The 72089-nt window shown below is 40.6% G+C and overlaps 2 protein-coding genes across 5 annotated transcripts in view; one reads left to right on the plus strand and one right to left on the minus strand.

Moving 5' to 3' along the window:
• Positions 1 to 241: 241 nt before the first annotated feature.
• On the minus strand, positions 242 to 43740 carry FAM124A (family with sequence similarity 124 member A). 4 transcript variants are annotated; one of them, XR_007903319.1, is made up of 5 exons: positions 43635 to 43740; positions 33622 to 33653; positions 16123 to 16862; positions 3695 to 5390; positions 242 to 317 (listed from the first exon to the last, which is right to left on the minus strand). XR_007903319.1 is itself a non-coding variant. In XM_051780210.1 (5 exons), exons 1-4 carry the CDS (start codon positions 43691 to 43693, stop codon positions 14121 to 14123), a joined length of 996 nt encoding a protein of 331 aa, XP_051636170.1. In that variant the 5' UTR covers positions 43694 to 43740; the 3' UTR covers positions 5316 to 5390; positions 14111 to 14120. The 4 variants fall into 4 exon arrangements, 3 of the variants coding, with proteins under 3 accessions (XP_051636169.1, XP_051636170.1, XP_051636171.1); XM_051780210.1 differs by lacking the exon at positions 242 to 317 and adding an exon at positions 14111 to 14285 and having other exon boundaries at positions 5316 to 5390; XM_051780209.1 differs by lacking the exon at positions 242 to 317 and having other exon boundaries at positions 1412 to 5390.
• Positions 43741 to 71265: 27525 nt separating this feature from the next.
• Positions 71266 to 72089, plus strand: part of CUNH13orf42 (chromosome unknown C13orf42 homolog) — a 4853-nt gene continuing 4029 nt past the window's right edge. The window contains exon 1 of the mRNA XM_051781126.1: positions 71266 to 71679. Coding sequence (XP_051637086.1) covers positions 71266 to 71679 — 414 coding nt within the window. The remainder of the gene's footprint in view (positions 71680 to 72089) is intronic.

A 72089-nucleotide genomic window follows, 5' to 3' on the forward strand; every position in this document is an offset into this window, starting at 1 on the left:
TAACCAAGTGTTACAACGTAAACAATTAAAACTTTCATTTTTAGTTAGGTATCAGTACACAGAACAGAAATACTTGGAGACAGAACCAGTGAGACAGCATAAATTCAGAGTCTGTGGGGACTCATTTGGTTTTCTTCCCATTAGGAATGTGCTGAAATCTGGAGCTGAGATGCTTGCGGAGCTGCTTATTAATACCACACATGAACCTCAGCACTGACACTTGAACTATGCTGTACTTCTTTGTAGATCTCCAGTACTGGTGCTTCCTGCTGCATCAGGTGACGGCCCCCAGATGTGCCTTCTACTAGAGGCATGCCCTCGGTGGAAAGATGTTTCAAAGCCTCCTCTTCATGAAAAACCCCACTCAGCTTTTGTCAGGAGTTTGGGTGTTGGCACGGTGCCAGGATCAGACAGCTACATCAGGTCAAATGAGTTTTTTATTTCATGTTCAGATCAAATCTTATCTGTATTATTAAAATATTGTGAAAAGGCTCTTTTTTTTTCTTATTCCAAATAAGGAATACTAAAAGTTTTAACAGATTTGAATCAAATTTATCCTGTTGTTTGTCACATCTAGAAGTAGCTAGTGTTGATAAAATGTCTGTACAATAAATATACAATGCTATTTCATCATTTATTTTTGTACGACCATGAACATGACACAAAATAATGAAGCATAAATTTAAACCTGTGGAGCCTGACTGTCCTAGGCATCACTGCTTGTATGGTGAATTGCAGGCTGATGGAAAAAGTGGCTAGTCTGACTTCACAGTGTATTTTAGCAGGGTACAAACAATAACATGGAAGAGGACTTTAGATAAATTGGGCTCACCATGTTCCGGGGGGGATTTGATCTAAAGGTCATGAAAGTCAGAGGAAAGACTTCATGGGCTCTGAGGGAGCACAGAGAAGGTAAACACATCCACACCATGACAAATCCTTCATTAGTGCTACTTTTGGTCCCAGAAAGAGAACAGTTTACCCCAAAATGCAGTAAGCTTACACAGTTTTAGAGGGTAGGAGAAGGCTGATAATTTTCTGTGCTCTTAGAGCTTGAATAGACTTCCCTGTTTATTCATTGTGTTTAGCACAAAAGCCAAAGTCTAGCCCTGGTACATGCTACGATACTATCTCACAGATGGGAGACTTAGACTTCGGCTTGATGCCTTTTCCCTGTGTGGAGAAAACAACCGCAAAAGGATGCCTTGAGGCATTCCAACTCTTGAGTATCCCTCTGGCCTCTTCTGGACTGGGGGTGCAGGTTAATTGGAATTCCTCCGCCTCCCCTATAAACATGTACTCAGTTTCCCTCAGGCTTCCTTCCAGAATTGTTTGTAAAAACTGTGCGCTTCCTTAAATGAGCTAGGGAAGCTGTTCCACGTTTTGTAACTATTATTTAAAGTATGTGTGCTTTTCTGCCTTTTTTTTCTTTTTTTTTTTTCCCCTTTTTCTGCAAAGTAGCAATTCTTTTGATTAAAATTATCTACTAATTTCTCAGAAAATGAGTTTTTATTCCATACACCACAATGCCATCATGGTATGCCTTCAGCATCTACACCTGTACATAGGCTACATCCATCATTATACATACACATTTTTACATGCTTATTTTCTCAGTGGCTAGACCAGAGCTGCAATCAGGGATACTTTTCAGAACGTGCATGATGAAATCTGTTTATTTGACCTAAATCTTGGAGAAGGTACTTAGCTTTTTACTTACATTTTTTTTTTTAAATACCAAATTAACCAGAGCAAAACAGGTTATCAAGAATGTGTATTTTAAAAACATCTTTTGAAAGCCAGTAAAATTTGACTTGTTTTCCCTTTGGAGAGAAGTATTTGAGAAGAAATGTGTTTTACCCAGAAAGAAGTATGCTTGCACTGGAAATACAAAGAATAAGTTTCTGCATTACTTATTTTTTAACAGAAAAATAACAATCCTTTAAAAAAACATGGCGCTGTCATATATTTGGGCCTACATAAAAATGCTGGGTTATCTTTAGTAAGCTGTGTATTGCCTGAGTTAGAAGTAGCAAACATGGTTTACTTGGGTTACCCCTGTCCACACAAGTAGTTTAGACAACAGCCCAGATAGCTCCCTTCCAACTGGGAATGAAGGGCTTTTTGGATGGGAGGGGTTCAAAATGTTCTCTGTTTCCCTCTTGGCACTTGCTGCATCTGGCCTGTCAGAGATACAGTGGAACTTCCTCTTCCCTGGGGAGGAGTGAAGCTTCTTCAAAAAAATTCTATAAATACATTGGCAGCAAAAGGAGGACTAATGAGAGTCTCTGTCCTTTGCGGGATGCAGAGGGTAACAAAGTGTCAGGGCATGAGGAAAAGGCTGAGGTACTTAATGCCTTCTTTGCCTTAGTTTTTAATACCAAAACCAGTTTCCCCCAGGATATCCAGCTACCAGAGCTGGAAGTTAGAGACAGGGAGTAGAATGAAGCCCCTATAATCCAGGAGGAAAGGGTTCCAGTCAGACACCTATGTGCCTAGATAGGATGCACCTGAGAGTAATGAGGGAAGTGGAAAAAGAGCTTGCCAAACCACTTTCAATCATTTACCAGCAGCCCTGGTTAAATGGAGAAGTCCCAGCTGACTGTAAATTAGCAAATATAATGCCCATCTACAAGGGTTGGAAGGAAGATCTGGGAATCTACAGGCCTATCAGCCTGACCTTGGTACCAGGGAAGGTCATGGAGCAGATCATCCTGAGGGCCATCAAATGGCATGTACAGGACAACCAGGGTATCAGGCCCCCAGGATTTACAAAAAGTAGGTCCTGCTTGACCAACCTGATCACCTTCTATGACAAACTGACCCACTTAGGAGGTGAGGGAAAGGTGGTGGGTGTTGTTGATCTAGACTTCAGTAAAGCGTTTGACACCATCTCCCACAGCATTTGCCTGAAGTAATTGGCTGCACGTGGACAGGTGTACTCTTTGCTGGGTGAAAAACTGTCTGGATGGCCAAGGCCAGAGAGTGGTGGTGAATGGAACTAAATCCATTTGGTGGCTGGTGACTAGTGGTGTTATTCAGGACTCAGTATTGGGGTCAGTCCTTTTTCACATCTTCATCGATGATCTGGATGAGGGGATTGAGTGTATCCTCAGTCAGTTCACAGAAGACATAAAGTTGGGCAGGAGTGTTGATCTGCTGGGGGGTTGTAAGGCTCTACAGAGAGATCTTGACAGACTGGGTCAATGGGCTGAGGACAACGGTATGAGGCTCAAAAACATGAACCAAGTGCTGGGTCCTGCACTTGGGTGACTACAACCCCAGGCAGAGCTACAGACTGGGGAAAGAGTGCCTTAAGAGCTGCTTAGTGGAAAGGGACTGGGGGGTGCTGATTCTCACAGCCAGCTGGATATGAGCCAGCAGTGTGCCCAAGAGGCCAAGAAGGCCAATGGCATCCTGGCCTTTGTCAGCAACAGTGTGGCCAGTATAGGACCAGGGCAGCAATTGTCCCACTTTACTTGGCACTGGTGAGGCCACACCTCGAATCCAGTGTTCAGTTTTGGGCCCCTCACTACAGGAAAGACATTGAGGTGCTGGAGTGAGTCCAGAGAAGGGCAATGGAGGTGGGGCAGGGTCTGCAGCAAAATCTTATGAGGAACAACTGAGGGAACTGGGGCTGTTTAGCCTGGAGAAAAGAAGGCTCAGGGGAGACCTCACTGCTCTCTACAACTACCTGAAAGAAGGTTGTAGTGAGGTGGTGGTTGGTCTCTTCTGCCATGTCACAAGTGCAAGGATGAGCAGAAATTAACCTCCCCCACCAGGGGAGTTTCAGATTAGATATTAGAAAAAAATTATTCACTGAAAGAGTGGTTAGGGTTGGAATAAGTTGTCCAGGGAGGTGGTGGAGTCAGTCTCTGGAAGTGTTCAAGAGGCAGCTGGATATGGTACATGGGAATATGTTTTAGGGGTGATTATGGTAGTGCTAGGTTGACACTTGGACTAGACAGTCTTGAAGGTCTCTTACAACCTTGATGATTCTGTGGTTCTCCCCCTCCTCACCACTGCCAGGTCTCAGAGGTTAGAAGGAATAGCATGTCTCCTCACAGGGAACTTCTTGCCTGACTCTACTTGAGAGGTACTGCTGGGACCCGCTGTGCTTAGAGCTGCCTTTGGAACTTGTGAAAGTGAAATAAGACCCCTTTCTTCTCCTGTCTTTCTTGAGTTAAAGGAATTTCTTATAAAGTTAAAGCAGTTTGGTATCACAAATTAATCTTCATTTTCTGCCAAATTAAAATGGAATACTATATGCCTCTTCTGGCATTTCTTTCACCACCAAAGGGTCAGTCACAGAAAACATCCACCTTGCAGTGCTGTGGAAAAGCCTCTGTGCTGATCATCTCCTCCAGTACAAAGGTAAAGGCACAAGCTCAGACTGCTTTACTGTACCTAGTTTGGGAATACCCATCTCAGAGAGTTCTGAGTATTTTCTTCATATTTTCTTCAAATATTTAACACGCTCTGCTGCGTCATCTTCTCCTCAGCGAGGAATCTTCTGTATGCTCAAGGTGGACCCACTGCTGCCATTCACAAGTAGAACACGTTTGCCCTGGAAGGTATAAGATAGAGAAACCTCAGATGTAAAATTCTTCTTCATTAACTGGTGAAGCTGGGCAAGCATGATTGTCCAGAGAACATGGAGCTGCTCTCAAGGACTGTTTGTGATGCTTGGTGGGAGATGCTGATGTGAAAGAGCTGGAAGACCATTCAGAAAGAGAACGCAATGAATCATCAACTGACTCAAAAGTATTGCACATGGCTGAAACAGGCCTTCCACTGGTGGCCGCCTGTTTAGCCTTACTGACAGTTTGTTTCTGTAGGGGAAGAGAGTCTGCCAACTCACTGCAAAATCCATTAAGGGAAGAGTATGCAGAAACCACAGACAGGTCTGAGAAGGACAGCTTCATCCCTGTATCCACATCAGTCTCTTGGGCACCTTCCAAGTCATCAATGTTAAGCTTGGGACTGCATTTCCATGTTTTTAACCTGGTTGCAGTTGACCCAGCATTTAAAAAATGAAATGGTTCACTGAAATGAAATGTCTCTGACGCTGAAGAGGAGTTCACTGTGGGCAAGCAGAACAGAGACCTGCTTCGTTGAAATGACCATGAAATGCTGGAGGCACTGCTGGATCTGTGCGTGAAGTCTCCCCCATCACTGTGTCTCAAGTCCTCCTGGGAGAAACCAAGATAATGACCAAGGCCGTTCTTGGGATGTACCTTTTTTTGACCCATTTCTTGTGGTTGTTCAGAGATAGATAGGTGGCTCTGAGGAAGAAAGGCTGGCAGAGTGGTGAAGTGTGAATCTGTTGACAGAGATGGATACGGTTGCTTGTTCTGCTTTGCAGCCTTCCTACACCAACTGCGTGCTTGCTGCAGCCAGGAGAGGGAAAAAAGAAGATCACATTAATACAGAATTGGCAGTTTTACAACCATAAAGTCTCCGTTGCTGAGTTGTTACTGCAAATAATTACAAAGCAGACTTCAGTCAGTATGCTTGTAGCAAATGTTTCACTTTAGTAACAAAGAGAAACCACCCTGCCAAAATCCCAAATATTTACATAAGGAGCCTCAAAGACAACAAGAATAAACGGTAGAGAAGCCCTGCCTTGGGGGCTGAATTACACTAGCTGTAAATTCTCACTTCCTATTGACTTGTTCAGATTCATTCATATTCTTTCTTCCTACATTACTGCCTTAGTGGACAGCTGAAGAACAAAAATGAATAAATGGAAGATATATGTTACCAAAATGATCATTTCTCATTTCTTCCTTGCTGTGTTTTTTTTTTTTTGTTTTCCCCTCTGAAACATCAGAAAGCCTTCAGCAAGCAAGCTCATTCTTGGTCTTCCCAACAGAATTTACTACTTCTTTCAGCTCTTTCACATTTTCTCTTTCACATCTGGTTAGCTGAGCAGTGCACCCTAGAACCCACTTGCTCTGTTATCTAGCTCATAGTGACATTATGCACAGACATATAATTTGCTTGTAGACACGTAGACTGAAGACTGAAACTGATGGCTATGATCTGAATTTGGACCTGAATCTCAGTCCTAAGGCAGGATTCAGTTGTCTGCCTGTCAGATACTCAAGCATTTGAACAGGGAAAGCAGCTGTGACAAAGGGGGAGCCAATATCCTTCTCAAGTGACTGGATGCCAGGTGGCTTTCCTATGGGATTAGACACTGATGTGTGGGTAACTGCACTGTGTTCGACCAATCAGAAGGTTTTTCATCATCTCATTTATTTCAGTGAGGCTTTTAGAAGTTTGCCTTTCAAAAACTTCAACTTAAATTCTTGTTACTGGAATTTCTCGCAAAATAAAAAATGCTTGATCTCTCTCCCAAAAGGGACAGAAACTAATGGGACAAAGTGCAAGATATATATTCTTGAAGATAAACAATAATCTCAGCTATGGGACTTGTCAGTTGGAAACAGAGGAGAAAGAAAGAACTGGGATTCCTGATCACTATGTGCTATTAAAGTGACAAGGCTGTGACAACATGATATGAGGCAGTTTCAAGTGAGTTAAAAAAGTCTTAACGCACTATGGACAACACTGCTAAGGCCTCATCCAGAATGCTGCACATGACTCACATCATGCATATGTGAAAAAGAATAAATTTGAACTGATAAAAATGGAGCCACAGGAAAAAAAAAAAAGACGAACTATCTATTAAAAAACTGAACCACAAACTAATAAAAGGTTTCTAAGAACAAAAGCAGGAAAAGAGTCTTACGGGGCAAGTAATAGATAAAGACAGAGCTTATTCATTTCAGTGAAGAGATTATATGACATGACAGAAAGGGCTGAGACCTGGCAACAAAGGAGGTCTTTTGTATCCCCTGTCTCTAAAAGAACTCCATACATCACTGCTTTTAACATCTTGGTAGTGCACATCACATTGTCTTAGTGACCTATATCTGTCATAACCATCTTCTGTTTTTTATTGAAGTGATTTTAGAGGCAGAAAAGGATTTCCACATCTGCAAAAAATGTTTTGCTCATTCATAATCAGTTAGGTAGAGATTTATAGGACAGCCAAGCCCCAAAAGTTCACTTAGATGTTGTAGATTAATATATATACACATATATATATCTGTAATGAAATACGTTAATTCATAACCTATTTCTGTGTAATACAGTAAACTGTTTTCCTTAGTACCATAAAGAATTAAATGAATTAATGGAGAAATTAAGAAATTGAGTACATATGAGTCAAATAGAATGAGTCAATTGTCAATAAAACATTAGCCAGAAATCACTTTAGACTTCTAGACACATTATTTTATTTATGCAACACATAAACCAATTTGCTTAAAAAATACCCAGCAAGATAAAAGGCTTGTGCCCATAAAGAAAATACCAGCTCCTTCTTAAATGAAGACATTTTTTGGATAACCCAGAAATAAGAATATGACACGCTGAAAGTACACAACCAGATCACTCTTTTATGGGTTTGTCTAAGAAAACACTTCTCATTATATTTTGTTTGCATTAACCAAAGATACCATTTTTTTTCTGCAGTAGCTCTGTTATCATATATGTTACATGAACTCAACCATCATGCTTGGTGAATCAACAGAAGCACCTCCAGAACACTTCTACCTCTAAGAGAAACAATCATGGATTGCCCCACCATGGCTTGTTTTCACGCTATTCTTGTATTTTTGTAGACTTAGTTGATAATTTGGTAGATCAAGCATCCAGAGAAATCAAGGATTCAAGCAAGTCTCCTCTTCCTGTTTGTGAAAAGGTAAGGATGGGACCACTGGTAACAACTCAGACGAAACTGTACCTGAAAATATATGGCTTTTGGGAACAGATCTGTACTTACACCACAGAGAGTTCTGTGAGCAGTACAAAAGCCTTGCCTTTACCTTGCACAGACTATACCACCTGTCTACATGGATATATGTATACATATACATGTATATATACACACCAATATATGTGTATATATATACACAGGCATCCTGGGTAGGGTTTAGTTGTCTACTTAATACAGCCAATGGAGTCTGGCGAGCAATTCAGCTTTCCCTGAAGAAATTCTTGTGTCTGTTTAGCTGAATTGCTTTCTATGTCCTTAGGCTGCACTGAGAACATACCCACCAACTACAGTAAGAACACAGACTGTAGCTGACACAAAAATACCTGAAAGTAAACTTCAGTTTTAGGTGTCTGTGATTTGGAGCTGAACCAAATCCTGCAGAGATGACTCCCATGTGTTTATTTGGCTTTGGTGTATACAAGAGGCATTTTGCACACTAATAAAAATCTCATGTATTTAGATGATGGCAATAATTTCTTATTTATTGACATAACTTCTGACATCTGTTCCAAAGAAAAAGTAATTTAATTTGGTCTCTCAGGTCACCACTATTAAGAGACAGTTGGTCCAATTCAATTGTGTAACTGTACATATTTACTGTATCCTGGCTGGCTCACAAGCACACACACTCTGTAACAGGGATTTCAGTGACTGGGAATGCTGCTGGGCATGTGTAATTTATTAATACAGGGAAAATCTTAAGCATTTTGGGAATAAAGCACAGACATAAGAACAGCTGTTTTGAGCTCCTTCTATTATTTTGAAACCCTCTAGTTTAAATCAGATTGTGTTAGTTTGGGATTGTAGATATGCAACACAACGACTACAGGTGCAACCAAATTTTCAGGACTCAAAAGGATGCTCACCCAAGGCATCACCAAAGAGGATGTGAACCCAAGGGCAATACCAGAATAAATGGATGAGGTGAGATGAAACACGCCTGCTAAAACCTCTGCTCTCATGTAGGAACTTTCTATCCAAAATGCAGATAAAAAGTAAAAATTCAAAGGAAAGGGGAAATGCACTTCTAAGTGGAAGTACTTGGAAGGGGCAACCTGCCCCAAACAGTCAAATAACTTTAAGTATCTGGGCTAAAACTAATAACAATTTACTTCAGGTAAGATACTAGTTTTAGAGTTTTGTTATTTTAAACTTTTTTTCCCTAGCTCTTTTAATGTTCCTGTGGTCAGACAGAGGCATTTCATTTTATACAAAGTATTTGCTGTTAATCCTGATACTGAGTCACAGCTTCTGGTCAAGCCCAGTTGGCCTGGCAAGAGGTAACAGTGGATCAGCGAGGAGAAGGGGACAAGTACAGCCTGCCTTAGGATGGCTGCCTGCAGGGCAGGCCAAGTGACATCACTAACACAGCTTATTTCTGAACAGCTCTGTTTACAGGAGGAATTGCTTATCTCGATAATTTTTTTAGATAAATTCAGATTTAGAAGACCTATTTTCCAACGCTGGTCTTCATTACATGGGCAGAAAAGGGAAATAACAGGGAGATATTATTTTAATACTTTCATCTTAAAACAATATAACTGAAGACTTTCCTGGCTATGAGAATACCAGACTGCACAACTGTAGAACAGGTAGTGCGTCAGAAGCTCCATCTCACGAAATACTAGTGAATAAAGCTTACAGGCTAATCCTATATTGTAGAGAACTGGATTATGTGGACTAATAAGACTTTTCTATATCTACATTCTCTAACTTGTCAGAGATCACAGAGAGGATTCAATGATTTAGCCAGGATTAAAACTCAGGCAAAATTAGCTCCTAGTCCTGTGCCAAGCCCATTGACTGTGCTCCCTTGTGCCACCCCGGCATGGCACATAGAGTGTTGCATCCAGCCTTTGCACTATGTGATTGCTTCTCTTTAGTTTTTTGAGGAGGCTTCTCCCACCTCCTTAAGCTTGCCATTGGCTTTGGAAACAGTTGCATCTTCTTTAATTTTATGAATTATTTTTTTTCAAGTCCTCGTCTTCAGCCTTCTCATGGCTTGCTCTCAGCATTGCCTGTTACCTCCCTGCAGCCTGGCAGAGCCCTGCCTGGTACAGCCATGCTGCCTGCAACAGGTACAAGCACCACAGAGATGCCAGAGAGGGGGTCAGTCATCTGAAAGGACAAAGAGATGATCCAAAATGACACTCTGATTTGAAATTCCAAATACAGGGACATAGGTTTGTCAGACCTTGCCACAGAGATGCGCAACAAACCCGGCCATTGACTGAACAGATTAGCTCTCTAACAGAACAGATTTTTTCATCTGGCGCTAATCTGGTGCTCATTTATAATCTCTGCACAAATCTTTGTGAAGCCTGGAGGGATTTAGAGTCTTTGTGTTTTACAATGGGCTGCAGAAGAATTTCATGATGAATATCTGGGAATGCCATAAACAACTTGTGGCGAAGCTTGTAGAAATGCACTTTTGCCTTGGGCTGCCTGGACCTAACAGAAAAAAATCCATGAGTGCTCTAGCAGTCTATTTTAAGTTATCTGCTTTTTAAGAAAGCAGATAGAGATCTCCTTAAGTATTATCTGTATTAAGAACTGCCAGCAAGGCTCTGCTGAGGTCAGGACCCAGCCAGCACAGCAATGACATCACCATTGAAGCCCAGATTTTGCCTGCCTTGCTCAACAGGAGTGCGACGGTGTTTGTTTAATTGTATTTAAACCAGTGGGATTGATCCAGGAAAAAAATCAACACAAGAAAAAATGGCAGAAGTTAGTCCTCAGTATCACCATAATACATCTTACTTGAAAGTAAGACTTGAAAAAATGTATTCAGAAGCACGAGATATCAAAAAGCAAAATGCACAAATTTGATTTAAAGTTGAATGTATTTCAAAAGTGGCTTAGAGTGTGTTTACAAAACTAGAAAAGGTGGGTGCTTTGTAACACAAAATACATTCACTCTCAAGAGTTTTTGCTGGGTGTACAGAGTCATAAGAGATCCTAGTATGCCATGAAACATAACTGCACTAACAAAAAAAATAAAGTACCTTAGGTTGAAGAAAAAAACAACAAAAAAATCTCCTCCTATTTGAATTACTGACTGATTCACTATGCCCCCCCAAAAAAACCCCAGTCATTAGTGTTAAGGAGAACCAAACACCTGTGTCACAAAAAGGAAAGGAAAAATAGAGTTAAAGACTTTTAACAACAGGATACTAGTATTAAACTTACCGACTAATTAGATCAGCTTAAGGCACCTCCCTTGACTGAGTCAATTTTTGCTCCAAACACTGTCCTTTTCACTGGTTTCTAAACAAACTAAAAGTAATTTTTGTAAAGATGCCCTGGCACATCCTTGCTTGTCATAACAGTCGTAGAATGGTTTGAGTTGGACATACCTTAAAGATTGTCTAGTTCCAACCTCCCACACCATGGGCTGGGACACCTTCCAGCAGACCTGGCAGCTCAAAGCCCCATCCCAACTGGCCTTGAACACTTCCAGGGTTGGGGCATCCACAACTTCTCTGGGCAACCTGCTCCAGTGGATGCTTGTCTTGTCTTTCTTCCTCTTTGTGTTCAGTTTGGTTCTATCTGCACTATTAATTCAAGCAAGCTTGAAGCTCTTTTCTCACCTCCATTTCCCTTCCTGCAGACAAAACTGTTCTCTGCAAAATTGCCCCTTTTTTTGCCTGTTTTTGTCTTTTTGCCTCCTCTGATTCTGGTTTAGATGCTCTTCTTTCTTTTTTCTACTTGTACTTAACTGTAGTGACTCCAGACTGTAGGAGTGAGTGTGTTTTCTTTCCTTTATCTCCCAGAATCTGCTCTTGGTGATGCTTTGAGTAACAGGGATGACATGATTTAACTGCATTTAAGACTACAGGCATATATTTTATCATCCAGCCTGACTTTTTGTTAACCATTTCACAAATCATTACGCCATTTCTTTACAAAGCCTGCTGACACTGCAGGCAGACGAAAGCATTTCAGTTTTCAGGATACTAAATAGCTGTATGCTTCCATCAGGGACATGGCAGAGGTGCCACAAGGCCCATATCTAAAATGGCAGCAGACTGACTAATGCTCTTAGAATATTTACATGTTTTATCAAGGTCATATGAATGCTGGATGACCATCAAGGCACCCAAACTGGAAACTAGGGGAAGGAGAAGGAATACTCCTTTTTGTTGGAGAGGAAAGGCAGGGCCAGCTGAGGTCTGGAAGGGTCTGGTTGGTCAGCTGAAGTAAATGCAACCATGACCACATTGATCTGAGTCCTAAATCTAAACATAAAAATAAGTGGATTCCGAGCCTCCAAGATTTGCCTCTCCTTAGCAAAGATAAGCTTGAGGGGCAAACCATTCCTTATGCCGCAGAGGAGAGTAAAATGTTTCTTTTAGTCTCAGTTGGGGCTGATCTGACTATTTTATTTCAGGTAGGACTACCACGGACTGGTAACAAACCATATATTTCTTTGATTTTTACTTGTCTTGTTTTTGGTGCTGAGGAAGATCAAGGAGGGCAGATTTCAGCAAGAAACTCGTTATTACATGGTGACTCAGATGCCTCAACATATATGTTTGGTACATGCTAGTATCTCCTAGGGTGCCTGTCTGGCATTCCAGGAAAGCACAGCCTTCCTGTAGGTCCTGAGTCTAATCTGTCCAGACATCTTTTCTTGGTGGCTCAGGTACCCTTTGGCACACAAAACAGCAGTAGGTCTTATGCTTAAGTGCTGAGCTACTGCCTAGATGAAATACTCATTTGGTGATGTCCACCTTCCTCCTGAATATGTCTATATGTTCCACCTCACACAGAGCAGCTAAGAAATTCTGTCAAAATATTATTTTACTTTTCCAATCCTACTGAAAGTTATTCTCATGATTTAAAGAAGCCATCTGTGCACTTTCTTCTCTCAGCTCACTACCCCTGCTTTTCAAACATGCATGGCCAAGCCAGTCCAATCTCTCATGAACCTTTCCTGCTTCCCATGTCGCACTGCCAGGAGTAACAAGTTGATTAGAACTTCAGCTGTCTCTGTGTGGATGATGCCCACAGGCAGCCAGGAATCTGGACAAGACCTGCAAACCTGTATAACTCAGTATACCAGTATATGGTAGATTCTTAGCTACACTATTTATATATTCTTCCCACTGCTCTGACAAGAGCTCCTGAGAGCTCCTGTTTCTGGGCTTAGCATTGGTGAAGCAGTGTGGGTGTCTTCCCACAGGATGCAGTCATGTTCTTAAGCCTTGCTCCTGCTACAGCCAACTGAAGCTCACCCTTTGCGCCTCAGCTGGTACACAGCTGCACCCTTGGAGCTAATTTGCCAATGTGGAAAAGCTACTGTGACAAAATAGTTCTGAAGGGCTTCCTTGCAAATGAAGGAATAGTTTCTGTGGCATTAAGCAGATTTATCTTACCCATGAATAACTTTGTTTTCTCTTGCACTGACTTTATCTAAGCCCCTTGATAATTGCATTTGCAAAATGGATTAAGAACATGGATCAATCTGGCTGGCAAGTATCCAAGTCCCTGTGAGGACACCAAGAAAAACACGGAGGTCACATCTTGTTAGCCTAATCATGGAGGTATATTCAAACTTGAAACTTTAAACATTGCCTGCAATTTAATAGGGATGCAAATCTACCATTTTTGGTATAATTGTAATTTTAATCCTTAAAGAGGTGCAGCATTCTGATGATTATGAAGTACCAACAGACATGCAGACTGAAAAATACTGGGAAGTCATTGTTTGAGTTCATATAACTGGAAAGAAGAGAAGAGTTTTAACAATGCTGTGGCATGGATAATATAAATAATAGCAGCTCCCTGTGAAAAGTCAAAATGTAGGCCTGCCACTTTCAAAGGTAGATACTATAATTTCTTTGGATTTAGAATGAATTAAAAGAATATAAGAAGTCCATGGATCACAAAATCCAGTGTATCCTACAACCCATGCCCCATCATTTCCTTCTCCCTAACCAACTACCCTGCCTTGAATTAAGGTATTAACCTGCTGGCACCTGCTGTGTGGCTGTTATGTAGTTAGCCATCAATCCGAACACTGCCAACTAAAATCTATTTATTGACAATTTTTTTGTTCCTGTGTCAGAACAACCATTTAGTGAAACAGCCTTTTCCTGTTCCTGCTGTTTACCTTCTTGTCCATTTTCCAAGCACAGTCAGAGCTCCCTTTAGACTTACTTTAGCTGGGCTCAGATGACCCTAGTCTTCCAGTTTCTCTTTGTAAGACAGTCTTACCATTCCTCTGCACGGGGGGAGAGCCCTTCCCTGTACCTGCACCTATCAGATGTTACCTCTCTGGAGTCCAGAGTTGAAGACAGGAGAGGCCTTTGGGACCCAATGCATGGGCACAAACACTTTGCACGTTTCTTAGGGAATAGTAACACCAGTACACACCAGAGACTGCACGCACTTTTCTTTCCATGGTCATGTTGCACTTGTGGCTTGTAGGTACCTGAGTACAAACAGGACATTTTCCCTTTGATTTAGTTGTAGAGCTCCACTTCTAATTGTACAGACTAGCTTAAAACTTGTATACCAGGACCTAGTTTTCAGGATTTCATAATTGCATAAGTTAGATCCAAAGTCTCTGTTTTTCTTCCACTTTGCATATATTAAACTTCTTTTGCTTCACCACATTTCAAATGTGATGAATTCCATCATCATCCTCACCAAAAATAGAAATGAAAATTAATTTCACTTGAAGGCCACACTTAGCAGGCTTTTGCTTTTTTGATACATATGGCTAAAATCTTATTTTGATTTTCTTTGCAGGTTTTACCTCAGTCTGCTGCTCAGCAAGTCTTGCTTTACCTCTGTACTGCCTGGCATCTGTTACTTCTGAAATTTGGTTTTAAATCAAAAGCCTTATTTAGAAGCCCTATTTTTTTTTACCCTTCCCTTCAATTTACTTGAAACTGGTGCAAGATCCCATAAAGTTAAACCACATAGCAGAAACCTCCTGAGAAAGAACAGAGAAAAGGGGATATTTGTGAGTGTGGTTGCTGTGTATAATTTTCATGATGACTCTTGTCAGCTTCAGTTTACAAGTTATCTCAGACATGGATATGCCTACAGTACAATCAGTAACTCTGACAAATTGGTGACTGTCTTGCCAGATGGGCAAGGAGGCTGCCCTTCTCAGCCCTATATGTGTGTTTTTCAGCTCTGGCACGGGGTTTCTCTGAGGGTGGCATCTGCAAAGCAGCATTGAAAGGTTTCACTACCACTTGGGTCTGACTCACCAGAGCACAGATGCCCTGTATACTTGGATTTTCAATCCCAGGAGCTACAAATCCCGAGGCACTGTGCTACACACAGTGTACACACTTCTCTGCATGCTGGGAGGTCTGTATGGTGGAAGGATGGCACCCCCAACACTTCTTCCACAGAAACAAGGCCAGACAACCGGACAAGCCACATGAATGAAATTCAGTCCAAAAAAATACCCTTTGAAATCTGAACAATTGTTTTTCAAAGGTGAGGGCCTGTGCTCCTCGATACAAATGTAAGCGGCAATAAATACCTCTGCAGTGCAAGAATGCATATTGACCTGGCTCTGGATTGCCAGATACACTCTCTGCAGGGCAGGCAGCTATTAAAAGCTTGGTACTTGTTATCTTTTTATCTCCCTTGGATGTGGTGTAGTGAAGCAGAGCATGCTGATACATTGCCCAGATATGGTGCCTATAGATGTCCTAACAAATAAACCCTCTTTCAGGATTTAGTTACAAGCACTTGAGATTAGTTCAAAAGGAGAGTCTGTGGAAATGTCTCTCTTAGGCTGCTCTTCAGGGTGCATTTCTTTTCCTTCATCACCTCTCTCTTCATCCTGATAATCACTGTGCAAAAGAGAGATGCAGTATGTCACCCAGTGGTGCTAGAATAAAATGAGTGCCATCAGGAATTCTGCCTGTCTTCCATAAAAATCTCATAACTGAGGGCTATTTTAGAACTCCCTATCAGTTCTGTGCCCATATTTCTTATAAAACAAAACTCAACAGCCATCATTTCTTCAGTCAGGCTCATAATTCCTTCTCTCTGTACTTTTTGAACAGCTACCTCACATCACTCTTAGCATAAACTGAGGTTAACTGATATCTGGATAATATCAGTCACTCTTTTCTGATTAGTTACACACACAGCAAGGGGTTTCAGATTCTTTGTTTAGCAGTACTGTCCTGGCTCTTTCTCCTAGAAAAAAAAAAAGGCTATTTTTCTGTCTTTTCAGGTTAAGCTTTCCTGCACAAAACCAAGAAATGTGCTTCTGTTTCCCTTTGTACTGAACTTACCTGCAAAAGGATCCTATTTCCATCATGGTCTTCTGTCTGCCATCTGCCTTCACTGATGGGACTGCATGGGTTGGGCAAGAGAGGCACAAGCTGCCCCACATCTTTTACTCTGAACTCCAGCACTGCTGACTCTGTCGTCATTGGCACCTGGCCCTTTGGAAGTTTCTTTAAAGAAAACTGAATGTCTATTTCCATGTTAGAATAGACAGGAAAAACACAAAAGTCTGCTTTTTTCTGACATACAGGTCTTTTCAATATTAACTCATACAATTTCAAAATGTCCCCAAAGTTTTCATTCCTGCAGTATATGGTGAAGCGGATCATTTCTTTCCCGTAGTGCACTGGGCGAATGGCCCACAGAGGAGTCTCTGGAGCCAAAGTGTAAAAGTCTTGGCTGCAAGGCATGTAAGGGAGGAATTTCCCATGCATTAGCTCTGTGTGGTGGTAATGCCAAGGTGGCCGCTGAAAGGTTTCATGGAGCTGCAAGATTGGTTCTTCTCCATACTCCTCCTGCAGAAACAGAATGATGGCAAGGGCTGGCTGAGAAACACCAGCCTTAACTGGCTTCCTGCGCTTCTTGGGCACTCGTCTTTCTGAGACTCGGAACAGCTGGAGGTCTGGATGGATCCAGGCTAGAAGCTTATCGATGGCTTGCTGAAGAGTCTTGGATTCACCTGGGTCTGTGATAATATGTACACTAACAAGGAATGGGTCTTGTATGCCTTCCACAGAAAGTTCACCTGAAATATTTAAAAAAAAAAATCCTTTAATTTTGTAATTTGTAACCAAGTTGACAACATTTAGGTGATCCTTAAAGAAGACACTGTCCGCTCAGTCACAGTGGGCTTTTTTTTAATCTCTCTCAAGCTCACCTGTATTAAACAAAAAAAAATGTACAGAGATACAGCAACCAAGAAGACAATCAGAAGGCAGAGAAATTTCATCATGCATACCATAAGAGTTACTGTTTCTACTGAAGTAGCATCCAGAAGACATTACTCAGTGTGTATTCATGTGTTAGAAAAGAGCTGCTCCATATAGCTGAGAGGTAGGAAAGACAAAAATACTGATGTAGAGTGGGAGTGAAAGGGATATTAGTGATGTGCAGAATGATCATGGTGGACAACGTTCATTCCACCTTGTTTTAATTTGTGCCAACTGGCTTCGGCCATGGAAATCACACCATTGAACTCCACTCTATTACCCTGACGTTGGAGTTTTCTTAACACTCAGTTAAGAATGTTTTGTGTCCTGGAGGAAATTGTTCTAATAAGTAAGGCGAAGTTTGTAGGGAGAGGTAATATCTTTTATTACACCAACTGATACAGTTGTGGGGGAAAAAAAAAAGCAGAGAAGCCTTCAGGCACATAAGTCTTTCTTCAGGAAAATATATGACTTGTGCCAACAAATCTTCCACTGTTTATATCTTCAGACTATCAAGACTATAATACTACTGCTTCAAGGTTTTTATAAGATTAGGGAAGACTCATAAAAGCAGGAAGCACAAAAAAATTACACTTACTCGGGGGAAGAAAGAAACCTCTAGTTAGCCTTGGCAATGTTCACAGGGGCTCTATCTGTTGTTTGTCCCTGAAACCTCTTTGATAGCTCAGAAGCAGAGCAATGTGTGGTTGGAGGGCCAAGTAGAAATTGTTACTTCTGTTCTGCTGGAGTTGCATGCCAATAAAGATGCATGTGCATGGTGATCCAAGACAGTTTAATAAATTAGCCATGTAACCTTGATATTTTTGCTGAAATAGTTCCCCTTGTGTGGTGTTCTGAAACCACCTCCATGTTTGAGACCCTGAGCCTAGGCACAAAGCCCAAATGTGTGAAACCTCAGAAAGACTTCCCAAGCTTTTAATTGTGCAGACCACATTTAACAGGGGGATTGTCCTATTAGCAATCAGTACAAACCTCTCCCTCCTCCTTCCTGGCATCAGAATAACATTCTTGTGATACTTCACCAATTGCTTTAATGGAAAAGCAGCTTTTATACGAGTAGTGTATTTTAGTTGTCTTTCAATACAAAATAGCTGTAAGACCCAGAGGAAATCTAGATGCAACTCATAGCTGTCCAGACAGAGATGGCTGGTAAACATACCATCAACCTCAATTTGAAGCTGCAGAAAGATATGGTATGCACAGCAGATAGCAAGCATGCATCTTGCCTAAGGGAGACAGAGAAAAATCAAATAAGTAATCAAAAATACAATTACAGAAGGGTTCTTGTATCTCTGTGTGAAATGGGTGATGTGGAATGACTTTGTCAGATAGCTAATGGAAAAAAAATTGAAGTAAAAAGAAAAACTGTGTCAGTATGTGGCTAGAGGTTTTGCTGTAGCAATCGTTACTGGTAGGCAATTCTTTGAGATATCCCCATGTGGGGTAGTCACAGTGTGGGAGAAAAACAAAGGGGTGTGTGGGGGGAGGTCCTCTCATGGTCCTTTACTTGGGGCAGCAGGACAGGAAGGAAAACAAATTGCAGAGGACAGTGATCTAATAAAACCAGAAAGAAAGTAGTCACCATAGCTACACAGTCATTCATTCTCTAAGACTGGAATAGAAGATGTTCAGCTCTTTTCTCCCTCTGATTCCTTTGTTACACAAATGCTATCAAAGCCTGCAACAAGTGACAGGCTTGATATTTATGCATATAAATGACTGGAGCTCTGAAAGAAGGCTGGGCATAACAATGTGAAGCAGAGAGCCATCGTTGCTGACGCCTTCTTGCTCTGCATTGAAAAAAAGTCCCTGAGCATGGCTTTTCTGTCCTCCTGTTGCTCAGCATGGTGCATGGACACTGAATGGCTAAAGCATTTTTCACAAGCAGAGCCTTGTGGGAGCCAGTGCCAGCATTAGTATTCTGCAGCCATCACTGCCTGTACCCATCGGCACCAGATGCTCACAGAACCAGCCTCAGAGGCACAGCACAAAGCCATCATTAGGAGCTGGGGTTATACACAGAGCAGGGCAAATAATCTTTTTTTTGAGCTAGAAGCAACTCAGTTGAAGGGGGAAAAGTGTAACAGATCAGTAGAGAAAGAGCTTCAGTTCTATTTTATGTTATGCTTTTCCTGTAACGCTTTTACACCTTTCATTATGTGGTTTCTGTGCTTCTAAAATGGCAGCCCTTTCTATTTGGGTAAGAAAAAGAGAAACTCAAGAAAAGCAGAAATATGAGGCAAGAGGAAACTTTCCCTGAACTGACATTAATTTGCAAATTGTTTCTATGTTACTAACAAGTCTTTTGCTCCATCTGACAAAGAAGGAGGGGAAACAACACTGTTTCTCATGACACAGTTCAATTTGCCCCCGGCAAATTGTTACAGAAGCAAATGAAAGCTCTGCATATGTATTAGCCTTCCTGTGTTACTAGTTAATCCCACAGAAAATATCAAAATGCTGAGGCATCTATTTGAAAATAAGCTTCACAGTTCTCATAGCTGTTACATTTTTCCCCTTTCTATGACAGAAGGGGATTGGTTCTTTTTGAGTTGGCAAGCACTAACTTTGCTAAGAGGTAATTACTACCAGGATTGAGAGAGTATTTTACAATTCTAAACTTTTTACTCTTCTGTTAGGTATTATTAACCACCTGTGAGAGGTTAAAGCATCAGCCCAAATGCCATGGGGCTGTCAGACCTGATATTTTACGATTGAGCTTTGTATGGGTCCTTCTCTATATATTATTTTTATTTTGTTGCTGATGTGATATTGCTTAGCAGAAATAAAAGAAAGTCTTGCAAAGCAGAAGGGCAGTCTTGCCCTGTGGTTCTTCCTTCCCTCCTCTTCCTGCCCAGAAACCACCATCTTTTCATCAGAAAGACAATATGACAGGAAGCAGTGGGTCCTGTCAAGTCTGTCTGTGCCAGCTATCTCATTTCGGTTTGACTTCTCTGAAGTTGAAGCTACCTTGGCTAGAGAACAGACAGGACAGGTTGCCTACATCCCCTGCTGTGTGTATGGAGAGAGGCAGCCACCTCTGAAAAACCTGTGGAGGATGATCTAGCCTTCCTCATTCCTTTCCTCTCCCCTCACTCTGAAGGGAACAGTAGTGCCTGCAGAGGCCAACCTTCTCGGCATCCAGAGCTGCTCAGCCCTTCCCTGGCCAGAGGTGCCCAGCTGGATGGCTATGACAAGGGCTGGTGAAAGGGTATAGGGAACAGGTCTTAGGAGCAGCAGCTGAGGGAGGGTTGAGGGCCTGTTTAGCCTGGGGAAAAGGAGGCTCAGGGAGGACCTTATTGCTCTCTACAACTGCCTGAAACGAGGTTGTAGTGAGGTGGGGGTTGGTCTCTTCTCTCAAGTAACAAGCAATAAGACAAGAGGAAATGGCTTCAAGTTGCACCAGTGGAGGCTTAGATTGGATAACAGGAACGATTTCTTCACCAAAAGCATTATCAAGCATTGGAACAGGCTGCCAAAGGAAGTGGTAGAGTCACCATCTCTGGAGGTATTTAAAAGATGTGTAGATATGGCCTTTAGGGACATGGTTTAGTGGCAGACTTGGCAGCGCTTGGTTAACAGTCAAAGCTGATGATTTTAGAGGTCTTTTCCAACCTAAATTATTATATGATTCTATGATCTGATGACACAAATGCCCATGGGTGAAGTGGGAACAAATGGGTTAAGTCCTCTGCTCCCTTAGGGTCGTGGTTGAGGGGGCAGCCACCATCCCTGAGAGATGCCAAGACAATTCAGGTATCTGGTAACACCATTTTTACAGCAGCTGGCCAGGAAGGCAGGGCTCCTGGCCCAAAGCAGGCTCAAGTGGGTGCAATATCAAGTCAGCAACTCCAGCAGCTGGGAAGCATCTAGACTCATCTGCAAACACGGGGAACTGGAGCTAACAGTCCTTCTTCCTGGAGCATGTATGCATTTAACATTAAACAACACAAGAGGCAAAATGTCCCTAGAGTTTTCTTCCATGCCACCTGCATAATCCTAGATTAGAGAATTCTCCCTCTTTCATTTGTTTTTTGGCCCTGGCTCTCTTGCATAGCTTGCTCCAGCAAAACTATGGCCATGACCTGGCAGTCTGGTCCCTCTTTTACACTGTGACAGACCCAGGTTGCATTCCCTCTTGACCAAAAACCAGTCCTGTCCTTCTCCGGGCAGCGTTCCAATCCCTTTTTTATTGCAGGAGAAGTCACCATCAGCAGTCTAAACGAGATCTGATTTTCCAGGCTTCTCCAGTGGACTAAACTCAGCCTGTACAGAAGTTTAGGAAGGATTTAAGTATCTGTCTCTCTGAAATATCTCTCCTTTTGGTGAAACAAGGTATGAACCTAAAGACCTCTCTGTCTCACCAGGAGGTATTTAATGAGGACTTACCTACAGGGTTAGGCAAACTTGGAAAGCATGTGAGCTAGGACCGAATTTGTAACAAAGAAAGATTGTCCAGGCAGACTGGTTCCTGGCCCCAGTTTGTGCATGGGAAAAAGCATTTCCAAACTTTGGCAGATATTTTCAATATTCTAGTCACCTACATTTTCAATCTTTTATTCAGGAAACGCAGAGGAAATACCCAACCTAAAAATACTTGATCTTTTTTTTGTTGTTGTTGTGCTGACCTGCATTATTGCATTGAGAACCTGAACATTGGAATGCTAACTTCCATTTTTCCACTGCAGCATGCTGCTTCATGGGAACCAACACCTGAACATATCTTACACTGTACAGATCAGATTCATTTATCGCTACATCAAGCAGTAAGATTTCAAATTTCATTCGACTAAATTGCATGATGCAGTACCAGAGATGTAAATCGGGCAATGGGAGAGGGTAAGAGCAAATGTGCCAAGCTTCTGGACTGCAAGTCCCGTCAAGCAGTACTTCATTATCAAGACGTAACTGTTATCAGGAAGTAATGAAATAATTCGGAATCGAACGTTGCAGATCAGCATATTTTTTTTCATTGTTAATCAATCAAAATATTTCATCTGTGGGAATGTAAAATAGCCCCAAACACTGTATAAATAATGTCAGAAAAAAAGCACTATAATACTTCCAATTGAAATTTCCCAGGATTTCTGTTGCACAGAAAATGTCCATATTTCCTTATTTCAATCACATTCCAAAACAGAAATGTCAAAGTGGTAGAATTTCTCAGTGAACAGAATCTTCAAACTTTATTTGAGTCCAAGGCAAGACTGACCATTTTTGGTGTACTAATTGAAAGGCTCATGGGTGGACACAAAGGCAGAGGCTATTTTCATAAACAAGGAGCATCACTTTATGGGCAGCTGCAACAGAAGCAGTACTGGACACCTCTGGCACCAGAACCCACTGTTAGGTCATGCTTAGATGAATTATGCAGCATCAATAATCTTTTGAACAAGCAGGATGTGACAGATTCAGCAGCTCTTCCATTCTCCTTCCCTGCTGTTTAATAGCATCTGACAAATGCAGGGCTGCTGGATAATGTGCTTCTCAGCATGCCCTGCTTTGCACACCACCTCAAACTCATGAAGGATGTTCAGAAGCAAGAAGAAAGAGGATATTCTGCACAGCAAAGAGCCAAGAGGAGGAACCTTTTTCACACTCCCTTCAGAGCAGCATTTTCCTGAGGAGCTGCAGTTGAGCGTTCTATGCTGGTGTCAGGATGGTCACTCCTCCATCTGTACTAAGGTAGTATAGACAGTGCATAACAGCCCAGCATACAAACAAGCATAGCAAAATGGTCAATCTGCTCCTCCAGTTGCTGTACTACAACAACAACAACAACAACATTGCAAAAATAAAGCTCAAAAATTAAGGCCATTATCTGTCTGATGGAGATAAAAAGCCTTCTCCGGTATATTAATATGAATAGTCTTAAGAGGCATCATTGCCCTTAGTGTACATCATGAAACCAACCTTGAGGGAATGAATCTTATCAAAAACTGATATTTAATGTCCACAGAGGCCCTGCATGATCAAGCAAAGGCAATGTAGATGGTGCAGTTACTGCTGAAACTCCTCAGTATGCTACAGCTCCAGTGAATTATCATCCCTCCTCCACATATTACCTTCCCCTGACCTGCCTAAGGGTAACTGCATGACCAACCTAAGCTGCTGTTGAAAGGGGTTATCTCACTTCATCTCACATTCTTCATCTCTCCATGGATTCCTGCTCACTCCCTTCTGTTGGCCTGGGCACTTGTGTAGCTACATGTCCTACATGGATCATGCAACAGCACTCTGATGCTCACTCTCCCATTTGCAGTCATAGAGTCTATGGTGCCAAGATCACTGTTTTGGCCCTTTTCAGAGCCATATGGCTTCTTTATAGGAATCACAATTATTGTGGCACAGAGTCATCCCAGGGAGAGTTAGGTACCTGAAGGATATCCCTCCAGCAGGAGGCTGGCTGTACTTGGTTCCCTTTGTAGCCCAAGGTGAGAGACAGAATCAAACCTTCAGATAAGGCCCATCACTCTCTACTGTACACCCTTCCATCTTGGATGCCTCATCTGTCCAACTAAAATGGAGGGTAAATTGTGCCTATGTGCATATTTTGAAAATCATTCTTGTTCTAGTATCTTATCTTGCTGTAGTCTTTGTCAAATGAGAAGTGTTTTTGTGATAAGTGTTACGGAAGAAAAACTCTTGAACTATGTGATTATCATATCTTCCATCACATCCTCCAAAACCAACTTCTTTGGCTCCTTTAGTCAGGCAGCTTACTGTTCATAGTAAGGCAAAGACTCAGAGACACTCCTTAGGTCACAGATATGTCCTCAGTCCCCATTTCCCTCATCTCTTGATTCACAGTTTTCTCACTTATCCCCAAACTACCTGGCAGCCAAGAAACAGTTCATACTTGGTATAAAGGGATGTGTGTGTTCCCTGTGACCTGACTGTCCAGCTGGAGGGCAGGAAAAGAGGTAACTCGAACTCAGTCTTTTTTCTCCGTGGAGACAAAAATTTGTCCCACTGCCTTTCATTTAGTTCCAATGAAACCTATGAAAATTTAGTGTCTCTGTGAAGAAAGATGACACGTTCACATCATGTTTCCCTTCAGAGAAACAGGGTAAAAGGAAAGGGATGAGAACGTCATACTGTGTTTCTGGCTGCGTAATCCCATGTCCCTGGCCCTCAGCCTTCTCCTTGGTGGTGTGTCCATGTAGTTTACCTAGGCTTTATGGAGCCTGTAGGCATATCAAAGCAGAGGCTGTGCTTACTGTGTATTAAGCACCCAGTAAAAAAAAAAGACTTCCAGCTCTGAGAAGACAGTGTATTGGATCTTCAGGCAGACAACCTTAGGAACCTACGGTGGGTCCTTTCACACCATGGTTACAAGGAATAAACTGCTTGGCAATTCCTCACAAACACCACCAGAGAGAAAGATTTTTCTGCCAGTGCTACGAGCTTCTCTGTGAGCTCCTTTATTCTTACTACCTGCTGTCCTCCTCTCTCAAAATATGCTGCTGGCACCTTATGTTACATTGGCAACAGCAGTGTTAGAAATAATCAGAATTCCAATTTAAAAAGCCAACAACCTTATCATCTACTTATCCTCTGGAGGGCACTTGAAGCCTTCAATACTCTCCTCAACCACAGATTAAGCTGCTAACTTGCTGAAAAGCAAGAACCCCAAAATGCTGGTGTACTCATACACCTTTACAGATATATTCCTGGATGTAAGCTGCTGTAATTTTCTCTCCTCCCTTCCACACAGTTTGCCACAATTTGAGAGTTGTCTGGGTGTCTCAATCTGCACATGCTGCAAAACAGATTCACATGATTTGGCATTCTCAAACTGTCTTGACTGTTTCAGCTGTCTTCACTCAAAAGCCACAATCTACATCCATTTGCCTATCTAGGGTCTAAATGTCTTCATCACACAAGATTAATTCTCACAGGAGACTCAATACCACAACAGAAACAGCATGGTAAACTTATTTTGATATCCTGAAGAATATTCCTGATCTATGGAAAACAGCTGGCACTTGCCATTCTGTGTCTTTCAGAAATGCACAAGAAGAAACAGTAATCAGAAAGCCCAGAGTGGGGAACTGAAGCACAACGGTGAGCTGCTGCTCAGAGGATTTGACCCAGTGAGTTTGGTGATGCTGGCACGAATGCGCCTGGGCCATCAGGGTAAGATGCGGGACTTCATGTAACAGCCTATATTGCTGCTAAATTCAGTCCAGTGGAGAGATATAGGGAAGGTGCGTTAATTATAAATGCTCAACTATGACATTAATTTGTTTTATTGTTATTTCATATTGTATGTAGAATTCAACCAAAAAAAAATAATCTTGCTTTTTCAGAGTGGGGAGGGAAGGGAAGAGGGCATGAAATTGAAACAGAGAAAGCAGTATTCCAAATGGCTGCAGATTTCCATTTTAGAAGAGTAAAGTTTTGCATAGAAATACGTCCTTCCCAATCATAAATCTTCCTAAAGGACGATATGGAAAGATTGTACTTGGAAAGAACCCAGATACCGATCTTCGGTATAAATACCAAATTCTGTACAGTGTTGCAATGTGTAGTAATTCAGTAAAACTCCCATCAGTAAGCACCAGTAAATCAAAAGCTGTACAAACTGCATCCAACACCATACTTTTAAAAGTCTTGTCATTACAGGCATTGTGTTCTCTTAAAATTTGACTCCTATGTAAAGCTGAGATTCTCAAAAATGTGTTTTTTATAAAAGGGCACAAAGAACATTGCCTTAAAAAAACCCCAAGAAACACTGTATGCTTGAGCAGCTAACAAATTTGGTCGAACAATGAGCTCCATACCGCACACAATGTACTCTAGTTAACTGAGAGTGTGATTTTATGATGGGCTTAAAACAATTTAAGACTTTACTGCTGGCACTCTTCCCCCTACTATTCCCAGCTAAGTGTTTCCAGTGCTTCCCACATGTCAGATCTAGATGCAAGTTGAAAGAGCTTGCTGAACATACTGAAAAGAAGCCCTCAGACAAGAAGTATTAAGGATTGTGTCTTCTGGTGGCAGTCAGAAAACTGTTTTGGCTATAAATGTTAATTTTCAGGCCTCTTCTTTTAATGAGTTTGCACTTTTGCACAAATGTTCTTGGTATCAGAAAGAGGTGACAGAGAAAAGCCAGAGAGCAGGCAGAAGCCACTGAGACATGGTCAAGCATTGCCACGTTTGTGTCTCTGTAGACAACAAACAATATTAGCATTACAGCAAAGGACTCATTAGGACTTGACAGTAGTGGAAAATTAGCTTGAATCTCAGTCTTTTCAGCTGACAGCAGTGTGTGGCTCAAAAGATCTACCCTGTACCATCTGATGGATAAGGGAAGCAGGAACAGAAAGCATGCTTTTTTTTGGTGCTTCATCCTGGTCCCATATGATGGAAGCCAGGAGTCACCTGGTAAATATTTCATGAACCTTTCAGAAATCACAGATACAATTTTTTTTCTAAACTACTAATTAACAAATATGTTGTACCAACAAAAATGAGGCAGGCAGAAGACATCTACTGCTCTAGAATGCGGCATGCACCAATTACCAAATGTCTCAGCTCCCCAGTGAGCTTGCATAAATAAACAATATTTATTTATTTTTAAAAGTTCACATTAAAGGAAATACACCATGATAATGCACTATGGCCATAAAATGAGGAAACTAATTGTTGGCATTGTCAAAACAGTGCACATTTAGCAGAAACTGTCTTAATAGCTTCAGCCTTCACAAGTGTTTTGTTATTTGACTCAGTGACTCAGATGGCTTTTCCTGTTCTACCCCAACTAGTGCCTCTGAGTCAGAAGCTGCCATGGGACAGACTTATTGTTTTAGCTTCCCTCTTTGGGCTTTAACAATTCAGACAGACATCACAATGATTTCCAGATCATTCTCATCACTGTACCAGCTGAACTTGGATTTCCTGTAACCCATTTCTCAGGGTAAAACACCCACTAAATGGCTGCCTAGCTCCTTGTGGTTTTCTGTGACAGCAGCAGTAACACTTCCACAGAGGGAAATTTAACCCACATCACCAAATAATCCAATTTAACTTTCTCTGAAATATTTCCTCTAAGTTTTTACTAGAACTGTATGGCACTTGATAGCTCAGTCAATCAAAGACTTCCTATGCTTCTGAATTATATTTGGTAATAAAAAAAAGAGGATGTGTTTGGTTATATGGTTTTGATTACGACGGTGTGCTTAAAAAAGGAGCTAGAAAGACATTCAGATTGTCATCCATACACATTATTCTTTTTTAATAACTAGTCCAGTTTTCATTTGCTGTATCTATATGACAGGAAAAAAAATCCTGACTGTATACGGACAGAAAAGACTATATGAAACAACTGAAAACAGTGTTTTGATAGCTCTGGTCCAGTAACTGTTTAGGGTACGCTTACACCCCCGCTACAGAAATCCCAAGTTAGCACTAAGCCAGTAGGAAACAATTTAATCATGGGACACATAGCTTGGTGCATGCTATATGATCCCAAAGAGGAAAACTCTGAATTATAAAACTAGAGATACATGGGTTACTCCAAGCTGTACAGATTTGAACAGGAACTTCAGTCTTTTCAAGGAGAATGGCATGTTGTGCTCATTGCCACACACTTGGCATATAAAAGTCAAATCTAGGTTTGATTCCAAATTACACATTCTTTTTTGCATGTCCCTACACATGATTGTGCCTGACCTCCAAAGGAGCCTTCCAACCTTAACTTTCTGTGATTCAGTACCATACTCTTCTATCCTGTATGCAAGCATTTGGTCCTTCATCATAGTGGAACTTGATGACAACCAGCTACATAAATACGTTTTGCACAGCCAAAGACTGCTAAGTGGCATGTAACAATTACATTTTCCTTCTTCACCCAGACATGGTGGGAAGCACCACTGCTCTTTACACCTAGCAGTATAACACAGGCCAGGCAAGATATGCAGAAGATGTATTTTATTTTACATACGTATTTTCCACAGGAGCTGACACTTCAGATTTCACTACTATATAGAACACCTGAATTTGCAACATTGATAGATGCTGCAGGCTGACTCTACATGATTTGGGTCCAATTTCCTCTTGCATTTTTCCTCATACTTTAATTAGTCTTTCTTTTATAATAACACCTTCTGGAAATACAGATTAATGCTGTCAAGCCCACTGTAAATTGTTTTTACAATTGTATTTAATACAGCTCATTGCCAGCCATTGTAAAAGCATCTCAGTTCTCTATGGAAATAAGAAACAATACAGACTACAGTATATCTTTGCATAGCAATAAAAGAACATAATTACATCCTTACACTCATTAAATTACATTGTTTGAAGAAACAGACTTAGAAAATACCCAGTCCACCAGTGCCTGGGTCAGAATCAGTTAGAACAAATCTAAATTAAAGTAGGCAACTATATTATGATATTCAAGATTTGTGACAGACTTTTCAAAGCCCAAATCAAACCCACTCCTCTTTCTGCTTTGGTTAGTTTTCATCATCTTTAACAGTTCATTGAAGACAGACAGATTTTGAAATTATACAGAAGTAACAGGAAGCCATTTCTCTGTATGCTGTTGTTACAAGTCATCTTGTGGTGGTTTGACCCTGGCTGGACACTGGGTACCCACCAAAGCCACTCTGTCACTCCCCTCCTCAGCTGGGCAGAGGAGAGAAAATATAATGAAAGTTTTATGAGTTAAGGATAGGGAGAGATCAGTCATCAATTACTGTCATGAGCAAAACAGTCTTGATTTTGGGAAACTAGTTGAATTTATTACCAATCTAAATCAAAGTAGGATAATGAGAAATAAATCTTAAAAACACCTTTCCCCAAGTCCTCCCTCCCTCCTGGGCTTAACTTTATTCCCCATTCTCTACCTCCTCTCCTCCAGTGGCACAGAGAGACGGGGAATGGCGGTTATGGTCAGTTCAACACGTTATTTCTGCCACTGCTTCCGCCTCAGGGAGAGGAGTCCTTCCTCTGCTACAGTGTGGGGTCCCTCCCACAGGAGACAGTCCTCCATGAACTTCTCCAACATGAGTCCTTTCCACAGGCTGCAGTTCTTCATGAACTGCTCCGACGTGGGTCCCTTTTCATGGGGTGCAATCCTTCGGGAACCCACTACTGCAGTGTGGCCAGCAAACCTGCTCCAGTGTGGGTTCCTCTCTCCAGAGGTCTGCAGGTTCTGGCAGGAGGCTGCTATAGTGTGGACTTCCCATAGGGTCACAGCCCAGGGAGCTGATGCAGATGACACTGACACAATGTTGACCAAACATTGACCAAATCAAAAACCAGAGATCTGAATTTATACTAGCATAGGAACAGAATATCAAACAGAAAATTTATTAAAAAGAGATATGCTCAGTAACCCACATATCTTAAATCTGCCAAAACAAACTTTCTTGTGCTTAATTTTTAGAACCAGAAAGTGGGTGAAATTCCATGGGTTAGAAACATGGGTATGTGCAACATGGAAATAAAATTTTAATATCCCAGCTCTCAGGTTTACCACTGGAGAGTATGAACAACCTAAAAACACCCCAGAAGGACTCAGCTGTTTCCTAGCTGCTAAAAGAAAGGCAGAGGAGCAGGGGAAGGTGAATTACCAGCTTTCCAACTGCAAAGCAGGTGAGTGAGCCCTTTACCTCATTGAGAAGCAAAACACGAACTAATGTGTGCTACAGGGTTTTGCTATCTCAAATGTTCTAAACTCTTCCACAAGGGACCAATTTTATGTTTCATTTACCAACTTAGCTGGATCAGTACAAATGTCTATCCAGGCAGCTACCCCACTGCCTAGCTAAAAAAAGAACCAAATAAAAGCAAAACCCTCAATTACACAATTATTTCTAAGATAATCTGGTTGTATGGCTCCAGAGCTGACTAGGTATGGAATATTTAAAATCATAGAATCATTAAGATTGGAAAATATCTCTAAGATCATCGTGTCCAATCATTAACCCAGCACTGCCATGTTCACCACTAAATCATATCCCTAAGTGCCACATCCACATGTCTTTTGAATACTTCCAGGGATGGTGACCCCACCACTTCCCTGAGCAGCCTGTTCCAATGCCTGACCGCAATTCAGTGAAGAAATTTTTCCTAATATCTAATATAAAACTTCCCCTGGTGCAATTTGAGGCCATTTCCTCTCATCCTTTGTGAATGTTACAAATCACAAAAGTCTTTCTTTCTTTCTTCAAAATGTCCACTTCTGGTTTGGGTCTTTCTGAAGAGCTATTATCATAAAGGCAAAGATTATGAAGAGGAGGTAATAAGCAGCCCCCATCAAAACTCCTCCTCCCTGGTTGAAAATCATCCCTGAAACACATAGCTCAAAGCAATCAGAAGATAATTAAAATGATTATGTACAGAGACTGTTGCTTATTGTGCCAGCCAACACTAATTAATTATTTCTTTGTGATTTCAACTGTCTGTATCCATATGCCACCTATGGTCTTTATATTTTGGTATTAAGTACTTCGGGTAAAGGTCTCTTCTGTGGATATAAAGCCCCTAGCACAATTCTCCCTCACACAAAATTAGGGATCCCTAATGGTAATTGAAAACCATAATTGAAAAGGTAATTAAAAATATGAGCAAAAAGAAGGTTAATACATTTCCTAGATTAATGAAGAGCACACCAATATGCAAAACATCTTAAGAAGACAAAGCACACTTCCCCCTAAAGAACAAAGGGAAAAATGACTATATACACCAGAATTCAGAAAAAAATAATCAGCATTTTTCTTCACTGAAATCATACTGCTGAACCTTTGAAAGCTGTAATACTTCAAAATGCAGCATCCAGTGGACAGGTTTGCTTGGCCTTTTTGCTCTACTCAATAAGAAAAGGCAAAGTGGCACAGTCACCTTGACAACAGCCAGAGTCCACATAGCAGATAGCTGCTGCATTTTCTTGCAGAAATACCCACATTCTAGAAACTTTGATACTCTTTCCCAAATTACGAGCTGTACAAAACCACAAATGCTAAATGAATGCTGACAGTAAAAAAGGATTTTTTGATTATTTGAAGCTGGTACACAAAGGCAAAAAAGAAAAGTGAGATGTTGCATAGACCCAAGGTCCAACTAACCCACCAGGCAGGGCTTTGAACTGCTGAAGTAATACTTGATAACTGCTGCCATATGCTTAGGGAAAAAAAGTACTAAAAATAAACACATATGCAGAATGATTCCTCCACTGCTGTATAGCAGTCAATGAGATTCTACTTCTGATTTAGAGGGGTGTAGGGTTACTGTACACCTTTGCATTGGTGCAAAGTCCTGCAGTTTGCTCAGCTGCGGTGACATAGGCAGCTGTAGTTAATTCACCTGCTAAATCTCTTAACCTTTTCTTGGCATGTCTGTGGAAAACTGTTGTCCAGTGGAGTTCATCTAGAAAGACCCCCACAAAACCAAATTAGCTTATAATCCTTCTGGTTTAGATAAACTCCACTTCATTGGAACAGGAGCTTCAGATGAAGGAGCTATAGATAATTGAGATTCTTTGCTTCCTAATTTTCAACAGTCTGTGTTATGATTAGGGCCTAACATCACTGATTAGACTGCTTTCTGTAGTGAGAATTATATCATTTGTTTAATCTTTTCCCCAAAGAAATTAAAAGGTGCAAATCACCTTTCATTCCCAACCTCTCTTCCTCAATAATCTCTTCTTCAAATACATTATGTACCTACTGACTACCAGCCTCTGACATTAAAGTATTTCTATTTTACTGAAATTCTTTTATATAACTGTTTCTGTTACTCTTGCACTGTCTGAACAAACTAACCCCACAAACCCCTCCAAATGCAGAGTTAAATAATACTACTTGTGAGGCTGTATCAGTATAATTTGCATTGGAAGCAGAACAGAGAAAGAAGGAGACTGTCCTGTCTCCTGAACTTGTGTGTCTTTGCTGGAATGATAATATCTTCTTGTACTGACAAATTACTCATGTTGAAATACATCTGCAATCCCCATGTACACTGGACAGCGTGGCCAGCAAGACACTAAGGTGCCCACAGTTAACATGACAAACAGTAGCTGCCACACAACAAAAAACTTCCCCTTAGAACAGCTCATTTAATAAAAACAAAGACTTACAAATCTAATTTGTTACCTTTATTTGTAAATGTGCAGCAGTCATGCAAAGTTGGTAAGGGATCCAAACCAAATTTTTAGATGAGAAACACTTTACTTAAAAGCTGTCTTCTGAACTTACCTGCCTCTACTAGGCAAATAATTGAGTCACCACCCAAAAAGACGAGGAAGTTGGCAGCATATTCCCCAATCCATTACCTGGAATTGTGAGCTGAGGAAGTGATGGGGCATACATCTGGTGTAACCAGTCAAATCCAATATGCTTTTACTATCATGAGAAGTTGATTGCCTGGATTTTTGCCTCCCAGTCATTTCAAAAATTATGTCTGACAGTGTGAATCCAGAAATCTATTTAAATAACAGAATTTAGGAAAAAGCTGCACTAAATTCTCTTTTTCTCTCTCTCACACACACACACACTGAGCAGATGGAGGAAAGACAGCAAGTTCCCTGCTAGTCACATCAGCTCATGAGCCAGACATTACAAAAACTGTCTGATCCAGCTCCTGTTGCAATCAATAAAAGTCCTTCACTGAAGACCATGGGAGATAGAAAATAACCCTCTCCACGCTTCAGTCAGAATGTGTGAATGAGAAAAAACTGACAGCTTTCTTCCCCTCCGATTTTCATGGTTCCTAAAGATCCAGATTACAAAACACAATTTGTCATCTATGAATTTTTGATGTGCTTGCTTGGCATAAATAAAGCTCATGTCTATGTGTGAACCAGGGAGACAGGCACCACTTTGCACTTTGACAAGAGAGAGATACTAGTAGCCATGCATGAATAAGTATTATTGCGTTTCAAAGTGCTGAGGATGCAATATGATCCTGCAACTAAGGAAGTGGTTGGAGTGAGTAGAAAGAGGACTGAAAAAGTGCTCCTTGTTCTTCCAAAAAAAAAAAAAAATCGTCATTTTGCATTGGTGAAAAATAAATAAAAAAATAATCCAGACATCAGAATTCATCTTTTATCAGTTGGGTAACTTGAAATTCAATTGGCTATTGTAAATACCTAGAAAGACTGGGACACTTATTAGAGCATCTACCATCTTTGAAATCAAAGAAAAACTTGCTCTGAAGTGCTTCACTGGCATCAGCTTACAATAATTCAATTATTCCTGCATTCCCCAGCTCTAATGACATTCATCACTGCAAACTCCTTTGGATGAAGGGCCCGTTCATACTGGCTACACAGTGTCTACAGGTTTTATTCTCATTTTGCCTTGCATACTTGTGAGCTTCAATATGACTTTACCCACGGCTTATATTTTGGTCATAAATATTTAATCAATTTAATTTTCTATGCTGTTTCTAGACATATATCCAAGAAGAGAAGGAATGGGGGTTTTACTGCGTCAAGGTGAACTCCATCGATAACATCAGGTTGATGTTAATAAATATGAAGCAAGCAGAAACACAGAAAATACAAGAATCTGTTTAAAAAAAAATAATCAAAGTTATACTCACTGCTGGTAGAGGACATACGGCTGTACTCAGACCTGCAAGACAATGATTTTAGTTAGAATTTATTACACTGAAAAGAGATCATGAAAAAATTACCAAACGTAACAGACACTGTATATTAAAACAATTTAATGCCCATTTAGCATTATTTTTGTGCTGAGAGAATAACTGGAACAGGTTATGAACACTGATTCAGAAAAACTGGCATCTCACATGAATTTTGACATGTAAGCAAAGTGAGCAGAGCAACTAGAGTTTTATCTAGGGTATTCATGCTACCTAACTTTAGGTGTTAAAATTAAAGCTCAGAAGGTTCTCTACAAGGAAAAAATAGTCTGCTTCAGACACAGGTCGGGACTAGAAGTCTTACTAGACTTTGACTCAGTTCCTCACCTTTCTCACTTTATGATCTCTAAATGCTGCTTTGTAGATTTTTTTTCATTTTTTTTAAGAGAACTCAATTTGAAGGGCAGAATTTTTATAGTTCTTTGGTCACAAATGGCAGGGAAGAGAAAAAAAAAAGAGTGCTAAAATACAAACATTTAGGTGACAAAGCTTTTTGCTTTAGGAAACCATTTTCCTCCTCAAGACATCTCTCAATAAAACTATACAACCATTGGTTCTAGTTCAGTGCATACTGGATTACCTATGATAAAGTTAGAGCAGTTAAGTATTTTGAGCAATAGTGCAATTAATTTTTCAGCTGCACTAACCCCAATCTCCTGAAAACCCCATTCTGGGTTGATTAAGACATAGCCCATTTATGTCCTGAAGATTCAGAAACACTAAAGGTAAATAAAATGCATCATCACTGAATCTTAAAAAAAAAAAATTAATAAAAAAACTCCACTTCTGAGACCCTACCTATGACTTCTGAGTGTTTCGGCTTGGAGTTCACAGTCACACAGCCTCCACCCTCCCAGTTGCTGTGTCCTCAAAACGGACCCCACTCTCCAGAGCACTCTGCCACAATTAACATTTCACACTTATGCCCTGCGGTGCCCTGAAAATAACAGTTAAAGTGCTCGGGGAGCTGTAACACAGTTCTTGGATTCAAACCTAAATGCTTGTTTTTATATAATAGTTGCAGCAAGTTTGCAACATTTCTTTAAGCTAAAGAAACCATATGAGCCTTGACTTCTAAGATATTTGTGTGGAAGTGGATACTATCTAAGCATATTCTCAGGGTACCTTCATGCTCTAGGCTCTCAGGCATCCAAGAGAATAAAGGACAATCAATCCCACATAGCTATAGTATCTGTTTTTGATTTTAATATGGACACATCTCTGCAGAAGAAACAAAGCAATTATAGTCATCCCCATATTTCACAGCTCTGTGCTTAGCACTCAGTATTCTGCAGATCAGATGCCAAGACTGCTGGTTTGAGTGAGAAAGACCATGAGACCAAATCTTTTTGCCAAGCCTGCTGCATCAGTGAAAGATGACACAATCTGAATTTTCCACAATACTCAAGAAAAAAGATCCACTAATACCATCAAGTACCATGAGGTAATCCTAACTTTCAGAAAAGATATGGGCAATGCTGGGGAGAGAGTTGCTGATGGGGGCTTGCAGCTCTCCCTCACTCACTCTCCTTTGCTAATCCTGTACCCCCAGCCACTTTGATAATGCCAGGGAGCAAGCAAACATTGCCACACTGGCAGAGACCACAGGATTAGGCCATTAGTAGCCACTATCAGTCACCCATGAATACCTGTTACACAGCACCTTCTCCGTGAATAAAGTGCTATCCCTCAACCGATAGCCTCCAGGACTCTGGTGTAGCTGAGAAAGGCAGAGGCAGTAATAACATTGTTGTCCCAAATGTAGGCTCGCTGCCTGGTGCACAGCACCAATTTACACACGAAGACAAAGTATTTCCATTTCTTCTCATTTGCACAAAGTAGCAGCTGGTGGTAACCCGCAACGGGCTGGCTCCCCAGTCATCAAAACTTTACACCGTTTATACATTGTAGTAAACAAAGAAGTCACAGAGTTCTCTTATTGATTAGTATTCTACCTTCTATTGGTTAATGATTCTCTCACATCTCATGCTAATTAGTCCACATGCTCAGTTTTTCTCTTGAGTAGGTGGGTTTCTTGACTCAGTGGGCTGTGAGTCGCTGGTCACAATCTCATTTCTTCACAGTTGCTGAGCTGGCTTTGTTAGTTTCTTCCTTATCTTGGGAGTTCTGCCAAATGTCCTTGTGGTCCACAAATTTTGCATTCTTTGTGCCCACTATCAGCAGTAAATCCCTTTCCTCAAGCTTTGCTAACCTTCCCCTAGGTTGGAGATCACTGAAGCATGTCAAGTCCCAGTCCTTAACAAGCCAATTCTACCAACAAATAATTATCTTTTTAACACATCAACATGAGCAGAGAAGGAGACCTGCTTCTTCCACTGCTGGGCAACGTACACACATCACTGGTCCGGCGCTGGGCAGGGACCAAGGGGAAGTGATCCCAGGAGCTGGCTAAGGTGCTATGCAGGCCATAAAACTGCATAGTATTTTCAGTAGCAAGTCACGTCTGTCATTTGGCACCATGTATATTTGGAAGGGTGTGAAAACTGTGTAACATGTCACTCCTCATAAGCCTAGAGGCAAGCAATATGCATCCAGCTGCCTTCAAGCATCCCAAGCAAGGATTCATTTACTCTGCACTTCTGTTTCAAAACAGCCTGGGGCTGTCCTTCAATGTATCTGTGTTCAGCAGTTGGCAGCTAATTCAAAATCAGCCTGCACTGCTTGTATTTCAGATAGAAGTGAGACAACATTTTGCCTTTTGCTTACTGCAAGTAGTAGCAGCATTCTATTACTTCACACTGTTATTTTATTATCCCAAAGTGCTGCAGGCACATTATAGGACATGGAGAACTAATGAGTCCTGAACTGAGGGAGAAGCAGTCCTTATATGAAGGACTTGAAAAATGAGACAAGAGGAAAAATAAAAAGATGGGGAGTGAGAAAGGAGGAGACAATAGTGTGCTTGGAGACTAATTGCACAGACACATTTTAATAGGCTTTAGAATTGGGGTTTTTTTTGTAATTCTAATATTGTTCAACCTAATATTTAATTCATGTTTGTTGCATAACTGACATACACATAATTAAAAAAAAAGGATAATTAAGCTCAAAGGCATACGTCAACCTCAGACACCAAAATGAGGACTGCACCCTCACTAAGCTACCTCTATTGTCAATAAAAGGAGAGGTCTGAAGTGTGTCTCCCTAGCTGTGTCTAGTGAAGAAAGCTACAAAACCAGCATTCCTAATGTAGGACCCTTTGTCACATGTCTAAAACCTGGGGCATATAGGCTCTCTGGACATCAAACTACTTTGTTCCTTCCTGTTCTTTGCATTCCTGCCTAAACATCCCAAGTATCAGCTTCTATCAGTTCCCTTGGAAGAGGAATTTCCCATTAGGATAACTTAAGAGTAAAATACTCCTGGTCTTTAATGGTGACAGATGGGGGCCATACTGGGGCTCAGAGGTTCCAGGTTAATTATATGGTCTTGCAGCAAGCTATTTCCTCTGAGAGACGTTAGATTACAAATAAAAGGAAAGAGACATTCGGGACAGAAACTGAACAAATAGAGGACTATTCCTTTTATAGGCACATAATGAGAAAAATAAAAATTATCAAAAAGGGTATTGAAACAGTGTGAGGTAGTGAAAAGGAAGGCTCATTGATCAGTCAAAAAACACACCAGTCGGCAAAGAATTTGTCCTCAATGAACAGTCCACCAGCAAAGAGGAGCTGTGAAGATGTCAAAAGACACTAAAATAGGAATGTAGAAGCTTGAGATAAAGGTGGGACCTCGATTCCCATTAGTGCCATTGAAGGATGACAACTATGTGCTATCAGAGAGGGTAATAGCATCAGGAGCACAAAAGGTCCTGAGCAATCCCCTGAGATGTACGTGCACTGCTCATTGCTGATTTGTGATACAGAGAAAATACCCAAGAGAGGGAAACATCCCAGGGAATACCAGTAAGTAGCTGCTAGTGCAGCTTGCAGTTTTTGAGTACAGTATATGAAAACACTGTTTCTTTGGGTAAGAAACATGGCTATATTACAGCTCTGAATCACACAAGCAATGTAGCTACATCAGCACTGCTCTGTGCTTGTGTTTCTTTGGCACACTGATCAGCTGTGGCACAGCATCACGTTAAGAGATACAGCACTGACAGCTATGGTAATAAACAAATATTCCCAAGAGAACTGTCTGGGACCAAGGCCAACTGCCATGAAACAGTCTGCACCTGTACCATTAAAACCTCTTGCCTTCCAAAACATACTGGTGAGTGGCCTGCTGGGAACAATCCCTGAACCATGGCAAAACAAGTCCCTGGCCCATGGTAAAACATACCCAGGAATGACATGGGAGAGAGCTAGATGGGCCCATCCAAAACTGATGCCATCAACCATTTTAAGTATTCAACAATATGGGCAATTCTGTCCTGGTGCTCAGGGACACCCCTACATGCTGTTTAATGCACTGGCATGGCTGGAACTACGGTTTCTGAGCCGTGCAGCATTTCCACAAGGCAGTTTGCTGTGTAAAACAAACAGACCTCAAGTAATTCTAACATAATACTACACCCTAATATGCCCATGGTCTCCATTAGCAGGGCTCCTAATCCCACCCCTCCAAAATGAAATAGTGGAAAGTTTACAATCTCTTCTGCTGTCTGCATTCTTCACTTGCCTAGGACTGATGGAACGGCATCTGCTGGATTCACGTTTCCCATGTCTTCTCTGCACAGAGTTGTTGCAGATTTCACTGTTACATATTAAGAGCTATGTTTAACAGCTTCTTTGCCTTCCCTCCTCACAAAGTGCTCCAGAGGGCACATGGGAATATTTAATAGCAGTTAAAGCCCCGTGCACAAGTTAGAAGATTTGACATTGTAGCTCTGTCTTGGGTTTCTTCTCACCAAATTCCTGTAGATCGGATTACGATCTGCTTCACTAATACCAGTCCAATGTAAATCTCTTACCTTCATTGTACTTCTACTCGTGTAATCAAGATGACTGAAATGGAATAACTCAAAGCCACTTGTCTCAAAATCCTTGCTCTAGAATTCTAGTAGAATGATAAAGTCAGATGACGGATTCCCATCATGCAGCTCTAACCATTACACTCAGGAGCTTATTACCAGCAGTAATGTTTGTGACTCCACATGAGAGACATCATCATCATTATCATATAAGAATGAAAGGTTGTTTGTAATCTTCCAAAAAGCATCTGATGAGGCAGGACCACTCTGTGCTTTAGTGAACACACCTGCCTGCACACTCTGTTCACCACTCATTCACAGAGTACTCCCAGAGGGACAGATCAGGTGTCATGTATCTACATATGCAAAGCCAGGCTCAGTCATCTTCACGAGGTCCTCATTCTCTTAATTAGCAACAGAAGAAGCCTAATTTATACCAAACATTGAACATACACACCACTGCTTGCTGGGACCTAGCCATCAGGGGTGTCAGCACAGAGCCCATGGCCACCAGAATGTGATTTAAAGTCTGTTTCAACCTTGCTTTCAGAGCCTAGCCCCAGTGCCAGGCACTGGGGTATGCCTGCCCTGAGGTTCAACCAAACAGCTTCACTCCAGTGAGTAAATCTGGTTAGAAATGATGCTTCAAACCCAATTTGTGACAAGCAGCTCAACTTTACGTTATTCTAATGTCAAATCAGAGACAAGTTGAGTACCGTGACATATCTGGACTGATGTGTCTACATAAAGTGAAAGTCTCAGCAGAAAACAAAAAAAGCCCCAAGGTAAAAATAGGCCTTGAAAAAAAAAGGGGCCTTGGTTTGTGTTCCTGAGTGTTTCTCATAGATGGATGAAATATGTGACAAGAAACTGACATGTCATTTTGAAGGACCACCATACAGATGACAAAGTCATAATGTTGAATCCCTTTAAGCTAGAAACACGAGACATGAAAACAACCTCTCACCCCAACCATTCCACTATTCATTTGATAATTTAATCAACCCATTCTGACTGAGGACATACAATACAGTATTCTTAGTATTTTACCTTTAAGTAAGGAATACCTTTTTTTATATAGGCTTCCTTGTCTTCTATTAACAATTGTATTTTCTGCTTTAGAATCTCACACATTTTAGAGTTGCAACAAATAAAGGATTTCTTAAATCTGCTTAAGAGATAAGTTAACAGAGGCTCAAATATTTTGCAATTTGGCCAGGATCACGCATACAGCTAGTGAGAGCCATAAGGAAAACCAACAAACAAATATAGCACAGTCAAAAAATTAACATAATCTCTGCAAAATTAATTTGAGGAATAGAAACACAGAAGAAAATCTAAAGGAGGGAACAAGCACCATGAGTATTAGCTGTAGCCAAAGAGTAATGAAAATATAAGTGGAAAATTGCAAATTCAAATAAATTAAAAGTTACAACTTCTGAAAACTTTAAATGACTTTAAAGTGAAGAAAAAAATTATGTATTTAGGCAAAATTTGAGACAATAAGTAAGCTAATGATTAAAGTGTGAACCTTTTAAGGCCTGGGCTCTTACAGCTGTTTAAGTGAACAAGTAAATTTCTGCGGGGAATTGTCACATATGCTGAAATCTTCATTAATGTCAGCTATCTTACTGAAGTGTTATGCTCAGTTAATGCATGTATGTTTGATAAACAGGAGAGAGCATTCCTATAGAAGCAATCCTTGAACACAACTAACATGAGCCAATAAAAGTTCAGGAATAAAAAATCAAGAACTTTAGAACTGAGAAAATACCCATTTTCTATATTCATTATGTATCACTTGGGATATCAGTCCTGAATACAGTGAATTCAGCAGATGCTTTGTGCTCGATATTAGTGGTAGCAAGAATCTGCTTCAAAATTAGGCACGCCTAACAACTTCAAAAATTGCCTTAGTTTGTTGTCTTGGGTGTTTTAGCCCCCAGACCCCTTTGCTCTTTTCTAAAGAGTGAAATGACTGCATTTACATGGCTTGTAAAATGAAGAAAATTTTAAAATTCAGATTTCTACAATTAATTTTAAGTAACTCAGTATTTTTTTCCTTGTTTGTTTGGTTTTCTTTCCCAGTTAACTACAATTCTGTAAACTTACATATTTCTCCTCCCTTCGATGTCTTTCTTCTTCCACTTATTTTTCCTCTCTGTTCACTTTCTAATAAAAGCCCAAAGAAAGACTATTCTAATATTCCTAAAATGTCGTGTTTTATAATACAAATCCACTACTAAAATTATTACTAGAGAAAGCTCTATCCCCCATACTTCTGGGCTAAAAGTTTTCAGTAGCAGATGAAATTAGGTTTTTATACTAAACCCCCCCAAAAATACATTTCCCAAGAAGATACAATTTGTACAGGCAGAGTCTCTCAGGCCAAGGATGGACAAACAATTTCAAATCTCATTAATAAATAGCCAATATAAACTAATTGGCTTATATGTTCTACACCCTTTATTTAGGTACTTGACAACACCAGCTCAATCCATTCTTATTGGATTCAGGAACTGAAAATACGCTATTTTTGTTCATCAGACTCTTTGCCAACCCTATTTACCAAGGCAAATGCAGTAGGAGGAACATATTTTCCAACGGATGAGGAAAATGAAGTCTTCAAATTGTAATTGATCTTGCCTTTAGCACAGAGTTTTGCCTGCTTTTGTGGCTGGCAGCCACAACAAAACCTCAAGCAACATACGCCCTGTGGAGTACTTGATGTGTTCAATTTGGTAGCTGCTGTAAGCAGCTTCAGCAGTACAGGCTCTATATTAGAGCTCACACATCATTACATACAATCATTGAGATGACAAGGGCTTGCAGTGCCTGGATTTACTAGAGTCACTATCCACTATTGTTCCCTGAGTGACAGAAAGGGACCACTCGACATAAAACTGTTGCTGAATTACTCTGACAGTTGTTTCTCCTTATACTTTCAGAGCATGATACTGAACTTCAAAACAGTTACTTTTTTTTTTTTAACCATTGAGTAACTGGAGAAAAAGGAAAACAGCTCAATTTAGCAATAGCTGCGAGGGGACTGAGACAAAGCAAATAGCAGATCTTCTGGTAAGAGGGAAAAGCAAGTGCTGTGAACAGTTGGTTTGGTGAGAAAGCTGAAATATAAACATTGTGAAAGAGACATACGCAACGTGTTTATCAGAGTTAAATAGCTGCTAAACAGAACCAAAAATAATAATTGAAATGCAGAGACCCATTGCTTTTCAAAATAAACATCAGTGCAAAGCACTGCAATTATTAATTGCCATATGTCCCTGTTCAAATTCCTCAGACAGACTCTAACAGCAACCTCCAGTTTCCACTGTCAAGCATGGGAGAGAGATGCTTCATAAAATCATCAGCTTTAGCACCTCATCAACGCCAGGCACAAGCAGCTGTCATGCTGGTCACTGAGGTCTAAAGGCTAATGTTACCAGCTGGGTCAAATCCTTCCAAGTGCCTGTCCCAAGGAAACCGAGGTTTTTCTATTAAAGGTAAACACAGCAAATTGACTTGACCCACAAGGGTTTTTTGAGCTTTGAACTGGCCAAGAGTTCACTGATTATTACTTTGTCTTCCTTTTAACCAGGTTCCCCAAAGGGGACTAATCAATATTTTGAAAATAGGCCTGGATTTTTTTTGCTTTAAGTTCATGTCACATGAATTTCACCATTTGGTGTGCCCACAATACAAAGTTCTGGAAAAAGTCCTTAGACTACAGAAGAGATTAAAAAAAATTTTTGAATTAATAACTGGATATATGAAAAAAATTACCACATTCAATTTTCACTTTTTTGTTTTTTATTTGTAATATTGCTACTTTGGTTTTAGTACTGTGCTCCTGACACCACTGTATGAAGAATTAGCTTTACAGTTTTGCAACAGTTGGACTAGAGGCCAAGGGAGATACATGAGACAAGAAGTTGGAGAATAACAACTGGGAGAGCAAGAAGGGACGAGAACGAAGACTCAGGAAAGAACAACCTTAACAGGAGCATGCAACCTTCTTTTGCTCATCTGGAGACAGAGAAGGAGCAAAGGCTTGTTGCCATTCCTGACATGATGCCATGGCAGCAGCATGTAGGATGGGCTGGAAAGCACCTTCCTCTCTCTCCAGCAGAGATGGGCTGAAGGCGCAAGCTGAATAGCAGACGCCATGGATCACACTTGCAGCTCCATGAACTTAGGAGAAGCAACCCAACTAACAAACATAGCACACCTCTGGCAGTAGGGTCGCGAAGTCAGAAAAAAAGTCTTTCTCCTTGATTCTGATATGACACTATAAGCAAAGTTTACTCAAAATTATGAGTATCATGACAAGTATCATGATGAGTATCGTGACAGAAGCAACTCAATTTCAGGAAGCCTACAAATCTAACTTGCTTTTCAGGTGGCTCTCTAATGGTCCTTCTAAGGAGTCAGCTCTCTTTGCCTGATGCTGTCTCGGTGTCACTGCCTGAAGGACAGTACAGGTACCTGGGCATGCTTCCAGACTATCCCCAGCTGCGCTATCCCTAGGATACAGGGATGGTGGGGTATCAAGCCCTAACCAGTGTGTCTACAGCCCGCTGGGCCCCACAACTGAGGCAGCACAACGTGCTTTGGAGCTCAAACGTAAAGCCTACGGCCACGATCTTTTTGCGTCTTCCTCCCCATGTGTAGCGAGAGGGCGGTGGGGACCTCCACCGAAGGGGTACGTGAACTCCCCGGGGCTGCCCCAGCAGCGTGATGCCCCGCGGCAGGCGCGCTCCCCGCAGGGTCACAGCTGACCCGCAGCCCCGGGAGGGGAGGAGAGGAGACCCGGCGCTGAGCGGGATGGTGCCAGGGCACAGGCCCCCGCTGTAGGGGGGCAGCCGTGCCGGGCACTCGAATTCGCCGCCCCAGCCCCGCCGCTGCCGGGACGCGCTCAGCGGCGGCCGCCCGCAACAAGTGCAGCCCCGCGGCCTGCGCGGGAGCCCCGCCGCGACCCCGGCCCGGGGCAGGTGCGACTCCCGCCACTCACCCGCCCGTCTCCGCTCCCGAGTCCACGCAGTCGTCCTCGCCGCCGGGCTGTGTCTCCATGGCGGCGGCGGCGGCGCGGTGGAGAGGGCTCCAGCCCGCCCTCCCGCTGGGAGCGGCGGCTGCCGCGACCGCCTCTGCCGCCGCCGCTCGCCGAGTGTGAGAGGCAGCGCCCGCCGCCGCCACCGGCCGGCCCGCCCGGGGCCCGGGGCCGCTCCTCCGGCCCGGCCTCCCCTTCCCCGCCCCGCTGCCACCGCCCTCCCGCCGCCCGCTCCGAGGGGAAGGCACCGCCCGCCTCGCTCGCTCCCCTCGAAGCACTCCCGGCCCGCAGAGACCTTTCATCCACGCGTGGACACCGGGTTTAGAGGCTCGTATTTCAGAAACTACTTCAACACCTCCACTCTATCACTCTCGCGTTTCCAGCTGGAAGATGGGCTAAAGGTGCGGTGCCCCATATTCAGCGCGAGTTAAGAGAGTCTGTTGGGCGTATGGACGTCCTCACTATCCGTCCGGTTTCGGAACATTTCGCTGTTACAGCCTTTTAATTTGAAATCTTCCACTGTGCTGAGCTTTCTCCAGTCTCCCTCCTTCAGTGCTGCCTGGCACTTGCTCATTACATTGAATACAATAATTTTGAAATTACACACAAAACCGGGGAGGGGATGGTTTTCCAGTCACAGAGTTTCTGTAATGGTGCAAAAGGAGCATTTTGAATGCTGCCTGTGAAGAAATGCTGATGTACGACAGCTGACTGGTATTGTTAATAACATGAGAATGCAGGGAAAAGTTGTGGGTGAGCTCCCATATTCTGTTCATGTCGTACATACCTGCTTGTTTTGTATTTGGAGATGAACACCTTTCTTTCTCCATCACTTGCATAAATACAAATATCCACCCATGTAAGTGTGAACCAAGATCTTGCTCAGCTAAAAAAAAAAAATAAATCAGTCTTCCCTTAATCCACTCATTCAGACTGTAGCAGATTTTACAAGAGGAGGTGGCAGAACTGATTTGTTACCTTGTCTCTCCAAGCTGGGATACCAGCTCTCTGTCTCTTCTGAATCAGCTTCTAGCACAAAACTGGCATGGGGTGCTCTGTGTTCCCTACAGTCTAGATATTGTGGGATAATTAAATCTACCCCACAACTGGAAACCTCTTCCATTAATGTGTTGTGGAAAATGCTTTGATGAATTGGAATTTTCTCTTCAAAAATCTCTAACAACTATCAAATTTCTAGCAGCTGCAGGAGGTGGCCACTTGAAGAAAGTGATCAGAAGTAAAAAAAATGAATAAAAAGTTTTTGAATAAAAAGTTTCTTCTACTTTTTATTATTTGTGTCTTACAAGAAGGAAGAAAACTAATGAAAATCTCAATATTTAAGACATAAAATTGACCAGAATATAAAAATATACCACACAAAACAATCTTTCATTGGCATAAGAAGTGCTAAACTGGTTTAGTTTGCTACCAGTACTTTTATATGTATCTCTACATTGCATGGCATTGATATCTCTCCCCTCATTTCAAGCTTGCCATTGACCTGTCAAGTTGTATGTAGTAGCACAAACAGTGACATCTAGCATTGTTTAACAGCCTGGGTGTAGTTCATGCTACTGTTGTCTGTAATAGTGTATGGTCCCAGTTCTCTAAAATAATCTAGATATGAGAAGGACCATTGTGAAATCAAAGAAAAAGAAAACACCTTGGGAAGAGCTGTCAAGGTGTTGTGGCCATATTATAGGAACACCAAATGAGTACTAAATTCCAAAATGCTTTTTATGAAACTAGTGAATTCCCACTGCTTTATTAGGAGAGGCACTGAACTCATGTACTGTCTTGTAGCCTCTCAGCATCACAGAAGGTCAGACCATTGTGTGTCTCCAGAGATCTTCAGAGGAAACTTTCAGCCTCTACTGAAGTTCATGAAGATTTAGAAAAAAAATCATAACATAGGAAAGTTGGTATTTGATCTGTTTTGACTGTCTGGTTAGGTTTGCATGCATGTCATTTTGAAAGCAGATAAATGATTTCTCATTTTATGTGGAGGATTTCACATTAACGTTCCCATAAATATAAAGCTTTAGGTATGGAATAAGACCCCTTAATTACAATTCCTCTTCCATCCCTCCCTCAGCAAGTTGTTAAATGCTAGTTTGGAGAGAAGACTGTAATAGAGCTCATACAGTATAGTCCTGTACAGGCACCTACACAGTAATTCAGAACATATGGAAACAAACTCTTCTATCCTTCATGAATGGTAAACTGCCATCAAGAACGATTTACTCACAAAATTAAACTCATACAATTTCTTTTAGGACTGCGACCAAAATGCCGTGCCTCTCTGGTACCCAGCTTGCTAGTATTTGAATAATCATATTCAGGTAGGAGGCATTAATGTGTTTTCAGACCTAGTGTGTCATTAAGAGGTTTCTCCAAGGCTAGAGAGAGGCAAAACTGAGACAACAATTCAGTATATTTTGATTCCCAGCTTGGGCCTCTATTTTGAGTAGACATTTTATTCTCCATCACTGCAATGGCCATGGACGACTGAGGCCCCCAAAGAAGGTATGTGATAGTCTCTGTTACCAGAATTGGACAGACCTGGCTGTCTCTCTGATCCTTAGTCTACACACATGCATTTATTTAGCTAGTGCAACTATGCTTAAGAACAGGTCACTTCCATTTGCTTTTAAGAGTGATTTCAAAGTGAAATAAACTGACTCTAGCCACCATTGAGCTGATTTAAGATGTAACCACACTTCCTTAAATATTTAGAAATAGGTTTAGTTAAATCGATACATTTCTGTATATAAAATTTTAGGTGGTCAGCTAATAGATCTTTTCCATCTCTGACTTTTATTATTCTAGTTAGTTATGTTTAAACACTGGCATATGAAGGGATCTGGAATAGATTTTTTGCTGCATTTAAGATTAATTTATTCCATCTGTCCCAGATAGGGAAAAAAGAAACATTCAAAGGAAATATATAATTAAGATAGTAAGTAAAGTTACCACAAAGTGTAGGTTCTCTTATTTATATATTTGCCCCATTAAACTCTGTTTTATTCTGGTCTTTCACATAATTATGGTGAAAAGGAGACTTCTCTGCATTAAATTCCAAGCATTTCAGAGATTTTAATGAATGAGGTGTTAAGTCCTGACCTTTATTTAGGTTTTCTCTGTTACCTGTACTTCACATTAGGTCCTCTGTAGGGTTTCTTGAAAGAAAAAAAAGTTAAGTTTTAATTACTCTCTTATACTTATGAAGCTGTGATGTCAGTTTAAAGACAAAGATAATAATGAAAACATTTCTAGGTTAAATTTCTGCAAATTTCAAGCCTTTTATTTAGCAACATTGGTCACAAAAACTCAGACACAAAAGTATCAGGAGACATCTTCAAAGATGCCAAAAAAATAAAGCACTCTGTTGCCAAAACCAAATGCTGAGGACATTAAATTAATGTTAGTTCTGCAGGCAGCTTTCTTATTCCTAGTTGCCTAGAGTCAGATCTAAAATAGGACTTAAGGTACTTAAAAGAGGATGTAAAGACAATTTTTATGACTATGTTCAAATCTGTTACGTGGTAAGTCCTACACAGTGCCTGATAAAGAGATATCTACCTTTCAGAGGAAACTTCCAATGTATCTGGTGCTGTATACATAAATTGCACAAGGTTAACCATTTTAGCTTGTATCAGCAAAGTCAAGCATCATCCAACTGCAACCTCCAGCTACTGTAATCTGTGTCCTTGCAGAAGCAAATACAGGCAACAGAACCTCCTCCTCATCCATCACATAATGGTCTCAGTAACCGAGAGCACAGTGCAGGAGAGTGATAGCTGCAGCCTCGAGCTGAAGAAAGGCAGATTGGAAAGCTGAAATATGAACCACATCAGATCATACGTGGGCTAAAACAGAAGAGGAAGCAAAAGCATCCATTTCCCTGATGAATCCACACTTGGATTCAAATTTCAATACCTTTTCTGCTCCCTGAGTTCTATCTGCTGGGGTATCATCTTTCCTGCACCAACCTGAAGATGGAATGTGAGTGAAAGAGTGTAGTAAGGTAGGGAGAGAGGAGAAAAATATTTCTCTTTTTGTGTAACTGAAATTCTGGTGATAAGGGTACTCTGTTGGGGAAAAAAGCACTGAATTTGGTTCTTTTCATGCAGCATTTGGGATCTCTCCCTTTTTCTGTGCAATTCCAAAAAGATGGGATAAATGCCACTGCAGTTCCTTCTGGCATCATGCTATAAATTAGAGATTCCTCTTAGTTTTGAGAGACAGACCAAGAATATGGCTTATCAGAGGATTCAGTACCATAGACAAAGTCTATGGATGGGATTTTTCATTCCCAACTAAAACTTTTCGAAATGTGCTGTCTCCACCCTCTGTTACCTGACTCTGGAGGCAGAATCTCATCCCTGATAAAGGGTTCTAGATTCCATTCGTGGCACTTTTTAGCCTATTCTGGATGCTGCAGTGATGAACTTCCCAATTTACGTAATCCGGCATTTATAGAAAAGGTTTCTTCCTTTAATGGTCCCAGTGGAAATTAGCACTCTGCAGGTCAAGGCTTTGTTAACATTCACTACTGGACTTAAGACACTGGGTTGTGGTTTAAAAAATTTGAGACAATTGCAGTTTTGGAAGGAGGAAGAGAATTACGGCTTGACATGTGGTTCAGTCTTCATGCTAGGTCAGCCCTAGCAGCCCTGATTTTCAGACTGGTAAATGTTGCCAAAATATTTGTGGCAGTTTCTCACACAGACTGTTGGGTTGTTGGGATTTTGAAGGGTTATGATGAGGTCAGTTTCATTTGTGGTAGGTCTCAAGCCAGACACCCAACCTCCTAAAATTCTACAATTGTGAGGTAAAATACAACTATGCAATAAAAAGCTGTTTCGTCAAAACACTGAGACGAGTTTTCAGTGAAGCTTAAGGGAGCTTTGTTCCCATGTCCCACTCTTTTAAGTTTCGTTTGAAAACCATAGCATGCACACTCCTACCAAAATTCATGGTACAGTACAGCAAGTATGCATTTTATAAGCATATTGCTCTTTTTTACTTGAATTCTAGTATATTAATATTTTTATGGAAAACTTCGAACACCCAGTAACAACTGCTATAAAACCTTGACTGTTTGGAATCCTTTTCTGTATCATCCTGAAGCCCAGAATTCAATGGGAGTACAAGGGGAAGCAGAGCTGTACCCTATCTCTGTGCAAGCTCCTGGTTGGAGGCTTGACCAAGCCGGATGATGGAAAGTCCTTTCCAGGGTAAGTAAGTCAAGATTACTCCGTATCGTGGACTATTAGGAATTAATCTTGCTCTCACATTGCAATGACCCCATTCAGGCAGATCTTTCCAGTTGATGTAATCAGTGGTTTGCTGCATGTAGGTGCCAGGATCAACACCCAGGCCTGGACTTTATGGCAGTAGCTCTGTGCCAAGCAATACTGAATCAGTCCCCAAGCTCTGTGAGTGCACTGATCAGTACTGACACCCTAGATAAAGCATAAGAGGTGAGCCTTTGCTATAAACCTTGACCCAGCCCTTACTGGTGTGAGGGAATGTAGAAGAGCTTAGCACCAGTTTGGACAACCCTGAAGGTGGGAAGCCTGATGTACAAGGCCTACGTGCCACAGTTGTCTGAAGGGATGTGGAGGTCATGTGGTTGAATTCCCCCTTTTCTGGTCACCAGCTGGTGATGCTGCACTTCTTCTTTGGTGCCCTATAAGAGAGAGCACCAGCACAATCCAAAGAAGGCTGTCTATACCTCCTCTGGGACTGGAGAGGGGCTTTCAAAGTATCAATGGCTGGCCTACAAATTTGCACACATTTCCAGGTACTCTTAGCCTGCTTGACCAGAGACTACTCTGATCTGAGCAGGCTGATGGACAGAGTATGTAGTTGTCTTCTGTGGACTTGTTGAGGTAAGGAGGCAGTGCTTGAGCCAGAATACGAGTTTGGTGATGGTCAGGTGTTTGCATGGTTTGTCTGTTGATGGAAATGTTAAGAGTGTATTGGCACACTTTCATTAAAGCACAGTGGAAATGTTTCAGTTGACACATTTAAAGGAGTGCTAGCCGGTGTCATGGCATGCTACATATATGGAAAGTATACCAGGAAAGCAAACAGTGTATTTTCTGTCACTTTTATGAGAACAATAAGACAGTTCTGGCTTCTGGTTAGCATTCTGAACCCTTCATATATACTCAGTGAATGTTTATGATTTTCATACCTATATTGGTAGCCATCACAACTCCTATTAAATGCAGTTTTTCATTTAATAGTATGCTTTACAAGGCAGATAAAACATTTATCTTCAAGGACCAATCCTGTACCCATTGGTATTCAAAGAGGAAGGATTAAACCCCTATGGCAGCAGCAGTAAATATTACAGCAGCTTGTACACGTAGACTCTTCTGAAGGTGAAAATGATCTTCAGGTTTTTTTCCTTTTCAGCTGGTCATGAGAGTAAAAAATTTTACTCTGGCAAGCAGCTACAGTGAAAACACTGATCTCCAAAGGAGATTTTATTTCTTAATAGTTCTACCACACTTTAAAAAATCCAGTTTTGAATTACCTGTGATACAAATTTTTAATCATAAGATTGGCAGTCTGATGGTCCTATTAGGTTTAAATATTTTTACTAAAACTCTTCATTCAGTAGCTGTGAGTTTTAACAACTTATTTATCAAATGAGCAGCAGGAATACCTCTTTTATGCATAATCTAAACAATGGTAAACATAGTGAAGTAGATCACAGAAAAAAAATTTAAACAGTTTTTACTAGAAAATATTTCATTCACTTTCCACTTCTGAGATCTGTAAGCAAGCGTGGATTTACTGGTGTAGAGGGAGATGTTAAAGTCCCATTTGCTCTGGCTGGTGTAGGAGATCCTGTGTCCAGTGGCTTTGTGGAGTCCTCCTTTCCCCTTCCTTGTGAGACTGAGGCTGAGACTACTATATTCCTTCTCTCATGTCGGGAGCAGCCTTGTATGTATGTGATCTCTCATACCTGTGCTGAGAATATTAGGAGGCAATGACTGCCGATGACTTGTGAGTCATGAGTGTTTTGTTTCAGAGGCATCATTGCTGATGATCAGCATGGCGAGAGGCAGGTGCAAGAGAGAAATCATGCTTGGTATAAATGTGTGCTTGTGGATGTCCAGTCCCTGGAAATGTTCAGGGCCAGGTTGGATGAGGCTTTGAGCAAACTGGTCTAGTGGAAGTTGTCCCTGCCCATGGCAGAGGGGTTGGAACTAGGTGATCTTTAAGGTTCTTTCCAATCCAAAGCATTCAATGATTCTATAATTCTACCAAAAACTAGCAAGGCATGAAGGCAGAGACTTGTACAAGAACCACAGAAAGAAAATCATTGGGACTTAAATAGAAATACTCTGCCCCCAAAATATGGGCTAGGCAGTTTTTTTGTGTTCTATCAGAGCAGGCAAATCATTGAAAGAGTGTAAACCTTCCCAGTTTCCTGGTTCATCCATTTGTACCATGGTGGTCTTTTCTGAGAGTTTATGGATCAAATTAAAGGTCTCAACTAAACGTGAAAGCTGCATCATCCAGTGACCCACAGAGAATGTCTCATTCTTCTGCTAGTAGTGGAGCTCCTCAGCAACTAATATTCAGCTAAAGGGCTGCAAATTCTACCCTTCTCTCCTATCCCTGACCATGCATGTCTACCTGCTCATCTCCACACTACCTGGAGAGTTTGAAGAGCTGATCTGACTGAAAACCAGCCCAGCCAGAAAAAGAAGTGGTTTATCCTTTCCTGGACAGACTCAGTTTCTGCTTGCACAAATTCCAGCAGCAAGACAACAGAGAGGGACAGAACAACATGGCTGGCAGTGGATGGCTCCTTCAGGGCAGAGGACACAGCAGCCCAAATTCAATTTAACTTCAGCTGCTGTTCTCAAACTGCACTGAAAGATTTGTAGAACCGTAACTGGACCAATTAAAAGTATAAAGGGAAGAAATTCAGCCCAAAAATCCATTAGCCCGAAAGGATTATTAGGAAAGAAATTTGCATGCTATATCTGTGGTCTGCAAGTTTTAACTGAAAATTACATAAGTTCTTTTGGCTTGTATAAATCAATTTCGAAAAACAGCTTTGATGTTTAAGAAACTCGGACATGTAATAGCTGGCTCTGGCATTTTGCAAGAAGTACATAAAATAGCTTAAGGCCATTCCATTAGTATTTTTCGTAAACTCATTGTGTAGCTTGAGAGCCATATGCTTATTTCCAGAGTTTATTGCCTCCCATCTACCATAGTGTTTTGTATGGCTGCCCATCGGTGAAGCATATGAATGCCTTTCCTTCGAACTGCAGTGCCTCCTGGATTCCCTGGCTGCTCTGCAATCTTCTTTTATTAGCAACTATTAGAATAGTTGTACTAGGTCATATCCAAGATCCATCTAGCCCAGTATCTAGCCCAGTAGCCAAAAACAGATGTTTAAGAAAAGCATAACTTTTAATGATACTTTACTGATTTGTCTCAAGATGCAACTTTGATATGTAAGAAGGCCAGGAATCATAAGAGTGCGTGAAGTGGATCAGAACATAGGTACACTTATTCCACCTCTTATCATGGTAACAGTTTGGCTATGAGAATATGGCTGATCTGGCTACACATTCTAGCAGCATTCTAGTATCATGTCACATTTAGTGGTGGGGAAAAAATCTTTACGAAATAAGAAAGCTTTCTTTGTAACAGTTACACTCTGATTGCATTCCCCATGGAATTCTGCACTGTGTAGGTGACAGAGCATCTAATGGCTGTTGTCCTCAGCTCTGATATGTCTCAGTCAGTGTTTTGTGATGTAGCAGAACTTGTTGATGAGTCTACCAAAACCTCCACATTAGTGACTGGCAATGCTACTGCCTGGAGCTGGCCTCCAGTGATTTGTAGGTATCATCCTGTACATAGATCACCATAGAAGACACATCAAGAGGCAACACCCAGCTATCAAAGCCACAAATTGCACCACTCAGCTCCAAGCTATTTGATGCATGAACCTGCCCACAAGTGCAAGGAAATCCATCTGTATTTAAACATTCTGCCTTTCAGGAAGAAGCTCCTGTTCACCATAGTAAGGTTGAAATGTATCTTCTCTCCATCGTGCTACAGGATTATTTGGCCTGGCTCTGCATGGTTCCACTTAGTCCCACTGGCCCACTGTCTTGTTTCCCTTGGGCCATAGCTGGAATAACAACATCAGTCTGGCTCCTCTGTTGTGGCAGTGGAGAGGAGGAGATCTAAACTCTCATTTCTGTCCTCACCATTTATTTTACTTATTCCTATAAAATTTCACATGGTTGATCAGCTCGGTGTACAGGGGCTGTGTGATCCAGGGTGGGAGGGCTATGCTGACCTAGAAAGACCCATAACCCATGGAATCACAGAATATGCTGAGTTGGAAGGGACCCACAAGGATCATTGAGTCCAACCCTTAGCCCTGCACAGGACCGTAAAGCCTCCATAGCCCAGGATAATGCAAGCTGTATTCAAACTTTTAAACCACACCAGCTCTCAAAGATGAAAGAAAAAGGTCTGTTATTGTACCCACTGCTATACCTATTTAGTACAGCTCTTATGAAAACAGTCACTGCCATAGTATAAGAGGTCAAATCTTTAAAGCTGAACTTAGAAATAGTGATGAAAATAAAAGCATTTATTCTAGTAGTCAGGATCAGGTTTTGCAATGCAGATGGAAATTAAATAGAAAAGTTTTTTTCTAAACTTACTTTTTTTCTCTGCTGATTGCTGGATTTTCCCCCAGACTCGGACCCATGAAGCTCACTGGCAAACAGATCCTTTCAGAGAGCCAGATGGGCAGTAAAAGGATGACTTGAGAAAAGGTTTCCAAAAGCTATTCTCAAGGCACCTAATATATAGCAGCTAAAAGAAGGACAATAACATGTGCAAGACACTCTTAATCCAAATCCCAGTAATGGAGTTACACGATAGGCTGTAGCCTCTTGCCTCTTAATTTATGAAGGATCAAGTGGTATTAGAGCCAGTCTGCTATGCATCATAAAGTGCTCATCACAGCATGTCCATGTGTAAAAAAATGCCACTCCACGGAGAATAGGGAATAAATTCATCATCTCTCTTTAAGTAGCTATTTGAGAAAGCTGATCAGCATGTTCTTGTCTGAGGAATGTTGTTTATGCACAAAGAAATGGTGTGTGACTTACATGAAATGGTCTAGATATGGATTCTGAGCAAAGTGGAAATTCATGAAGCCAATGGAACACTTATGTTCGTTGTCTGAAAATGCACTGTTAATCCTAAGGCAACACTATTTATTATTCTGATCTGTTCAGAAAGTGGTACTACCATGTAAAAATATTAAATTTAATTTTGAATATATGCACCTCGTATATGTGTGTGTGCATGTTGGCACTTCTGGGAACTGTTACTGCATAGTATGTTCTGGATCTGTCCAGTAGTTCTTCAATATGCACTATGAACAGCATTCTGTGTTTGCAGGACTGATCTCATAAACAGTTCCTTTTTGGATATTTTCCATGATAATGCTATAGATATGAAGACCACAAAAAGTCCTAAGAAAAACTTAGGAGAACTCCCCCTCCCAAAAAATCTCAAAACTTATGAACATTTTATTCCAAGTCTGTCAAAGGAAAAAGTCAAATACATTATTTTAAGCACTTGCCTTTGCTCAAATAATATGAAGGCAAGTTCTACAGGTTATTTCTGCTTGCACAGAAGTTGCTCCCAAAACTACTCCTCAGAAGTTCTGTTTGTGGAGTAATGATAAATATACCAACTGTATTCATCTGCGATTTATCAAATAAAATCCCATCCCACATTTAGACAATAACTTTCAATCCTATTCATTTAAAGTTAGGTGTCTACTTGTGTGTTTAAGTTCCCACATAAAACTGATTGGATTTTCAGTGCTTACTGTCAACAGGCAATGCAGATGCCCTGCATTGTTCAAAATCTACAACTATTTTATTGCTCTATATATGAGCCATTAGTTCAAATGCTGGTTATAGAGGATAAGGAAGCTCTTGAGCACGTAAGAAGGGGATAGAGTGGTTAATAGAAAAGTAGAGAAGGCTCTTACAGCATCCAAGGTTACACCATTCCTCTATTTTCCTCCAGTTTTCATATAATTTGCCATCTTTTATCCTTTATTATGACTCATGTCCCTAAGGAGATTACTTTTTTAGAAGTATCCTTTTTTATTTTTTTAACTACCACAGCTTGACCTCATTTAGCTCATTTTCAGTGTACCTACCCTGTTTCTTCATCTTCCTCAAAATGTTACTGTTTTTCTTGGTGCTCTGAGGAAGTCACGGCAAAAATGCCTCTTACTGTGAGTTCTATCATCTGCATATTGTCCTCAGAAAGTCAGTTGAAGTTTGGAGAATATTTAGTATAAGGCAGTACAGGAGTATAGGACAATCTGTACTGCTATAAACAAGGGCTATGTCACCTTTTTCTTCCATTCTACATCTACACAAGTCTGTGAGAAACATGAGAGAAACAGGGGTTTTTTTTGTCCAGAGAACTTAATAGTGTTAACTTCAAGATAAAAGGTCAGAGGCATGAATCACCAGCACAGAGGACAAGCACAGGATAGAAGAAAATCTTCCACTTCGGGAAAAATTTAAAGGAAATGATTTGTCTGAAAGAAGATTTGAAAGAGTAGAGGAGAGATTGTCTCTCTGTGAAAGCAGGGAGCTGTTCATCGAGTGAGGACATGTATGCAGCTCAATTTTGTATTTGAGGGAAACAGTGACCTTACCAAGCAGGCATTGGACAGAATGAATTTTGCTTAATATTAGGCGCGCTTCTGAGCAGTGTTAGGTGAAGCAGCTTATCTGACCTGGTCATCTGCCTTCCTTAGTCAATGGAGAAAGACAGGCACTTTCAGGGTGATTGATTCACATTGCATGGCGTCTCTCTTCATTATTAAAGAAGAAGCCTACACATGAATAGTAGGGAAACTGTATCCAGGCTTATGATAGTATTCTCTACAGATACACCCAAATTCCTCATTCTTGAAGGACCTTTGTAATACTACCTATAAACTGCAGTTAATGTAACTGTCTTAGCATACTGCCTTCTTATGCTAGATAAACATTTCTTGTGGGATAAGATCATTTGTCTGAGGTAGAAAAGTTTATTTCAGTAACTATTATAGTTACTGTGGTTGCAGTATCATGAGATCACCCACATGAAGAAAATGTTTATTGGATTGTTTGAGTGATTGCTTCCTTTCCTGTATTTTTGCCAAAGCTTTTGGGCAGGGGAAGAAGTAAATGGACCACAAAAGTCTTATTCACCTTCTCACCCACATTGTCAGCCATAATTATATCGGCCGTGATATAATAACACATGTTTAAACATTCTGTAAGTCAGGAAGAATTTTAATGGGTGATAATGGTGGAAGCTTATAGTGTAGCTTGTGGCTAATTTTGCAATGATTGTGGAAAGTGTAGTAGATGGCTCGGGTAACTGAGTATGGGCTCTAGATTATTTCAGCAGCCAACAAAAAATAGCAGTGTTTTGCAGTCCAATAACTATATAGTTATTTATCTGCTGTAGAGTCTCTTCTACTGTGAGTGACAGAAGAACATAGCCATATACATCCTTGCAGGGGAGGCAAAAGGCTGGAAACATAGGGAAGCCAGCCTTCCCACAGAGCAGTTGCCTGGTTGAAGTTTGATCTTGCTGGGGCATTGAGAAGATTGAGGGGCTTATTGAGATATATGGCTGGGTAACATTTACACAGTGCTAAGAAGATACAAATTGCTGCAAGAATGTTGCCTTTGTTTTTCTCATATGTTTGTAAATCTAAAAGGCTATGAATCCTTCTGCTAATCTGATATCTTTATCTGCAAATAAAGCTCAGTTTTCAACAGCATCCTCAGTAGCAGAATATTTATTTAGTCTATAACAAGAGACATTGCTATTTACTTTTCTCACAGATCTGGTTATAAGGAGAAACCTTTCCATGATATTCATCATATTGTTTTTTGAACTAATTTTAGAACTGCTTCTCAGTTACAACTTGGCTTTCTTTTCTTTTTCCACTCAATTATGAAATGTCTGGAGGCCAACCCTCACTTCTCTGCATCTCAGGTTGGCAAAAAGCCCTTGAACAGAAAGGATCTCCCCTGATTTTGAGCACCCTGCCTAGGGGACAAGGGCTGGGGTATCACCGTGGCTGTTGCAGTTAGACCCTTGGCTGCGGGCTGCCTGTCTGCTGCCCTGAAGAGCACTGGAGACATAATGCTGGAGGACTGGCTGTGTGCTGGAAGATCTACCTCTCTCCCATGTAGCAGAGGTTCTTGGAGAAGATTCATGGGTAAGTGGTCCAACTGTTGAAGTTTAGGCACCTAGGCTGGGAAACTTATCCCTCTGGACTTCCTTTGAAGTCAGGAAAGAGAAATAGGTCCTCTGAGTGACTTCTGGAGGAATTTGTTCCCTTCCAAGTACTAGGCAGCATGCTTTTTGCGAGTAGGTGGTATCTTAACTGATTTCAACGCTTAGAGGCAGTGGAATCAATAGCCTGTATATGTACCTGCAAGCTGGATTTTGTGCCCTAAACCAGAAAAGTCACGTGATTCAGATCTAAATGACAATGACCAAAGAAGCAGTTTGTTGAGATGCTGAGTTGTATGGATACTGTTATTACAGGAACTGTTATTGATCTTTGTGGGTCTCCAGTCAGTTCCAACAAGGTCACCAGGGGAAACAAAGTGACTGCAAAGAAGCCAGTTGTGGTGTGATCAAGTGCTACTGGTGTTTATCTGAATTTCATTTTACAACAAAAATCTCGAGAAGTCATACACGTCAGAACTTCTGGAGGCATTCGAGTTACAGCAGCTCAAGAGGTTTTTTGTGGTAAGAATATCTCTTTTTAAATGATGGACTTCATTTTCCACTGCTTTGAAGATACACGTGGGCAAGAGAAGACTGGGACTACTTGTAGAGCATTAGAAATCCACTTGAGCTTTTGTCAATGCGATCCTAAGCCTGTGTGCTAAAAAGCTATTAAGTGCTTCCTTTCCCACTTTACAATTAAATGTCCTTAATGTGACCTCCACTCTTGTGGTGCTGACAGAGGTCCTTGTCTGACATCTTTCCATCTGTTTCTGTGGAAGGAAGGTGTTGGAAGGTGTGTCTGTTCCAGGAAATGGAGCACAGTACTGAGGTTCACCAGCTACTGGGGACAGTCCCAATCCACGTGGATTTACCAGTTCAAGTCCTAAATCACACTGACTGAAGTCATGTAACAGTGCATCTGAAACAAGGTTTTTGAAACTGGGTGCTGTGCCATGTGAACACAGACTGCTGTGGGACCCGAGCCATATACTGTCCACATACTCTTCCTTCCACCTTCCAGCAAAATTAACTCTCTTCCAGCTGAAACCAGGACGCGGTTACATTAAGGGGTTCTCTCTAGACATCTCTAGCTCCTTTAAGCTTCTGCTTGAAATTTTTTCATGCTTATGCAGCATATCACATCCCTAACAGAGTGGATAATCTGGCCCTCAGTGCCAGTGAGAAATCAGCATTTGACCCTTGCATGGTGATCATCCATCTCCCTAATGAGGATGTTCCACCTTTTCTGCTCTGTGTTTTCTAGTCCCTCCTTGTCACCTCCTTTTCTATATTACACAAGAACAGGATTATGACTGAGAGTAATTTTTTTCCCTGTGGAAAAAAGAAAAATCTAGAACCGGTCTATAAACAGCTGAAATCTGATTGCCCTCATAAAAATAGGCTTCACGTGTGTGTGTATATATATATATATTTGGTTCTTTCTCATATAATACATAGGCAAGTCCACATGACAGAGGGTATTGTTCAAGATGTAAAGTGCCTGTATCTACACCTTTGTAGAGGAGAAACAGTAATGGCAGGAGGGCACAGATGTGACATCAAACTTGGCATCTTTGATCTTGATCACAAACTAGAAGGGTTAGTGTGGTAAGCTATTATGTAGCCAGAACAATGGCTGAGGATGACAGTTACCTTCTCATTCTAGTATTGACTTTGTTACAGCTGAATTAAAACATGGCTTGGAAGAAGGCTGATAGAAACTAAGAAAAAACTCCATAAAATGGAGGTAAGGAGTAGGAAGAAATATGAGAGAGAAAACTCCTATACTTAGGAAGCTGCTGCAGGAAGTTTAACAAGTTAGGGGACTTTTCCAGGGGTGTCAAAGTTGTTTGAGATGAGTTCTCACTCACAGAGACCTCATTCTGATCTCTCCTTATGTTCTCATCTATTACCTACATAAGGAAGGATTCAGACATGAGGAGCACAGCATTTCATATCTTTCATTAGACCAAATTATTTTTTTTTTTAAATGAAAAGTTCTCCATCCGTGGCCAGAAAAACCTGCTGAAATTTCTAGGAAGTGGGAGTACTTTGTAGGACAGCTGCCTACGGGCATGGGTATACAAGGAGAGCCTGACAGTTTTTATTTCTAGAAAGATCCTTCTAGCGACTGTTGTCATTGTCGTTCTCTTCTCTTTGACAGCAAGGGTAAATATGACCATGGTTCTGACTCCTGGGCACAGAGCAGTCTGCCTGCATCCCCACACTCCAGTGGCTTCATGCCATTAACCTAATTGTATCAGACATTGGAACCAGCGAAGCCTTTAACTTATATCTCTGGTAAAACTACTTTAAACGTTGTAAAACTGAGCAATCCAAAAAAGTTTTCCACAGACACCTCTATTAGTAATTAGATTAAGGAACAGATTGTGAATCTACTGAATTTAGTGCAGGTCTAGGCAGCAGCTGGCTTATAAATAGAAGAAAAAATTTAAGCAATTTGGCCCATCAAATGAATGTTCCTATGACTATGTTGTAACTATAGATTAAAATAAAACTGAAATTAAATATAAATTCAAATTATAGTAATCAGACTGGCATTTTCACCTCTGCTTGTACACTAGCTTCCACTCTATGTGCATTCTCCACTCGCAAAATCTGAGGCATCTGCAAGTCACAGAAAACTGAAAATGATTGGTGTGACATAAAGGTGCTATTTATAGAAGCTCAGTACATATTTATTATTTACAATTTTCCATTCAATAAACACAATTCCTGCCATAAAAGGCAGTGATGAAATTCAGTGCCATTATCCTTCATTTGTTACTGATACCATTGCCATAAGACTTTTGCTTCTTTCCTCCAATGGTTTTTGGAGTAAATGGCACTTCTTGTAGAGACACTGGCCACCTGGAGAGCATTTTAACTCTGGCTTCATTTTACTCTGGTTGCTCATTTTAATTCGGGTTTCAGAAATTAATTCAAAGTGTTTTCTGATAGTGTAGCTACTCACAATTCCTATCAGTTGATGCTCTGTGTTCTTTTCTTTTTTCCCCACTCAGCTATAGCTTCTTCCTTTTCTTTTTCCCATATAAAAAATGTATACAAACTGAATATTATTAGTTCAGGCTATCATCCTGTAGTGCTCAAGTTGAGGCACACTTCGCCAGAAACTCCAGCAGGTGCAGGGCCATGCTGTCACCCACGTTACATGCTCCACAAGGCATGAATGGGAATGTATATGCAAAGAAACCATGCCCAAGTCCAAGATTTTTTGTCCCTCTCCATTGCAATAATATCATGTGTTATCTGTGGTTACACCAAACAAATAATTTCCTAGGAAAAGTAATTTTTTGCGGGGTTTTTTTGAAATTTAGACATACTACCTTTAAACTTTCAGTAGTTTGTCCCACTGAGATAAAAATACATGGCGTGGTCTAGCTCATACACTTTAGGCATTCTCCTTGTAATAAGGAACAGTATTGCTTATTAAAATGCAATTGCTTCACAGAGATGGTACTTTTTCTTTCTGCCTCAACCCACAAAAAACCCAACCAAAAAAATCAAACATGACTATAATAGAGATTGAATCAAACTAACAGAAGGGATTAATAACATCTACAGTAATGACAGCACAATTCTAATCCCAAGCAGACCCCAAGAGAAAAGAGTTGATTGTGAGGCCTCTGAGAGTGTTGGTTCTGAAGTCTGTGTTACACGCGATTTATTTGTAAATGGCAATGCAAATTTATGATGGAAACAAACCCATAGATGTTTTTTTCCTAAACTGTGCTGATCTGTGCCAGTGTGTATCAAATCCTTGACTACAGTGAATGTGTGTAAATTTTTTGACTCACCATATCCATACTGGCTCAGGACCTGGACTTTAAGAGCTATGCCTGTACTGTTAGGTGGAACAGGTCTGTGGTATCATACAGTCATGACTAGCCTGTGATTGTCCACACTGGCTATGTGCTTTTTAGCAGTTTTAGCCTGTATCAACTAGTGCTCCACTAAAAAGTGCCCATCACAAGTTGGGTAAGAGCAGAATCTTTCCAGCTGGTATTAAAGGCAAAGCCAGATATTCTGTGGTAAAAAGAGAACTTATTTAGGTAGATGTAATCTGTGCTACCCATGAGTTGCCTCAGAAGCAGAGGTCTGGCCTTTCACTGTCTGATGTACCTGCACAAATTTAGCCTCACATGCCGCTGGTGGCCATGCGTACCACCTAATTTAAACTGTTCTGCAGTTTAGCACCATTACAGGAGTAACGGTTGTGGTACTGTGTGTGAGAACAACTACAGAGATAAACAGCAAGATTACATCAGATATTTGCACTTTTATTAAAAAAATAATAAATTGAAGAGCAAGAAACAAGAAGCTTTCTATAGGCTTACAAAAGCAAGGACTAACAATACATGACCACCAAAAATCCTTTTCACAGACAGTCTTCTGACTCTTAAAGCAAATTTCTATAAACTGTGTTTTCTGTTTGCTTTGTCTAAGTGTTGAAATGAATTTGCTGTCTCATAAAACAGTGGAGTTATCAGCATCTGACTTGGCACTTGGAAGCAGAAATATTTCCCATTGATCTCATTGATGTTGGCTGTTAGCCATGAGTTTTCTTCAAAAGCAAATTCTAAATTCACAATTGTGAGTATTCAGCAGTTCATATCCCATTACTGAGAGATACTTCCTCGGTCAGAGAATGATCCCATGAGAACAATACATCCTAAACACCTTGAATCCTGAACATAAATATTCACATTGAGCTGTTCAGAAATAAGGTATAGAAAATATTCATCATAAGAAACATTTGATGAGTAGTTTCTTATAGCAAAAATTGAAAACTCGCTCTTCATTCATGTGGTGCTTGCAACCAGAAACGTTGTGGGAAACTCAGAGTACGTAGACCCTGTTTGTTTTATATCCTGGGACCTCAGTGCTGCACTGGGGAGCTCAGTGCAAGCCTAGCTATGTACCGGCGGTGACTGCCTCCTGCGCTGAGATTGGTGGGAAGCAGTGACTTCATTCTCTTCACTTTGTTTATCCAATCTGGTTTCATATCACTAGTAAAGATACAACTGTAGCAATCTCTACAGTTTTATCTAATGTACCACCACAACGGAGAGGTTTATACAATTTTATACCTTTCGTGTACGAATCAATGAGCTATAGAAATGCCCGAGCCCAGCGGATTGTTGTCTCAGTATGTGACTTAGCGTGGGTAAAAAAACAGCTCGCTAAGAAGCTCGTTTGTGCAATGGTATGGTCAGGAATCTAACGCAGTAACTCTGGAGGTCAAGGCTTCCATCTAGTGGTAAAATTAGAAGGTGCAAAAGGAGTAGATCATGGGAATGATAATGTCTGAGATCCTTGTTAGCATCCTCCTTCTTTTTCCAAACCATAGCTGACTGAGGAGAAGAGAAAAACAATGGAAAAAAGCCAGGAAACCCCCAACATCTCCCAGGCTTGGGACGAAAAGTTTAATTTAGGCAAGAATGGAATACAGTTCTCAGGAGTGGGTACTATCTTTTACTTGAAGCCAGGCAGAACATTCTGCAGATGTTCTGGCAGTAGTCTGAGTACTGCATGAGCTGTGAGCCTGACACACAGCCTCAGGCATGGTAGAAAACAAAGCCTGGTCTCTGCACAGTAACCTATATTTTCAGATTTCATTTTTCAGGAAAAAAAGTGTCTGTCATGTAGAGTGAGGAGAACAATGTTTTCCAGGTTATGATCATCCTGTCAAGCCCCTCACAATCTTTTTGCTCTCACATGGTTTAGAATGGCTTATAATCACTTCTGCAAGGACATACCAATGAAAGAGAACGAGCAGAGCACTTCTTGGAAAATATAATGACATTATAGGCTCCACAACAGCAGTAAACTCTGTAAAGAAAGAGTTCTGTGACCTTGTGAAGGTTGCTTTTGCAAAATTAGCCTGCCTTTTCCCCCCCCTCAAAAAACTCCCTTTCAGCCAACACAGAACAATTATTGTTATCCAGAGGCACACATTCAGACACAATGTGGAGGAATCTAAGTGTATGTTTCACAAGCACATCAATAACCATGACTATATTCACTGCACAAAAAATGAAGAACAGTGACACTTGAGTGATAAAAGATAGTGTTCTGCATACTGTTGAAGTCAATAAGGTGAATTGAAGTGAATTAAATTGAAATTTCAACTCAGTGTCTGCTGCCTCATGTTTTCAGACAATTTGATTTCTTTTTATGCAAGAAGAATTATGGATGATAGATTGCAGTTCATTTCCACTGCAGCAAATTCATCTGGATGTTCCTGTTGTGTCTGCTTAGCTCCAGTGATTGTGTTAAAGATCTTCCATGAAGTCCTTGCTAACTGTGTTTTGGCTCAGAAATGCAGTGATCTTTGCTTGCTGCCAGTTCTGGCTGCTATTTGATCTACTATTTTGGCCTGTGCATTTCTATAACTACCAGAGTTTCCTGGAGATGCTTTTTCTGAAAAATGGTTTCAGAAAAAAAAATCACAAGAGGAATGTTGGCTACCTCAGTCCTTTCCATTTTGATGGCCCCTTTCAGTTTGCCCTGATGCTCGGATTACAATTCAGCTGTTTCAGTTAACCAGAGTTCACATAAATATTTCCTTCTGTTTCAGTTAACCTAGTTTCGCTCCCTCTGGCCTGACCTGGATGTCTCAGAGAAAAACATAGTTAGCACCTCTGTATTTTGCCCACCTTGGGTCAAAGGCATGTTCCGCCTCATTTCAGGATGCAGGTATAAATCTCCATGTTCCTTTGAGCAAAGCCCAAAGGGTTTGTGAATTTAAAGAGTAGCTTAGCCTGGAAGGTATCATTTGGTTTTGCAGATTACTGGAAATACCTTACTAAGCTGCAAACCCATTTCATCATACACGCACCTGTGCCTGTATCTCAGTGGTTTTTCTGATCTGACTGAAATCTCACCCAGCTACCTAAGACTTCAGGTTGCTTTAAGAACGTAAGTAGATAAAGGTTTAATTGTTTTTGTCTTACTTTCTTTAGTATTATTGGTGAATCATCTCAAATGTGAACCCACTGCAAGCAATTTCTGCCTCAATTGTCCACTTCTGCAAGTTGCCAAAGGGCTTCATGCAGGCTTTTTGAACCTAGATATACCAGAAGCCTGTGCCCAACAGGCTGGCAGCAGGTCTTTTTACAGCTTCTGTGCAGCCACTGCTTTAGAGTGATATTTTTCCCCTCATATTTAGATCCCACATCATAGGTCAGCTACTGTGGAAGATGGTGTTAACTGATTCAAAATTCTTCAGAGAATCTAAATGAACTCTCTTTGCCCCTGTACCTGTGTGTATGATTTGACTGTTCACAATGAGTATAGGGGAAATGCTCTTTGAAGTTTGGCTTGAAAGTGATAGGCAAGGCCATGTAGCCCCAATCTTTCCCCAGTCCTTTAAATGTGTCTTATTGAATACAGACTGGCAGGGCTGCATTACAAAGGGCAGTGGAAGGGGAGATAGGTGGGAAGTGAGTAGAGGCAGAAGATCAAACTGTCCAAGGAGAAAGAATTCATATTTACCAGCAAGCGTATTTTCTGTTAAAACTGGCAAATGAGCAAGAACATGGAATCTGATTCCTGATTCCACTTCTTTCCTGACCACTCAGAGACAGGTGGTAAAAACTGCTCCTCCCAAATCTGATTAATAATCATCCTGACTATTTTGGTTTGCTTCTCTTCAGGGAGCTACTTGTTATCAGTAAAACCTTTTCGATTCTGACAGTGCATGGAGTGATAGCAGCAGTTGTTGGAGCAGATAGCTGGTGATATACTCATAGTAGTGATGGTATTGTAGGATTCAGTTCTTGTAGGGTGCCATCACAGGTGTAGCTGCTACATGCTAGAAGGGTCCTGGCTGGCTCCTTGTATCCCTTAACATGACCAGAGTTCCTTCACTTTTGCGGGTGCTGAAGGAGATTTACTTAGAGATATGTTCATGAAACTTGTAGGAAAGACAATAATCCCCTTTTATTAATTATGTTGTGGCAGAGGAGGCAGGGACGGGACAGGGCAGGACCACTGTGCTTTAGGCTATATACAGATACATTTTTCCCCAGAGATATTGTGATCTGAGTAGAAAAAAGTTAACATGCTAAAGAAAACACTACTGGGAAGTGGTCTTCTCTATCTTCCCATCCTCCCTAGCGCTCATGATACCCCAGTTGTATTGAGTCTCTCTTTGTCAGATGTCCCAACCAAACTGCTCCTTCTTTGCTTCTCCACTTAAATTAGCCTTTGCTGTGTTTTATGGGGTTAGCAAAGCAGGAAGAAGATCCAAGACTGCCTACAAAATAGTCTGTAGGTATTGTCAGTGGGCCTTGCCTGGAAATGACTGATACGGTCTGGCAACTCCGTAACTTATCAGAAGATCCAGACTGTCACCTTTCCTAAATCTTCCTATAAAGATCCTTTGTAGGAAGAATAATCATGTATTAGAATTTAATTGGAATGAGAAACAGATGATCCAGTTAAAGATCAAGACAGACAGGTCACTTAAATGTTTGCCTTCTATAAACTAATTTGAAGAACTGTTGCTTACAACATCCATTCCTCATTGAGCTATGATGAAGGAATCTTGGCTATTTATCACATTCGCCTGCCAAAGACTTTATTAATGGGTGATGGATGTGACAGGCAACAAGCTAGACAAAATAATAATTCTTCAGCCATCTTGGGAACAAAAGGCTCAAGAGGCGAGACAATATCTAATTCAACAAAGACTAACAAAGCACTGAAAGGTCCTAATAGAGTTTCCACTAAAAAGACATGAATTCTTCCAATGAAACAAGCAAGGCCAACAGGTTGTCCCTTGACCCCATGTGACAGAAGACAAGACAAAATTCCCTTGTCAAGCTTGTCACAAAGATGGAGTTTTTAATGACTGCAGGGTTGTTTGAGGAAATAAAGGGAAAGGGGAGGCTAGATACAGCAGGGGATAAGTGTGGTAACCTCTCACCCTCTGAATACGCTGCCAGGCAACAGCTGTAGACATAGCTCTAAAGCAGGGTGTGTTTCACTACAGAGCATGTTATTGGTTTGTCACAGAATGTACGCAAAACTTTTCCCAACAGTGATGCCAGAATAAAAAAATATAAAATAATAATAATTTTAAAAAAAGGACTCATTTGTGTAATCATTTCCTATGCATTTCTCTGTACATGAATGGTATTTCTTTATTTTCTCACGCCTGATAGGAATGCAGTCACTGCTTTTGTTGATCACGGTCGGTGCTTATGCTGCAACAAAACCTGTTCAATGAATGAATTTTCTCATGTGGTGAAAATTTATGGAGAATATGTGGATTCTAAGTCAAATGGAAATACTTAGATTAAAATTTAGATTAGATGGAAAGATGATGTTCCAGAATTACAAAAAATTTTATTCATCTTCTGATAGGAACTCAATGTTCTGACTCAGCTGGTTTTGCGGGTCAGTGTTGTCTGAGATGGCTCGAGCATGTACCCTTAAACAAGATCAACATTAAATATGACATGGGCAACACAGAGAGATTTAATTGCATTTACATCTAAATCAGCTCAAAAAATAATCTTTATCTTATTCTTGAGAAAATGATTTTTCCAGTTTAGTGCCTCAGAGAAACAGTCATAGATATTTCAAATGTACGGTATTAAAATTGGTCTCCTTTCCCGTAATTTGAGAACTTCTTGAAAGAGGAAGAATATCAAGCAGTTGTTGTTTGCAGTTTTGGAGAGGCAGAACTCCTCCAGTCTGTTACCTTCATGAGCTGAAAGAGAAGAAATAACCATTCTTGAGGATTCTTCTTTGCTTTATAATAAGGTCTGTTTTTCTTCCGTCTTTCCTTTTAGTCAAAGATAGGAACCTGTGATATTGAGCCTCTAATAGTGTATGTTTCTTGCCACCTTCCAAAAGCACTGACATTCAACACCTAATGTAGGATTTGGGAATCCACCACCATGTCATATTTTCAAATATGTGATCTTTGAAACCTTAAGTGTCATGACAACTACCATATGCAGGTATAAAATTTTGTGATCCTATATATTTTATTTTTTTTAGTACTGAGCTATGATCTCCACATTCCTACATTTGTCAATTTTCTCTTAAATATTTAAGAGATTGTGTATATTTGTGTGTCTGTGTATATCTATGTGTCTTTGCAGAACTTCAAGGGAACATATGAAATAGTAAGGGTCTAGGGAGCAAAGTGTTTATGCCTGCTGTGATAAAATGTTTGCTCTGTTTTCCTCTGTTTTGGACTCTTTCACTTAACTGTCTCCAAAAAAATCTACATTTTATGCAGTTATATAGAGATAGCATAGTTCAGAAGAGACTGAAAACTGCTCTCTAGTTTCTGAATTATCTAAAACAACACAAATCTCAATAACTTTACTATCTACTCATATATTTCATGTGTGGATATTTTTTTCCTTTAAAAGCAAAGGAAGTGCTTTCATTTTAATTTCTAAAAATATAATAAAATGTATTATCCTAAATGATACGATACAACAGCTTTATGATAGAAAAAGAATACCTTGTCATCTACAGTTTGTCAAAAGTTTTCTTCTTTGACATCAGAACCTTACTTTGTTTCAAGGATGAGTTGACATTTCTTTGTATCTTGTCACTTGGGTGAAATGTAACTATCAAGTAGATAGATTGTATGCATGTTGTCATGTTATTCTGGAGATAACAATGCATTTTGACAAATACATTATTGTTAAAAAAACTTAAAATCAGTATATTAATCTATAAATTTGATTTCATGGGGTTTTGTTCAACTGTATAGTTAATTTAGTTAAACAAAACTCATATATTGGATTTTCTAACTTGATTTTCCTTTCCAGTCATGATGGCTTGGGAGTTGACAGAATGCCAGGGCTAAATAACAAAAGCAGTTTTGGGATTGTTGGTCTGTGGAACTTAGGTCACTCTTCTAGCTACAAAGAAAACAGAAACACTGAAAACAGTAATAGAGAGAAAAAAAAGTGAGTTTAAATAAAAAAATATTGTGTAAATGAAGTCAAATTCAAGTAGCCAAAGAACAAGCAAGGTGTGAGCATTGCTGTGTCAAAGTTAGTAATTTTAGATGCCATTAAATATTTAGTTTTGTCTATTTGATTAGTGTGGTCTATTTGATCTGCTTCTCACAAGCTCCTTCTTTGAGAGGTCTTTATTTATGATTTAATAGCTGTCCATGAATTTGGAACTTTGAATAAACAGTCTATATTTTATTCTTCAATGAAATTTACCATTTGATGAGTGTCTGTAGAGAAGGAAATCATTCTTGAATAAGACTGTCTTTCTGAATTACCAGATGCCTTAGATAACAGTAGCATATTCAGTCCGCAGCAGTAACACTGGGGAAGAGACCTGTGATCTGTGGTGGTGGCTAAATTACAATGGCCCTGTTATTTACATAAAAAGGGACACTTACAGGCACATGGAGACCAGAGTTTGATTATAAATAAAAGAAACATTACTCAGGAAACATGTTTCAATGCAAATGTCTTATAGGAAAATATCTTAAAAAGACATAGGGCATTCCTCTCCTCACAAAACACAGTATAGTATATCCATTATTTTTTCCTTTACCTTTCTACATCTATGGAGCTATTTAAATTACAGTAGATTCTCCGAAGAAAACAAATTAATATTAATTTTTACAATAGGAGAGGAATATTGTCTCACTACCCATAACCAAACCGCAGAATAAGATATTCATGTCTGAAATAATTGTAAATGACCCTTTATTACTTCAAATGAAATTGTAGTATATGATGCAATTACTGTATTGTCTCATACAGTTATTAATAGTTCCTTATTTTAACACCACCATCAACAATGGGAATGACACATATGTTGGCACAGAATGAATGTGGCACAGCAAGCTTTTTAAAAAATTGAGAATGAACATGTTTAAAATTGAGTACTCTCTTTAGAGCCTAAAAACTTTTTTTTTTTTAATTAGTGAGAAGTCAGCATATGTTTTAAGTATTCTCTTGAAGGAGGGTAGGAAAATCGACATATATGATATAAAATGTTTTTCAAATCCCAGAATACATAGTCAGATCTATTCTTCACAAATGTATCTTTTTCTGCAGTTTTATCAACCAAACCTGGGGTTTTTTTTGTTTGTTTGGTTAGTTCTGTTTTTTTTCTTTACTCTGTTGCTCTTTGTAAGTCCAGATCAATTTATAAATCAATCTGCTATTGAAAGACAATGTCTGATTCTATAAGAAGTTTCTCAGCAGAGTTCCCATAGACCTTACTGACTAAGCCTTTATCAATAATTTCTTGAGCTCCCATTGATTTGCTTAAATTACAGGTTTTCTGACTATGAGGTCACTTATAGTGCCTCTCTGAGGCTCCCTGGTACTGTATCATGTCTGTAAGCAAAGACCAGTATACCATGTAGCAAATCTAAGTAAATTTTTATTACAGTTATTCTGGAACAATCTCATTTTCCTAACATAGTTAGCAAACAAATTGTCTAGAACGATTATACCAGAAATTTACCTTACTCACTGAGGACAGTACATTAATATCCCCTTGAAGCCTTTTGCTCCAAAATTGAATATGTAGATGGAATCATTATTTTTGTTCTGTGGTAGTATGGATGACCAGAAGTTTTTTCCATCTTAGACAGGCAATTTTGGGGAGTGATCTCATAATTTTTCATAGTTCTACAGGTCTATGTTAGCATAAAGACAACTTCATCTATTACCTAGCTGTGGAATTGAGTAGACCTTTGTAGAAAATCAATAATGGAATACCCCTATAAAAGTACTAGATATCAAGCAGCTGAATGTATTTCAGAACAACCTCTAGGCTACTTTCAGCTGCAGTGGGAATTGCTAATATTAGAAGACAGAAAAAGTGGCAAAAAGTTAGTTTGCCTCAATTTTTAGTTATGTTATAAGGACATTTCAACTTTAGCTGTAAGTAAAAGGAACAAAGTACCTGTTTTAAGATGGTTATGATGTATGTTTAGTATCCAGTATATCAAAGTTACTGAGGTAAAAAGCACAAATTTATATTAGAACCGACCTTTCTTGTTGAAATCCCACAGATCTTAGGATGCTTAAGCCTTTAGCTGGCACTTCCAGAGGCCTTAGCAGAAATTTGCTCAGTAGCATTTTCAGGGTGATATCAATTTGATTTCAAAATAACTATTTTTCTCAAGCACTCAATACTTGGGCAGGATCATTTATGTAAATTTTTTTGAACATAATAATTCTCGGCATTCCTGCTTGCTTTGAAATAGTTATTGATTGTCTTAGTCATGAGAACTGAACAAATTCCCTATCTGCTTAACTCTAAAGCACACACTACAAATACTAGTAATGCTCCAATATGCTAACAATAGCCAATTTTCTCAGTATTTTCAGCCAAAAAACAGTCATCAAAACCACTGTATTAAATGTTCTTGTATCAGTCTAGGAGGAGGACTGATATGGAAAGATACAAAATCTTAGGGTTTTGTTTGCAATATTTTGCCAGAGAAGTACTTTGGAAGAGTGTTTAATTTTACAGAATCCCTTGCACGGGGCATCTTTGTATTGAGTGTAATAGAGCCTGACATCTGAATCCACTTTGTTCCTAGTAGCGTCATGGTATCAGGTGGCTCCGGCCATCTCCTGGTTACTGCCGGGTGAAACCCAGAGCGACTTCTTTCAGCTGCTGAACTTCACTCGACAGAAACTATTCTTCCCCACTCAGACTTTTGTCCCTGTCGGGGCTGATCGCAACATCAACAAGCTCTTCCAAACCAACATCCCTCCGGGCCGCGCCTCGAGAGGCGGACGGATGCTGGGCGACTGGCGGGAGAGGATCAGCACCACGGCCAGAGCCCGGCGCCCCCCGGCCGGCGGCAGCAGGCGCCGAGGGGGACCCAGGAGCGCCGAGGAAGCGTGGAAGAGGGAATTTCTGCCTCGATGCTGACGGTTTTTATGGGGACCAGGCGCCAAAGAAAAGTTCAAAGCATGATATTTGACCTCCTCAACCACATTTTAAACCGAGGAAAGAACAAAGCTCTTTCACTGATACAAACGGAATAAAAAAAGAATTTCTGCATTTCTATCATGCTCTTCACAATGTATTAGACTGAAAGCATTTGGTGCAGCCATAGGCTTGTTTTTTCTCCTCACTTCAGTAAGTGGTAATTTTTTTTTTAATCTACTGAGGGCAAAATTAACAGCTGCTGATTACCAAATCTAGTGTTAAATTAAGGAACTGAAAGAGAAAGGGTATAAAGAGAAGGAAGTGACACACTATGTTCAAAAAGATCCATTCTATCTTTCACCCCAACTTTCACAGAAGAAATGTGGCAGATAACATCCCTTACTGTGATGGCACAGGTTCTGCAGTGAGACTGATCCGCAGCACTTCTATGTATGTCCTTGGAGGCGAGCAGGAAAAAGTTAGTGAACCACTAAAGAAATGCAGAAGTACAACCAGCATTGACTCTTGTTTTCAGCCAAAAGAGGAAGACAGAGACTGGATGTACTCTAAGACTCAGGACTGCTTGAAGTACCTACAGGATTTGTTAGCCTTGAGGAAAAAATATCTTGACAACATCAATAACTTGAAATCCATGCATATGGCTGCAGCTTCTCCAATGTCTACAAAATCATCCAAAACTGGAAAGAAGTCATTTATTCCACTTCCTTCCAAAGAGTCTTCTAAGGTAATTTCCAAGAACTTTTACCATGTCCTTGGTCTTAAGCCACAAAATCATTGAAGCTGTATGACCTATGTTGATTTTCTGCTTTACTGGTTTTAGCCATCGTTTTTTCACTTTTGCATTTGAAATGTTGCCACATACCTTAAGATTCTTTCTGAGTAGTGTGAGACTAAGAAAGAAAATTGGTCATGGAAAGAAATGTATATGTCTATGTTTGGGAGGAGGGAGGGTAAGGGTTGGGGGAATGAAAATAGGAAAAGGAAAGGGTTATGAGAGTATGGAAAGTATCTGAAAGCATGATGAAACATGCTTATGAAAAAGCAAGCTCTGACAGACTACTTAAGTGCATCAGAGTTCTCTACTATGATTATTTATAGCTGATAATGACTGACAAGTGCAGTAAGCCCTGGATT

This window comes from Manacus candei, unplaced genomic scaffold (assembly GCF_025592945.1).
Source record: "Manacus candei isolate 608988 ecotype Guabito, Panama unplaced genomic scaffold, ASM2559294v1 h1tg000014l, whole genome shotgun sequence".
NCBI lineage: Eukaryota > Metazoa > Chordata > Aves > Passeriformes > Pipridae > Manacus > Manacus candei.

What these genes read in the sequence shown, in the direction of transcription:
- FAM124A (XM_051780209.1), bottom strand. Translation starts at nt 43,693, where the DNA reads ATGGAGACACAGCCCGGCGGCGAGGACGACTGCGTGGACTCGGGAGCG. An exon ending in CCGTATGTCCTCTACCAGCA is followed by an intron (nt 16,863 to 33,621) that starts GTGAGTATAACT and finishes TAAATATTTCAG; the next exon opens with GTGAACTTTCTGTGGAAGGC. An exon ending in GAAATAGGATCCTTTTGCAG is followed by an intron (nt 5,391 to 16,122) that starts GTAAGTTCAGTA and finishes TCCTGGCTGCAG; the next exon opens with CAAGCACGCAGTTGGTGTAG.